Source organism: Schistocerca americana, chromosome X (genome assembly GCF_021461395.2).
Source record: "Schistocerca americana isolate TAMUIC-IGC-003095 chromosome X, iqSchAmer2.1, whole genome shotgun sequence".
In the NCBI taxonomy this organism is placed as follows: domain Eukaryota; kingdom Metazoa; phylum Arthropoda; class Insecta; order Orthoptera; family Acrididae; genus Schistocerca; species Schistocerca americana.
Genome location: NC_060130.1, coordinates 408,972,581 through 409,044,669, shown reverse-complemented (window position 1 = coordinate 409,044,669; position 72,089 = coordinate 408,972,581).

Genomic DNA, 72,089 nt, shown 5'->3' with positions numbered 1-72,089 from the left:
TGTCTGTTTTTAATGGCCATTAATGGTCTAGCAGCAGCTATACGGCCGTCCGTCTCACCTTCTTTGTATGCAGACGACTTCTGCATTTCATACTGCTTCACCAGTCCTGGTGTTGGTGAGCTGCGCCTACAGGAAGCCATCCACGAGGTGCAGTCATGGGCTCTAGCCCACGGTTTCCAGTTTTCGGCCGCAAAGTCATGTGCTATGCCCTTCTGTCGGCATCGTACCGTTTATCCAGAACCAGAAATTTACGTTAACGATGATCCATTTACTGTAGTGGAGACATATCAATTCTTAGGAATGGTTTTCGATGCCCGATTGACTTGGCTTCCTCACCATTGTCAGCTTAAGTGCAAGTGCTGGCAGCACCTCAATACCCTCCGCTACCTGAGCAACACCAACTGGGGTGCAGATCGCTCTACACTGCTGCAGCTCTACAGAGCCCTTGTTCAATGCTGCCTTGACTATAGGAGTCTGGTTTATGTTTCAGCGGCACCGTCAGTGTTGTGTGTACTTGACCCAGTGCACCGCTGTGGCGTTCAGCTAGTGACAGGAGCTTTTAGAATGAGTCCGCTGACCAGCATCCTTGTGGAAGCCGGAGTGCCTCCATTGCAGGTTAGGCATGCACAAGTGCTGGCCAGTTACGTAGCACACGTTCGTAGCTCTCCTGCGCATCCGAATCTCCGTCTCCTTTTCCCACCCACGGCGGTTCATCTCCTGCATCAGTGACCCAGGTCGGGGCTTCCAATTGCAGTTTGTGTCCAATCCCTTGTTTCTGAACTGGAGTCCTTGCCTTTACCTCCTATAATTGAGGTCCATTCACATACACCTCCATGGTGTACACCTAGACCGCAGCTTCGCCTGGACCTTTCACATGGCCCTAAGGACTCCATTAACCCCGCGGCTCTCTGCTGCCATTTCCTCTCGATTCTTGACAAGTACCGAGGCTGCAAAGTGGTTTTTAGCGATGGCTCGATGGCTGATGCTCACGTCGGCATCGCGTATGTCCATGGAGGACATATTGAAGAGCATTCCTTGCCCAATGTCTGCAGTGTTCTCACTGCCGAGCTGGTGGCTATATCTCGTACTCTTGAGCACATCTGTTCATGAACCTGGGGAGGTGTGGGAGACGTTTCTTCTGTGTACTGACTCTTTGAGCAGCCTACAAGATCTTGTCAAGGGCTACCCTCGTTATCCTTCGATAGCAACCATCCAGGAGTCTATCTATGCCCTGGAATGGTCCAGTTATTCAGTGTTCTTTGTCTATACCCCAGGTCATGTCGGAATCCCGGGCAACGAACTTGCCGACAGGCTGGCCAAACAGGCTACGTGGAAACCGCTTATGGAGATTGGATTCTCTGCAACTGACCAGCGTTCAGTACTGTGCCGCAAGGTTTTGCAGCTTTGGGAGATGAAATGACATAACCTCAGCACGCACAACTAACTGCGTGCCTTTAAGGAGACTACGAATGTGTAGCAGTCCTCCATGTGGGCCTCTCACAGGGACTCTGTGGTTCTCTGCCGGCTCCGCATTGGCCACGCTTGGGTGACACACAGCTACCTCCTGCGTCCTGATGGCCAACCTCAGTGTTTGTGCGGTGCCTGGCTGACAGTGCCCCATATCTTGGTGAGCTGTCCTCCTTTGGCTGCCCTGTGATGGACTCTTCATTTACCGGACTCGTTGCCATTAATTTTTTCTAACAACGTGTCGTCGGCTAATTTAGTTTTACGTTTTATACGTGACGATGGGTTTTACCATTCTATATAAGTTTCAGCGCATGTCCTTTGTCCCTTTGTGTTCTCCACTCTAATGTTTTTAGGGTAGATGTATTAATGTGTCGCAGAGTGGCTAGCTTTTCCTTTTTATTCTCGTGGTTGACCAGCCACGGTTATCTGCTCTCTTGTTTTTACCCCTTCTACCTGTTTCTTGCTTCTCTCTATGGTTTTATTTTCCTGTTTTTGTCCATAGTAGTGTTGGTTGTCCTTTTGTCATACTTCTGGTTCTTCCTTTCTCTTGTTATTGTGCTGTACGTCTCCTTTCTTTTCTTCTTTCCATTTTGTAATTATTTTACTGGGAACAATGGACCGATGAACTCACAGTTTGTTCCCTCCTCCCCTCCCCCCCCTTTTTTTTTTAAACAAACCAACCCATCAGCCAGCCAGCCAACCTACCTGTGGTATTTCGAATTTCACAAGACTGTGAGACCTGATATGAAAAGGATGACAAAACTTATGTTATTAGTAAAATCATTGCATAGTATCTCTCATTTTGTATCAAACCATATGAAAAATGGAAGTGGGAAGACATTACTGTTCTAGTGCATTTATTGTTTCATTTGATTACAAATCAGTGTTCCAGTGTCACAAAATATCTCCTCCTTGGTTCTGATTGTTTGGATGACCAATTGATATGCATCATCACTCTGAAAGGCTACTTGCACAGCCTCAATACAGTTCCCTGTGTATGTTTTGTTAATTGCTTCCCCCACCCCATTTACACTGCTCTATGCATCCTGGACTTGCATATACTCCCACTGCAAGATAAATCTTATGGTTGTCACAGGTTTATACAGTCTAATTGACCATCATAATTTTTAGCATCACCAACATAGAGTTTAATTACATAGAATAATGAAATGTGGTTTTTCGTTTGAATTTGATAAATGAGTGGAAGTATTAAAGGGAAAAGTTGCACTTCCACAATTGTGCAGTTTAACTCTGTAAGTGACGAAAGTTTTTTTCCAGCATAACAGTGAAATACATGTCATGTGTACTTTTCAGGAATAGCAATGAATGAATCTGGTCAATTTATTGTGTGTTTTTAGATCTATCATGAGATATGGGATAGTCAATATTCATATCAATGAGTCAGGAGAAAAACAGTTGCACATTGTAATTCCACGTGTTTACCAATGTCACTGAAAGGTTCAAGTCATGAAAATTGCTGTACTTGTTGTGCAGGTATACAGCCATTTTACCAAACTATCTCCTTTTTTATCAGTGAAGTTTGAGGAATACTCCCTCGTAACCGATTCCAGTAGTCACACATTTGGCATCCAAAATGCATTAAAAAAAGAAACGCCATACAACAAAGCAATCTGTCTCACAAAACTTTCGGATGAATCCCAGAGGATGATTTGAATCCAAGAATTTTGACATTCTAATCCACTTAGTGACCTGTTGCAATGTAGCATTTGGTTACAACTAATTTGTTGAGCTTCAGCAGGCAGCTTTACAGTGTGTTCCTTGTCATCCTTGAGTGTCATTCACCTGATGTTCAGTAGTCCACACTGGCATAAGATATTGTGAAGCTTTAGGTCATCTTTGACATAACCAACTAGGTGTTGGTCTCACCTGATGGACAAAATATTACTGTCATTGCATGCGTAATGAGGATCTGACTAATTTTTGGAGGAAGAGTCCCAATATATTCTAGGAAAACTGGATGCAAAACTTTTCTCTTCAACTTGTTGATGTCCATCATCAACTCAAACCACTATGTTTTACATATATTGTGTTGTGTTGCTATAGCCATTAACTACCTTAATGTGTGAAAGTTCCTATTGCACTTGGTTGTTGTTATCTGTATTGAGTGCATTGTATATAAGTTTCTTACAGGCATCGCAGGTATCTTAAGGATGAGAACAGTGTCCCACCTGTAACTACGAATCTGAGTGAGTAAGCTTGTGGTCAGTAGCATTTCCTAGGGAATTGTGAATGAGGTAAGACACCAAGATATGGGCAGGATCCATTATTTTCAGTACTCATGGTGCATTGAATGTTTCCATGAATGAAAATGTGATAGTGAAAGAATGGATATAGTTTATCCTCTCCATGAGGGTACAGTATAATAATAATCTTCATTTTCTTCCTTGATGTATTTGGTTTAAAACTTTCAAAGTCTGTAGCTGTTCAGAATTACTTTAAGATTGACAACTACGACAGAAGTAGTAGGGGAGAAGCCCAGGAGGGAGACACGGTTTGCATTCTGCCAATCCAACGAGACCAGTAGCTGCAGTAAGCATCCAAAGCAGGGAAAACTTCACCCCCACAAGCACAATACTTCTTGCTTGTACTGTGCTTCATTTTCAAGCAGCTTGATACCCTATATAATCATTGTGTTGTGTACATAGTTCTGCGTAGTCGGCGCGTACACAACTTTCCTACTAGAGCGCGCCCCGATAAGCACAACAGCACAGGCGCAGCGGTCGTCCGTCTCCGCACTATGAGATGGCGCTGCCTTAGAGATGGACCAAATTCTGCTTCCGCCGATCTGCGTATTAGTATGTAACGCAGCCAATGAGATTGCTGCTAACGTAGAACCTTTTCTCCTCGCAGATCACACTCACGCAGTGATACCTGAACGCGTGAGGTATTATAATGAGTGTACAGACCTCCGATTAGTCAGTCTGCATTGGTCTGCACCAGTCTGTACCAGTCTGCATTTGTCTGTACCAGTCTATAGTCAAGTTTCAGTCTTCGCCTAATAAGATTATCATATTCCTGTACATAGCCATGAAGATAAATGTATAGACACTTTGTCAAGTATCGGAGATATGTGAGAATAAGATTAAAGTACCAAGACCAAAGGAACTTCAGATTGTCAATTGTAAATAGCATGCAGATTCAAGTTAGGTAAGATTTATGCTTGTTACTATTTTAATAAATGTGTGTGAAAATTAATCAAGTTCTGTTTAAAGTTGGTCACCGTCAATCTGCTACTCTAAGCGTGCAAGTGGCATTTCTATCGTCTGACCTAACGGCAGAAGATAAACACGCCACGATAAGACCACGAGACATATTGCTGACACTCGCCTACTTCGTTAGAGCGACAAGTCTAATAATCTGATGGTGTGTGTACCGAAGGTCTTACAGTACGCACACCACACATTGCAACCCTTCATTGTTCTTATGGTTACAGAAGTTATTTTATTTGTAATTATTATTGTTGTGTGGTACTGAACTATGCCAGAAACAAAGAGTGTAGAAAGTTATGAGTGGAAAAGTTTCACGTCTTTCTCTTGGCCAGGAGATTGCCATAAAATGTAATTCAATACAAATATTTTGTGTGTTAGATGCCTACTTTGAGACTGAAAAACTTAACGATGGCTCACTGCTCTCTGTTAACAATCTGTAGATAGAATGGCTATAGCTTTGAATACAAACAAAAACACCTTTGTCAGGATTGGCAAGGACATGTTTGAGAAAGAAAAGGAAGCTGGAAAAAACAACAAAGCATGAAACCGGGGGGAAAATATTGTGTGGATAAGCTAATAAAAATGGAGATTAATTTGCTGAGGTTCCAATTCATTGTCACGTTTATGATTATCACCACAGAAAGGAACACAAAATAATCTGGAAGTTATTGGTCAACTTAAGTGAATGAGGTCTTTTTCAAGGCAGTCGTACATTGTTATTCACAGTTTAGCACAGGCTAGGATTTCACAACTGATGTTTCTGTGGCTTACCGTATTTACTCGAATCTAAGCCGCACTTTTTTTCTGATTTGTCTAATCCAAAAAACTGCCTGTGGCTTAGGCTGGTATTACTCTATCAAATTTCTTTGTCAAAGATTTGATCAAAGATGTGATCCAATATTCCGTCCAATATATTTGACAAAGATCTTTGACGTAGCGCTACAAGGGGTATTACACTGTCATCAAATTTTTCGTCAAAGTTCAAGATGGCTGACAACAACTTGTTATTAACCACAGCAGTTCTACGTACTCCAATTGCATTGTGTGCACACGCGGAAAAGAAGTGGGGGGAAAAAATGGAACCATACATACGAGGTTGACAGTCTTAAAAGTCCTGGGATTACAACTTGATAATAAATTCAGTTGGGAGGAGCACACCACAGAACTGCAGAAAGGCCTTAACAAATCTGTATTTGCAATTCGAGTGTTAGCAGACATAGGCAACATAAAAATGAAAAAGCTGGCATACTTTCATTCCATAATGTCATATGGGATAATATTTTGGGGTAAATCTTGAAGTCAAACAAAAGTTTTCAAGGTCCAAAGGCGTGTAATACGTATTATTTGTGGAGTAAATTCACGGACCTCCTGCAGAAAACCTCTTCAAAGAACTGGGTATACTAACTACTGCCTCTCAGTATATTTACTTCTTAATGGAATTTGTCGTAAATAATATATCTCTTTTTCCAACAAACAACTCAGTTCATACATACAATACCAGGAACAAAAATGATCTGCACAAGGACTTAAAAGCACTTACTTTAGTTCAAAAAGGGGTCCACTACTCAGGAACACTCATCTTCAATAATTTGCCAGGAAACATAAAAAATTTAGTTAGAAATAAAGATCAGTTTAAAAGGAGCCTGAAAGACTTACTACTGGCCAACTCCTTCTACTCCATTGGCGAAATTTTTAATAGAAACAAATGATGTATTGTATTTATTCATACTATTAGTGTTGTTATTTCAGCTTAAAAAAAATCGACATGTTCCACATCCACGAGGATCTCCTCAGCACGGATCTATGGAACGAAAAACTAATCTAATCTGGGTGAAGCCGTGGGTTTTACGACAACACGGTAAAAGCATTCAACAAAACTTGTTACGTGAGCTTACAGTGGAAGACGCCAAGTCGTACATAAGGATGAGCATACATTTCTGTATGTGCTCAATGAAGTGTATCCTCATATCACAAAGCACAATATTCACTTAAGAACTGCTACATCTTCAGAAGACAGGCTCACTATAACACTCCGATTCCTTGCTACAGGAGAGGGTTATGTTAGGTTAGGTTAGGTCAGGTTAGGTCTCCAATCTTCTTAATCTATCTTTGTATTCAGGGTGCCTCATGTTGTAAAGCGCCTCATCAGCTTCCGACATCTCTATTAATTTTGTAGTTGTCGGCACACACCAATTGTATTTACCGGCAATGGTTATAAAAACACTACAGACGACAGAACGCTGCAGCGATGCTAGCGCTCCATGTGGTAACATGTCACATTGCAGTGAACAGAAGACAAGTGGTTTCTTTGATCAAATATACAGTGAGGCCCTAGATTTGATCAAATATTGGACGACATTTGACAAAGTCCCTATTACACTATCAAATATCTTTGACAAAGATATTGGACAAAGAAATTCGATAGTGTAATACCGGCCTTAGAATCGACTGCAAAGTAAGCGGAAGTTCAGAAAAATGTTGGTAAGTGCTGCTACAACTAACTTCTGCCATCGAATATACGTAGCGCTACACAGGCATGCTTTGCAGGCACAAAGATAAATACTGGCGCCAAAACCTCTGCATCAGTAAATAAATTAAAAGAAAAGGTAGAAGAATGTAAACATTGTGCCATGTATTCTTTCTTGTCTGCTGCTATCTCATTTAAATCCTGTCTGCCTAATAAGCTACGAAACTAGAGTGAGACAACAGCAAATGCAGAAGAATATACATTTCATGTCATGTTTATATTCATATTATTCTTATGTTGAATAGTGATACAGTCAGAAATGAAGCACGGCAACTGACTAGATTTTTAAATCTAAGATGAATCTAATTTCTGTGCAAAATGTAATGTACTAAAGAGGCGTCTGCAAAGATTTTCAAACAGAGAAAATTTTTCGCTAAACTCTCGTTCAGAACATCTTCTATCATATGCAGTCTGTTATTATTTGGTTCTTGTTGATCATTATCAAAGAAAGCTGCAGTGGAAGTAATAACAAATAGCAGTCTCTTGCCATTGTTTCGCTTATGAGACAATTCCTCTCTCTCTCTCTCTCTCTCTTTTCTTTTCTTTTTTTTCTTTTTCTTTTTTTTTTTTTTTTTTTTAAAAAAAGCCCCGGAGCGCACAAAAGTAAGCCATGCCGCGAGCAATGACAGGTCGTAAACATTTAGTATCAGAATGCAACAAACAATGCATGACACAGTACTATAATGCATTTTCAGCTTAGAGCAACATAAAAGAACAAAGATAACGGCACTTATCAGATGAAAGCAAAATAAGCAATCGATTCAAACCAGGCGAAGCACGTGAAAAAGGAAGGGTACCCGTAAAAATACGGACGGAGCACCTGACATACAACAGTGGCTACTTGGTAAAGCTTAACTGTTAAGCTTACAACTCGTGCCAAACTACTGCAGCTGTATCTTCATCCATTCGACCCCAATTGTGTCTCATGTTACAATGAACCAACTTTGTTTCGATTTGGAGGTGCAGCCTAAAACTTTTCTCTCCCCTTGAATTTCGAGCCTCAAATTTCAGGTGCGGCTTAGATTTGAGTAAATACGGTAAGCTGTTGCTGGAGAGGGAGGCTATAGCTGCATGTTGATGCAGATGTGTTAGACAGAACTGTGTCAAGAATATCGACAAAGTAGTGTGGCTCATAATGAAACCTGTGGGATACCACTTAGTACTAGACACACAAGTTGTCCATTTTGCATCACATTTAGTTGAAATTATCTTCTATTAAGAAATCTCTGATAGAATTCAGGAATAGATAAAAATGTGATGTATTCGTAGTATTTTGTTTGTATAATGTGCTGACCAACTTCAATAACAAAAAAGCAGTAACATAAGTAGTGAAACAGTGATGTAGATGATAGTGGACTACTGTGTCGCCAGAAAATGCATTTGTGTATTGGTGTAAAAATTTGTTGCTGTTAGTAGAACTAAAATGAAAACATAGTGCTGCTCTTCCAGAACACATGGCTCCAACATCCATATATGTACACTGTATATTTTGTCTGAGTGTATTGAAAGAAATGTAAGATTGCGTGTCTTCCGTGTGGGAAGTGACAACTCTTCTTCAAGGCTTCATGTGCTCCTTCCTATCTGTGAATCTTAAAGTAATTTTGAACGGGGTGTAGTCCTGAGAATCCTTCATAAACAAGTGGTCTACCAGTGAAGGTAGTGTGTGACACAAAATTACATCATTTTATTGTTAAAATTTCTTATTTAATAAAATGCACATTGAGGAGAACATGTACTTCGTCAGCATATTTGGTAGTTGGGGGCAGTAGCAGTTGGGGGAGAGTTGCAAGTGTGAACTGTTGAATTTGTGAGCTCTTAGTCTGTTGGTAAATTCAGTTATGAATTTGATGTGTGAGGTTAACTGTGGAGTGATTAAGCCTAACTGTACTAAGTATACTATAATTTTCTTTTAAAGTCTTTATTGTTACTTGAATTCTTGCTTAATGCTTTGCCAATACACTTAAAGATGTTAACACACTTTCAGTTAAAAAAAATATTAAGTCTGCATCTAATTTTCAGTTACAATATGTAAGAAATTGTAATTCCTTCCTTCAATGTATCCTGATATCTGCAACCCCTACAGGAACAGTCCATTCTCCTCATCTCTTATGTGAAGCTTCCTCAACTTTGGTACATCAGTACCTAAAATTATCTTTCCAAACAGTTTTAACAGTTGTGAACAGTAAATTGTTAAATCAGTTATCTTTTTGATGTCTGCAAGGAGAGGGAGGACAGAGAAACTCTGTTCATCCACATCCTTGACATATCAGCAGGTTGCTATTAAACATGGAAATTGTTTAATAAAAACTATTTCTTAAGCTTTTGGTCAGTTTTGTTTGCTGTGTTTAATTTACTTGGTTATAACTACGTTTTAGAACATCCTTATGGTTCTCATTCCCTGTTCTGTTCCTGTTACCTACTTAATAGTACGTGTTACCTATGTAATGGTTCCTGTTCCCTCTTTGTTCTCTGATTTCCTCATCTTGTACTGCTGTCTCTCTCTGGGATAGTTCCGCATGTGATGACACTGTTCAGCATATTGTGCAATATTCTGTCCCCAACTGTATCATGTTTAGTCTAATCCTTCGACATGCTCCAGTCTTTCTGTGGCATGTATCTATGCTTTGCTCACTCCGAGATTATATAGTCTGGTGAGGAAACTCGTCCATTGTCAGTTACATCACTGTTTCACTGTCAATCATTTCCAAATATGCGGGATATGGTCCTAGACCGGATAAAAGTTTGATCAGTCCCCAAAATGGATAGGTGATCCCTGTAAAGGATCTTTCCTTGTAGTTGGAAAATACAGGGGCTTGAAAAAATTGGGAACACCCAAGATACAACACATTATCGTGTCTAATCCAGTGAAGGAAGCCTGCAGGCATTCAAAATTGCTTTCAGTTGTATCTGAATAGATAAATACAGACCCTGTATAGTTTTAAATGTGTCTTGCTTTTCTTGCAGAATAGTGGAAAGCTGAGTTAACGGTAATGAAGGTGCATAGTGGTAGCTGCTCTTCTCTCCAAAGTAGTCCACAAAGGCTCACAATATTGAGAGCTGATTACTGTGGTGGCCAGGGGAGACGCAACAATCAAATCTCTTTCTCACAAAACCAGTCCTGATGATGAGAGTTGTGTGAACAGGAGCCCTGACTTGGAACACAGTATCACCAATAGAAACCAACAGTAACCCATGGGATAGACCCAATCAACCAAAACGGCGACATAATCCTTGGCAGTAATGTACCTTTGCGGAGTAACCATGGGGCCCATGATGCTGATATGGCTGCCCAGATCTCCAAATGCCCAACATGTCTCACTCTTGGGATGTAAAGTCAGCCAGAAGTGGGGAAAAAGTGTGAAGAAGAAAAAAATGTTCACTCAACCAAATGATTTTTTTCCCATTAGACCATAGTCTAGCTTTTGTAGCTTCTGCACTACATTTTCCAGGTACTGGCATTTGCATCACTATTGAATGATTTAGGAATTCTAGCTTACCCTCCAGTTCCCTGCTTATGGAGCTGCCTTCATGTTTTGGTGCTTGACAGGGTTTGTGAATGCAACATTCAATTATGCAGTGCCATTAGCAGCTGTGATCCTCATTGTTTGTCACAATCCTATTCAATGATAGTCTGTAACAGTTACTCAACATACATTTTTGTCCATGTTGTGACTTACTGGATGACTATTTTCTTATTTTCCCTGTATGTGGTCCCTCTTGAAACACCAAGCACTTCAGCTCCCTTGGTTATGGAAGCACTCACAGTATGAACAGCCAACAATTTGCATACATTCACATTCACTTAGCTCTGACACAATGCACTCGCAACTACACAGAACACTGTTCTTGCCGGCCGCGGTGGCCGTGCGGTTCTGGCGCTGCAGTCCGGAACCGCGAGGCTGCTACGGTCGCAGGTTCGAATCCTGCCTCGGGCATGGGTGTGTGTGATGTCCTTAGGTTAGTTAGGTTTAAGTAGTTCTAAGTTCTAGGGGACTTATGACCTAAGATGTTGAATCCCATAGTGCTCAGAGCCATTTGAACCATTTGAACACTGTTCTTACCATGTTCGACATTTGCAAAGTATTGAGGACGTTGCACAGGTGCCGTTCCTGCGTAAATACAACAATGATGCCTGCAGGCTTGGCTAGCATTTTCCTTTATGTTCAAGTATGCCTTTCTCAGTGTTTCCATATCTTTGTTCAACCCCTGTATTTCTGTAATACAACTTAATGTCACTGTTATCCCATTCTTTCTACTATTCACGGTAACATATTTTTTATTTTTCATTTTCTGTCATTATTATCGCTTACAGTGTCACAGACTTCCTCTCTGTGCAGTATCCAAAACCAGTTCACTGCTGTTCCATATCTTAAGATACAGTCTGTGATCCATACCCTAATATCACTATAATGGTGTTTCACACAATAAGCCCAAGTAAGTTGCAGCAAGACTTTTGTGTGTGCAGTGTACTACCTTTACCAACTTCACATAATCTCAAAGATTGGTTTTTCATCTAACATCGTGTCTGAATATCTACTAGTGTTGTTACCTTTTTAAATGGTCTCTCAATAACTCCTGGTCATAGAACTTACCATTGATGGTCCTTTTCATAGTGTATGGGTCATTTTTTGAACAACAGTAAATACAGTTCGTTCCATACCACTTGTGAAATATTTCCGTTGAAATCTTTGTTTGCATTATTTGCTGTCTGTGTCACAGATTTATTTATTTGTTTATTTGTGTGTGTGTGTGTGTGTGTGTGTGTGTGTGTGTGTGTGTGTGTGTGTGTGTGTTCCTCCATAATTGTTGTCTATTACTTCATGACGAATTAGTTGCCACTCTTGCAGTTTTTTTGAAGTTGACAGAGGTGAAGGTGTTGTTATCAATGTACTCATTAACTTAAAAGGTGTGCTCTAAGAATTTTTGCATCTCCCAATTATTGTGTACTTTAATGTCCTTTTCTCCCTTGTATTGCTGTCATTATTCTGAAAATCATTTGCCCCTCCCCAATATCTCTCTCTCTCTCTCTCTCTCTCTCTCTAAAATTCTCAACGATACGTGGAAACATCCCATATGATTCTGATGTTCATATTCCTCCATTGCACTTGTGTGTTTCTGAAAATCATAACAACGCAGGCCTGTTTTATTAAATTTTTCAACCTACACGGTATCTGGCCAGCACTAAGATACACTAGACTCTTGCTAATGTGGCCATTCCTGGCAAATATGGGTGCCGGATTAGTGGAAGTGGCAGATAATTGAGTGTCTGAAATTTATTTTATTCTTTTATTTTGTTTTTTATTTATTTTGGAAACATAGGGGATATAGTGTACTGTACTTTGTTAAACCAAAGGATACAATTTTAAAACCTAGAGGATGAACTTTATTAAATCCAAACATACATTAATTTTCAAAGAAGTGGATTTCTGAAAATTTGGATACCATACTTTGGAGGTCATTTTGACTGGTTATTTTTGAATTTAGGGTATTTTGTATAATAGACAATGTTGTAGAGGACATTTTTCTAAAAGCAGTCATGTCAATTGCAATGTTGTAACTTAACCCAGTGCAGAGATATTCAAATTTTCACTAATGTCTCCAGACTGAAAAATCGTCGCGCACCTACAAATAAAAATGGCTGCCATCCAGTAAAGGTGCAAGGTAAATTATTTTAAAAAACTGTTTTGAGCTTGTCAAATATAGGGCAATCACATATAAAAAAATTAAAATATTAAAAATGGTCAAGCAACCAACTTAATTTTTATTGGACCACTTCATTTGGATTGACCCAATAGTTCTCTATTTGGCTCTTTGAGTGCGGCTACTCATGAGAATTTTGTTATGAGGGAAAACAAAACTAGCATTACATAGGTCAGAGTGTGAGACACCTTAATATGGTAGGTAAGCTCAACACCCCCTGCGGGTTCGGGGGTTAGAATAGGCCCGCGGTATTCCTGCCTGTCGTAAGAGGCGACTAAAAGGAGTCTCAAACTTTTCGGCCTTATGTGATGGTCCCCTGTTGGGTTTGACCTCCATCTCTCAAAATTTTCTGAAGAGCGAGCCGATTGGGGAAGGGCGCCTTACTTGGTGCATTGTGTCCATCTTGCGATCAGACCTTTCGCCAGCTTATTCGCCGTTGAATTGCAGTCCTGCCCGCTCTCCATCTCTTGGGCATCACTACGTTCCTGCGTGCAGATTACACCTTGCACTGTGCAGTGCCTCTTTCTGCACTGACGGCGACCATGGACCACATGCTACCTAGCATCCAGCACGGTAGCCAGTCCGTTGTGGTGGGGCCGCCATGTACCCTGTTGGTTGTAGACCCCTGACAACACAGGGATCGCTCTACTGATGCCTGCACTGTTAACTCCCCACATATGCCAAGGAGTAGATGCCCATCTCCCTGGGGCATCGGGACTCCCGGCAATGACCATCCTGCCAGTTGGCCTTTGCTGTGGCTGGGTGGCGCCCGTGGGGAGGGCCCTTGGTCGGAGTAGGTGGCATCAGGGCGGATGACCCGCAATGAAGCGCGGTACATCGTATCTCACTGGTGGCCAGCCGCCAGCAGTCTCTAAGCGTTCGAGGGCTCATTTTAAAGGTAACGTTTATGACCCCAAATCATTCCCCTCCCTGGCCACACTGTGGGAGGAATGAAAGGCAATGAATGACAGTGACACGTATTCGCCCAGGTATCTCGTCTGTACCAGAGCTGATGGGGGATCCTTTGTATCCGTCAAGCCTCAGTTCTTTGTAGAGCATTTAGAAGACAAGTTTGGGGAGGTGGAGGGCTTGTCCAAAATGCGCTCTGGGTCAGTTTTGATAAAAACGGCATCCTCCGCCCAGTCACGCAGGTTACTTGCTTGTGACAAGTTGGGGGATGTTAACGTTACCATCACACCACATAAGAGTTTAAATATGGTCCAGGGTGTTATTTTCCATAGGGACCTACTTTTGCAGTCTGATGACAAGCTGCGCGCCAACTTAGAGCGTAGAGGTGTTCATTTTGTCCGGCGTGTTCATCAGGGTCCGAGGGACAATCAGGTTGCTACCGGTGCCTTCATCTTGGCCTTCGAGGGTGATACATTACCGGAGAAGGTCAAGGTGATGGTCTACCGTTGTGACGTCAAGCCCTATATCCCTCCCCCAATGCGGTGCTTTAAGTGCTGGAAGTTCGGCCATATGTCTTCCCGCTGCACTTCCAGCCTCACATGTCAAGATTGCGGACGCCCATCACATCCCGATACTCCATGTCTCCGCCTCCCATCTGTGTCAACTGTGGAGAGCCTCATTCCCCTTGCTCGCCAGACTGCAGGATCTTACAGAAAGAACGCAAAATCATGGAATTTAAGACCCTGGACCGACTGACTTACCCTGAGGCTAAGCGGAAATTTGAACGGCTACATCCCGTGCGCATGATGGCATCTTATGCCTCAACTGTCACTCCTGCTCCAGCTCCTTTAGCTGCACCACAAACAGTCAGCTCTCAGAGTCAGAGGACCTCACCTGCCCCCTTGACGATGGGGCCCCCTTCTCTCGCTGTTGCTCCCACACCATCTACCTCGGAAGCAGCACCCACTAAACCACTGGGGACACAGGTCCCCACTTCTAAGCTGGAGAAGCGTAAGTCGTCTTCGGCTTCTCTCGCTCTGAAGGGATCCCTTGGGTCACTCCCTTCCCAGGTTCCTACCAGCGGCACAGCAGACACCAACCAGTGGCTGAAGAAGCCACAGGTCACTGGTCGTCGAGCTTCACGATCGTCTTCGATCCCGGAGACTGACTCCAATAAGCCCTCTCAGCAATGGCAACCAAAGGGACAGCGAGATAAAACGACACTGAAGACCCGTAAGACCAAGGCACCTGCGGTGGCACCTACTCCACCGCTACCTACAAGCTCTGCGTCTGAGGATGTGGTGGAGATTCTTGCGTCCGCTGAGGACCTTGATCTCGACAGTCCCTCAGATGCAATAGTTAGCACTTGCCCAGGTGCCCCATTAGAGGCAGCAGGTGACCCAGCGGCGTAATTTGCCTTCCCAGTCCCTTCACGCCTTTTTCAGCCATGGACAATATCATCCTCCAATGGAACTGCAGCGGTTTCTTCCACCATCTAGCTGAGCTCAGACAGCTTATCAGCCTTCACCCTTTCTTCTGCATTGCTATTCAGGAAACTTGGTTTCCAGCAATGCGAACCCCCGCCCTCCGTGGCTACCGAGGTTATTATAAGAACCGGGCAGCTTATGAAAGGGTGTCTGGTGGCGTCTGCATATATGTCCTTAACTCTCTTCACAGCGAGTCTATCCCTCTACAAGCAGCCTTAGAGGCTGTCGCTGTTCGGGTGTGGACGCCACAGGCTGTTACGGTCTGCAGTCTTTACATTCCACCAGAGGGTGATGTCGCGCAGCATGTCCTGGCTGCGCTGACAGCCCAATTACCGCCACCTTTCTTATTACTGGGCGACTTCAACGCCCATAACCCTCTGTGGGGTGGGTCAGTGGCGACAGGTCGAGGCGCCACCATTGAGCATTTATTGACACAGTTCGATCTTTCGCTGTTAAATGATGGTTCCTTCACACACTTCAGTGTGGCGCATGGCACGTACTCCGCCATTGACCTTTCGATCTGCAGCCCTAGCCTCTTACCATCTGTCCAATGGAGAGTGCATGAAGACCTGTGTAGTAATGACCACTTTCCGATCTTTCTGTCACTGCCACAGCGTCAGTCTTCTGGGCGCCCTTGCAGGTGGGCAATGAATCAGGCTGACTGGGACTTGTTTTCCTCCATTGCCACTATTGAGCCTCTCTCTAATGATGGCATTGATGCGGTGGTTCAGTCGGGCATCGTTACTGCCGCCGAATCTGCCATTCCCCGTTCTTCTGGGTCCCCTTGGCGGTGGACTGTGCCTTGGTGGTCGCCTGAGATCACTGAAACAATTAAAGATCGCCGGCGGGTGCTCCAGCGTCACAAGTGACATCCCTGCATTGAACACCTCATTACCTACAAACGTCTGCGTGCGCGGGCCCGCCGCCTTATCCGCCAAAGCAAGCAGGAGTGCTGGGAGCGGTATGTGTCCACCATTGGCCTCCATGTCTCTCCATCGCAGGTCTGGGCCAAGATCCAACACCTGTATGGCTATTGGACCCCTGTCAGCGTCCCTGCGCTCTAACTGAATGGAGCAGTTTGTACAGACTCCGACGAAATTGCCAACAGCTTGGCAGAGCATTTTGCTCTTGAGTTCTGCTTCTTCCAATTACCCACTGGCCTTCCCCTCCATTAAAGAGCGGATGGAACGTCGGAGCCTTTCTTTTCGCACCCACCATCCTGAATCTTACAATGTTCCATTCAGTGAGTCGGAATTTCGCAGTGCCCTCGCCGCTTGTCCTGATACCGCTCCTGGGCCAGATAGCATCCACTGTCAGATGCTGAAACACCTTTCAGTGGACTGCCAGCGACAGCTCCTCGACCTTTACAACCGCTTTTGGGTCGAGGGTGAGTTTCCGTCGCAATGGAGGGAAAGTATTGTTATCCCCATTCTGAAACCTGGGAAGAACCCTTTGGAGGTGGACAGCTACCGTCCCATTAGCCTCACCAACGTTCTTTGCAAGTTGCTTGAACGGATGGTGAGCCGGCGGTTGAACTGGGTACTGGAGTCACAGGGCCTTCTGGCTCCGTCTCAGGGTGGGTTCTGTAAAGGCCGCTCCGCTGCCGACAATCTGGTGAGTCTGGAGTCGGCCATCCGTACTGCCTTTGCCCGCCGTCAGCACCTGGTCGCTGTCTTTTTCGACATGCGGAAGGCGTACGATACGACATGGCGTCATCACATCCTTTCTACGCTTCATGGATGGGGTCTTCGGGGCCCTCTGCCGATCTTTATCCGCAATTTTCTGTCGTATCGTACCTTCCGCGTCCAAGTCGCAGCCTCCCATAGTTCCTCCCGAGTCCAGGAGAACAGGGTACCACACGGATCTGTCCTGTGTCTGCCTGTTTTTAATTGCAATAAATGGTCTCGCTGCAGCGGTGGGAAGTTCTGTCTCCGCTTCCCTGTATGCTGACGACTTCTGCCTTTACTATAGCTCTATTGGCATTGCAGCTGCTGAACGTCAGCTACAGGGCGCAATCCGCAAGGCGCAGTCTTGGGCTGTAGCGCATGGTTTTCAGTTTTCGGCTGCCAAGACTCGTGTTATGCATTTCTGCCAGCGCCAAACGGTCCATCCTGAGCCGCGGCTTTCTCTTGACGGCGAACTTCTTGCTGTGGTAGAGACCCACAGGTTTTTGGGTGTCGTTTTTGATGCCCGGTTGACTTGGCTGCCTCATATTCGGCAACTTAAACAGGCATGTTGGCGGCATCTAAATGCTCTGCGATGCTTGAGCCACACCAGCTGGGGCGCCGACCGATCTGCCCTGTTACGGTTCTACCAGGCATTAATCCAGTCTCGTCTGGCTTATGGGAGCCTGGCTTATGGGTCAGCATCCCCGTCTGCGTTGCGGGTGCTGGACCCAATCTTACACAGCGGAATACGACTTGCCACTGGTGCCTTCCGGACCAGCCCTGTTGACAGCATACTATTGGAGGCAGGCGTCCCTCCCCTGCGGTTACGGTGCCAACGTTTACTGGCCGCTTATGCTGTCCATGTTTTTAGCTTTCCCGGGCATCCCAACTATCGTCTCCTGTTCCCGCAATCGGTCGTCCATCTGCCAGAACGTCGGCCCCGGTCAGGTTATACGATCGCGGTCCACGTCAAAGAGCTTCTCTCCGGGCTTAGGGTTTTCACTGTTCCACCTCCTTTCCAGGCCACTTTGCGTACACCCCCATGGTGTGTTCCTCGCCCTTGCCTTCGGCTCGACTTGGCACAGGGCCCGAAGGACTCAGTCCCTCCAGAGGCCTTCCGCCGCTGCTTTTATTCCATCCTGGCCCCGTATCAGGGGTCTGGCATTGTATACACTGACGGTTCAATGGTTGCTGGTTGTGTCGGTTATGCGCTAACTCTAGGGGACCATTCCGAACAACGTTCCTTGCCGGATGGCTGCAGCGTTTACACTGCTGAGCTGGTCGCCATCTTTCGTGCCCTAGAGTATATCCACTCCTGCTCACGTGAGTCCTTCGTTATCTGTAGCGATTCCCTGAGCGGTTTATGAGCTCTCGACCAGTGTTTCCCTCGTTCTCGTCTGGTGATGGCTGTCCAGGAGTCCCTGCATACTCTTGCCCATTGCGGCGGCACTGTGGTCTTTGTGTGGACCCCCGGTCATGTCGGTATCCCGGGCAATGAATATGTTGACCGCCTGGCGAAAGAGGCAATCAGTAAACCATCTCTGGACATTGGCCTCCCAGAGACGGATTTGCGAGCAGTCCTCCGCCGAAAAGTTTTTGCGCTTTGGGACGCTGAATGGCGCGATCGGATCACGCCCAATAAACTCCGTACCATTAAGGAGACGATGACTGTGTGGCGGTCATCCATGCGAGCCAACTGCAGGAACTCAGTCGTCCTTTGTAGGCTCCGCATTGGCCACTCCCAGCTGACACACAGTTACTTACTGCGTCGGGAGGACCCTTTGTGTCGCTGCGGGGCGGCTTTGACAGTGGCCCACATTTTGCTGGCCTGCCCCCTTTTAGCTGTGGTCAGGCAGACATTTGCACTGCCTGATACGCTCCCTGCCCTTTTAACTGATGACCCTGCTATGGCTGGCTTAGTTTTATGTTTTATTCGAGCAGGGGTTTGTTATCATTTAATATGAGTGTTTGTTTTATTTTATTGTTTTGTGTTGATTCTGGCCTTTGGCCTACGGTTTTAAACTGAGTTGTTAATGTGTTCTCGGTGGTTGGCTTTTCCTTTTTTTATTCTATGGTCGGCCAACCACTGCCACACTCCGTGTGATTTTAATTTGTTATGTCTATTCTTTGTCTGAGTTTTTCTTGTCCTGTGTTGCCTGTTGTCTCTATTATCCGTTTTTTTTTTTACTCTGTGTGGTAGTTTTTAAGTTTTGGAACAAGGGACCGATGACCGTTGCAGTCTGGTCCCTTTAATCCCACAAACCAACCAACCAACCTAAGCTCAAAAATTTAAAAAGGGATAAAATTAGATATAGTGATTATTGTTTGTCAGGTGAGTACAGGGATGTGAATGCAAAATTAAATAGTGGTAATACAGGAGTAGGTGTAATAATGAATAATAAAATAGGAATGCAGATAAACTACTGTGAACAGCATAGTTAACACATTATAATATTTAAGATACATGAAGCTAAGAAACCATAACAGTAAATGTTTATATACCTACTAAGTCTGCAGATGAAGAGACTGAAACAATGTGTGATAAGATATAGGCCTAAGGAATTATTCAGATAGTTAAAGGAACTAAAATTTGTTATGCAGGACTGGAATTTTATGGGAAGAGGAGCAGCAAATGGTATAACCAGAACTGGGGAAAGGAATAGAAGAATTTTGTACAGAGCATAATTTAGTCATTGCAAGCTCTTTGTTTAAGAATCATGAAACAAGGTTGTATATGAGGAAGAGGTATGGAGAACTGTACGGTTTTAGATAGATCTTGTTAATGTAAGGCCTTTTCAAAAGCAGTTTTTAAACTGTAAGATATTTGCAGGGCGAAATGTGGATTCGGACAATAATTTATTGGTTATGTACTGCAGATTAAAACAGAAGAAGTTGCAGAAAGGTAGGAAATTAAGGAAGTGGGATCTGGATAAATTTGAAAGACCCAGAGGTCGTCGGGAGTATCAAAGGGAGCATTAGGCAAAGATTATCTGAAACAGGGGAAGGAAATACAATAGAAAACAAATGGTGTGTGAAAATACAATTGTGCAGCAAATGAAGCAGCAAAAGTGGACTACAGATCTCTAAAAAATGAGATTAGCAAATAGTGCAAAATAGCTAAGCAGGTATAGCTAGACAACAAATGCAATACTGTAGAAGCATGTGTGACGTTTCAAAAGATAGGTACTGTCAATAGGAAAATAGGGCCTTTGGAGAAAAGAGAAGCACCTGTATGATCTCAGATGGCTAGCCAGTACTAAGTAAAGAAGGGAAAGCAGAGAGGTGGATGGCATATATAGGATTACAAGGGAAGTGGTTTTGAAGACACAGAAGGGAAGACAAAGTTAATGAAGATGTGCTAGGAGGTATGGTACTGTGAGAAAAATTTTACAGCACTGAAAGATGCAAGTCAGAACAAGACTCCTGGAGTAGACGACAATCCCTCAGAATTATTGACAGCCTTGGGAGAGCCAGCCATCTTCCATCTCCTATTCTATCTCATGTATTTATCGTACTCTTCATGTATCTTATCACTCCAACACATTCTTGAATGTTTAACCCTGTTGTTGCTCCACTATTCACTCATATATTCTAGAAAGTCATACAAATCGATTGTATAATAGGTACATAATTGTTAATTCATACTAATTGGTTTGTTTGCGTTTTAGATTTTCCGTATCTATGGTAGATTTTAATGTGTCATTTAATTGACAATATTGTTTCTGAATTAGAAAATATCTGCTCATATAATGTGACATGGCATATTTTCATTTGTCTGTTGGCATTAGACTAAGCACTAACAATATTTCACAGTTGTAATTTCCTTTTACTTCTTCACTTGTCAGTGTACGCTTTGGATCCAGCTAATAAGAGATACATATACTTTGTTCCACCTTGTCTTATTTTGTATTTCATGTTTTTATGATGTCGCATGTCTCAGTGTGTGACCATAAGGGACTATGTTGTTCCATAATTGTAAACCGACACTTACCCATATAATAGACATGACAGCCTTTATATACTATTATTATTGACAACACACACACACACACACACACACACACACACACACACACACACACACACACACACACGCGCGCGCGTACACACACGTCTCTGTTGGTCTGTATCTTTGTGGGGAAAGAAAATTAAATCGCGAATTTGTGTCAGTCGTGATGATGACTGCCATGGGACTTTCTTTGGTCTGGTACTGGATATACTAGCTGTGGTTGCACCCATAGTCATAACATTCATTTTGTGTTTTGCCATGGAGTGGACCACATCATCACTTTGTAAAGCTTTGTTATTCTGTTGTGCACAATAATCGTGACTGTGGACTCCAATAATCTGTGTCTACTACTGACCTGATTGACAAAAAGAATATGATATAAGAATGCAGTGTAACGTACTTCCATTACCCATGTGGGATTCCCAGGGTTGTCTGACAATTTTTATATGGGATTTTTCATTACACAGACAGCTTCGGGTACAAGGTGACATGACCCTTACCACCGAATATGTCCAGGAGGACAGAGCCCCACAGGGACAAGTACTGGATGCTACCAAGATCCATGCATCTTGTGCTGCTAGCCTGCCACAGCTGGACTGGCTCGTGTAGTGCAAGTGGCTGGCCCATTGCAGTGTCAATAGCACACACACTGTGGCACAAGCTGAACTCACAGAGTGACTCTATAACCGCTTGACACTCGAGATGGGGTGTGTACACTGATAGTGTCACTGAGTTCGATGGAATTAAGAAGAAATACAAATTATTGACAGCTGAAATTTTTTTTATGGTGAACTGTTGTCACACACTCTTCAGCAGTTGCTTATCAGAAAGAAGTTGTGATGATCGAATGAGTAATTTGTTTTATTTCTCATCTCTAAGTAAAACATTTGCATGTAGATAAGTACGTGATTGGCAAATGTAATTGTTAAGGTTGTCCAAATTAACTGTTTGAAGAAGAAACTAATAACTGTTTGCCACAATTTTTGCTTGGCGTGAAACGGTATGATTTTTGAGTAGCAGAAACAAGGAGAACAACTTGGACCTGTGAGATGAAACTGCTACGTGGTCCAGCATGGTGACAAAGTCCTCCAATGATCAGCCCAGAAAGTTGGAAATGGTATGCTGTGAGCAACTGAACAGCATGTGCACAAAGTTTTTGTCCATCTCAGATGATGATGAAGCTGTTTGATAAGCAAAAGGAGAGCTACTATTATAGTTGTCTATGTAATATCATTGAATGAAAGGAATCAACATTCATTGTGTTCTTTTAATTGGTATTGTTTAATGTGGATGTAATCTAATTAGAGCTAGTGCAATTGCTAAGTGATAATGTGCGAATGCTGTGAACACCCTTCTGTCCCAAATAAAATAATGGAGACCTACTGTGTCAATCTTAATGAATCAATATGTGAACTTGTAGATTGTAGGGGGGAGAAAGTATTCAGAGTTAGATCAGGAGGGAGAGGTTCATTTTGATGAATATTCTTGGTCAACTTTTGGTGTCAAAATAAAATCTGAAACTTTGGCTTTCAGTTTTTACAAAAGTTATGTGACAGTGATTTATTGTAAATATAGTTACCTGGTTCTTTTTTTAAATGTAAAAAATTAAAGTATGTCAGAGAATAAAAGCCTGTCATACAAGAATAGCAGATATAGAGAATGAGCTTATGAGAATGACACACTTGAGGATGTTCATATGTCTTTTGAAAATGAGATGACTGCTGGAAATTGCCCCAAACATTTGTAGGGTGGCACACAAGATTTAGCTATTCCTTCTGGTAGTTTATTTTGAGAAATTAGTTCATTAGCCCACCCGAAGTATAAATTATTGTGATAACATATTAGCCCCCTTAGTGACAAACTATGCTGAGCAAATATCACGGAATACGGGAATTAGTGACTATAAGGTGGTTGTAGCAAGACTAAACACTGCACCATCCAAATTGGCCAAAAATAAATGCAAGATATATCTATTCAAAAAAGCAGACAAAAATTCTCTTGACTCCTTAAGAGACAGTGTCCATTCCTCTCATATTAATTGTGTGTTGACCAGTTGTGGCTTAAATTCAAAGAAATAGTATTGGCATTTTATACGAAGCACAGTAATAAAAGACAGGGAAAGTCCCCCATGAAAAACAACAATCAGGACACTATTGGGAAAAAAAGAAAAAAAAACTATAACTCAGCGTAAAAGAAGTTGAAATCTTCAAGTTTGGCTTGAAACTTGACCTCGACTTAAATGCGAGAAGTTTTTAATAGTTTCCAGAGCAAAACTGCCTTGAAATCCGAAAGAAAATCCCGAGAGATTTTAAACGTATATAAAATACCTCAGCATTGAGACACATGAAGTACCTTCATTGCATGATAGCAGTGGCATTGTTACCGATGACAGTTCAAATAAAGTGGAGTTACTAATCAGTTTTCCAAAATTTCTTGCTAAAAGAATATGCACTAAGTACCCAAAATTCGAATTAAGAATATCTGCTAATGAGACTGATTTGTAAGTATATACTTTCGGTGTAGCAAAGCAACATAGGTCATTTAATGAAAGCAAGTTGTTTGGTCCAGATTACACTGAGGTGACGAAAGTTATGGGATACCTCCTAATATCATGTTGCACCTCCTTTTGCCTGGTGTAGTGCAACAACTCGATGTGGCATGGAGTCGAGAAGTCGTTGGAAGTCCCTTGCAGAAATTTTGTCATGCTGCCTCTAAAGCTGTTCATAAATACGAAAGTGTTGCTGGTGCAGGATTTTGTGCATGAACTGATTTGATGGGCGGCCAAATCATTCACTCAAATTGTCCAGAATGTTCTTCAAACCAATCGACAATAATTATGGCCCATTGACATGTCACATTGTCATCCATATAAAGTCCATCGTTGTTTGGGACCATGAATGGCTGCAAATGGTCTCCAAGTAGCTGAACATAGCCATTTCTAGTCAATGATTGGTTCAGTTGGACCAGAGGATCCTGTCCATTCCATGTAAACATAGCCCACATCATTATGCAGCCACCATCAGTCTGCACAGTGCCTTGTGGACAACTGATGTCCATGGTTTCATGTGCCGCACTTGAATCCTACCATCAGCTCTTACCAACTGAAATCGGGACTCATTTGACCAGGTCATGGGTTTCATCTGCGGCCCACCTGATATGATCAAGAGCACAGGAGAGGCACTGCAGGCAATGTTGTGCTGTTAGCAAAGGCACTCACATCAGTCATCTGCTGCTATAGCTCGTTAATGCCAAATTTCACCACACTGTTCCAATGGATCTGTTCATCTTACATCCCACATTTATTTCTGCAGTTAGTTCACACAGCATAGCTTGTCTGTTATCCTTGAAAAATATAACCAAATTTCACTGCTCTCTGTCATTGTGACACTCTTGGCCACTGTGTTGTCCATGGTGAGAGGTAATGCCTGAAATTTGGTACTCTTGGCACGCTTTTGATGCTGTGGATGTTGGAATATTGAATTCCCTAAAAAATTCCGAAATGTCCCACTTGTGTATCTCCAACTGTTGTTCTGCGTTGAAAGTTTAATTCCCAAGATACAGCCATAATCACGTCTTAAACCTTTTCACATGAATCATCCGAGTACAAATGAGAGTTCCCCGAGTGCACTGCCCTTTTATACCTTGTGTATGCAATACTATGTGCATGTCGCTATTTCATTACTTTTGTCACCACAGTGTATATGCTAGTAAGGTTCCACAGCCACTTGCTCAATGGAAAATCGATACCTAAGAACTGGAAAGTTGCATAGATCAAAACCAGTACACAAGAAAGGAAGTAGAAGTAATCTGATGAATTATAGGTCCGTATCATTGATTTGATTTGTAGCAAGATTTTGGAACCTGTACTGTGGTCCAGGATAATGAAACACACTGAGGAAAACAGTGTGTCGACATACAACAAGCACATATTCAGGAAATGTCATTCTTGTGAAAACTGGCCCTTTGCTCACATGAAGTAATGATCCTATCGACTGGGGACCTAAAATTGATTCCATATTTCTACATTTCCAGAAGGCTTTTGACACTGTTCCTAACAAGCAGCTTCTAATCAAATTGCATGTCTGTAAGTCATTGTCTCAACTGTCTAATGGGATTCATGACTTCCTGTCACAATTCACAGTTCGTGGTAAATGACAGATTGTAGATTGAACTAAGGGCCAAGAGATTACAGTTACAAACACCTTAAACTGGAGCTATCACATAGAAAATGTTGTGAGGAAGGCAAATCAAAGCCTGCATTTTGTTGGCATAACACTTAGAAGACGCAAGAAATCTGTGAAAGAGACTGCCTACATTACATTTGTCCAACATCTCCTGGAGTATTGCTGCACAGTGAGCATCCTTATGTGGTTGGAGATTTGAGTATCATAATAAAGTAAGAGAAATTGGAGCTCTCATGGAAAGATGTGTGTGGCCGTGCTCCCATGTGCTGTTGGTGTGGAATGGTGGAGAAATAATCTGAATGTGTGTCTGTGAATCCCCTGCCAAACACTCACATGTGACCGAGTGAGGTGGCACAGTGTTTAACACACAGGACTGGCATTCAGGAGGTCAACAGTTCAAACCCACGTACAGCTATCCTGATTTAGGTTTTCCATGATTTCCCTAAATCGTTTCACGCAAATGCCGAGGTGGTTCCATTGAAAGGGCACGGCCGCCTTCCTCGCCCAGCCTTTTCTAATCCGATGGGACCGACATCCTCGCTGTTTGGTCCAATTCCCCGAACCAACCAACCAACCACTCACATGTGACTTGCGTATTAGTGATGTGTGAAAGACCTGTCATTTCAAAGAAAGAGTGCAATTATCCTACACACTTAGCGAAATGGCTCATGCAGATTTAATGTATCTTACACGCTTGAGTGGGTTACATGAAACTTTGATCCATCAAGATCTTGGTGAGATGAGTGTTGCAACTGTAGCTGATGGCATGAGTTAGTGGCCTGGGCCTGGCTGCAGCTTAAGTGCTATGGGCTGGCTGGGCCCGTGATGGGCTGACTGAGGCTCAGGCGGGCAGCTCACCCAAGATGTCGTACAGTTTCATCTGCATTATACACACATCAAAAAAAGTTTTGCATGACTCCGATTCCCAGAACTCTTAAAGATAGAGTTGACTGTGAATATTTTATCACAGAGACAGTCCCTTTGACTGTTCAGAGACGTCACTAAGCCTGCCCAGAGATGTAAACAAGCATGCACGAGCAGCGCCTATTTGACGGAGGGGGTCTGACAGCCGATCAGTTCCAGTCATTCCACCAGGAAGGAGGTACACAGATTCTGTTGTCTGTAGTTCAACCATGCCTAGACGGTCAGTACTGCGGTTCGATCATGTCCACATTGTTATTTCGTGCCAGCAAGGGCTCTCAACAAGGTCAGTGTCCAGGCATCTCGGAGTGAACTAAAGTGATGTTGTTCGGACATGGATGGGATATAGAGGGACAGGAACTGTCGATGACATACCTCGCTCAGGCCGTCCAAGGGCTACTACTGCAGTGGATCACCAGTACCTACGGACTTTGGCTAGGAGGAACCCTAACAGCAATGCCACCATGTTGAATAATGCTTTTCGTGCAGCCACAGGATGTCGTGTTAAGACTCAGACTGTGCATAATAGGCTGCATGATGCGCAGCTTCGCTTGAGACATCCAAGGCGAGGTCTATGGAGACATGTTTGGAGGCAACCCTGTCAGGCTGAACGCCTCAGACACACTGTCCAGCGAGTGCAGCAAGGTGGAGGTCCCCTGCTGTTTCGGGGTAGCATAATGGGGGCCAACGTACACCGCCGTGGTCATGGAAGGTGCCGTAATGGCTGTACGATACACGAATGCCATCCTCCGACCGAAAGTGCATCCATATTGGCGAGGCATTCGTCTTCATTGACGACAATTCGTGCCCCTGTCGTGCACATCTTATGAATGACTTCCTTTGGGGTAACGACATCGCTCGACTAGAGTGGCCAGTATGTTCTCCAGACATGAACCCTATCGAGCATGCTTGGAATAGATTGAAAAAGGCTGTTTATGGGTGGGGTGACCCATCAACCACTCTGTGGGATCTGTGCCTAATCGCCGTTGAGGATTGGGACAATCTGGACCAACAGTGCCTTGATGAACTTGGGGTAGCATGCCACGACGAATACAGGCATGCATCAATGCAAGAGGACGTGCTACTGGGTATTAGAGGTACTAGTGTGTACAGCAGTCTGGACCACCACCTCTGAAGGTCTTGCTGTATTGCGGTACAACATGCAATGTGTGGTTTTCATGAGCAATAAAAATGGTGGAAATGATTTTTATGTTGATCTTTATTCCAATTTCAGTACATGTTCCGAAACTCTCGGACCCAAGGTGATGGAAAAATTTTTTTTTGATGTGTGTATGTAGATGATTTCTGTATGCAGGGTGAGTCATGAGAGACATAACACAACTTTTATTTTGTGAATAGTTCCAGATTTCAAAATGAGGTTTTCAGCAAATGATAGTACACTAAAGGGTACACTAATCTTCGATCTCATATCGATCGAAGTATTGAAGCAAGTATGATTTTTTAATTAGAATGATATACTTTTATTTATTTATTTATTTTTTAACGGCATCAAGAGGCACTTGCAAAGATGTGCACAGTGATACAGTGCTTGTTGGAAGTTGAAATTCTTCTGAAAATAATCTGAGAAATATTCAAAAATTGAAAGGTAAGTGAGCCAGTATCGGCTATTTTGTTATTAACATGCTTACGCCTTTCAACAGTGTCGTCTATCGGCAGGTCATTTTTTTCTCCTACATTCCTTGCATGCAGACATGTACACTAAATGCAGACATGTACACTAAATGCAGACATGTACACTAAATGCAGACGTGTACACTAAATGCAGACGTGTACACTAAATGCAGACGTGTACACTAAATGCAGACATGTACACTAATGAGGAGAAGGTAGACATGTTAATTTTATGTAACAAATGGTGGCAAGAGACTTATTCCCAAGGAATGTGGTATCAACCCAACAAATGTCATTCACATCTTGCATCGACATAAATTCCACCCTTATCATTGGTCGCATCATCAGACACACTGTGGGTGTGACTTCAAAAGTTGTATTGAATTTTATTGGTTTGCTCTGCATCACTTTGGAGATGACACTGCATTTTTCCAATGTGTGCTTTTTGCTTACTAAGCAATGCTTACGAACCACAATAATGGAAATTTACACATCATGCCTTACTGGGCATCTGAGAATCCACGCTGGCCTTGTCAGGTACGACGGCAAAGGTGAAGCGTAAACCTATGGTGTGGCATCATAAGAAATTCCATTGTGGGACCTTACTTCATCCCAGGGATATTGAGTGAAATTACTTATGCACACTTCCTTACGAACTTTCTAACTGTTCTTGTAAAAGAGGTAGCAGTGGATGAGAGACAGCGTACATAGTCCCAACATGACTGCTGTCCAGCACACTGTTCCCATGTTGCAACACAACTATTGAATGAAAAGTTTCCTGACCATGGGATGTAAATGCAGATGTAGATGGACAGAATGCTGCAGTACAGTAGCTGGTCAGGTGTCTTGATGGGACTGTCTTGATTTCTTTCTGTGGGGAGCACTGAATGCTACAGTCTGTCACAAAGCCCCAATTGGCGACGATATGTGCAGTGGAATCACCACACCACGCAACACCATATCATCCAATGAACTTTCTTCTGTTCATATATCTCTCAAACGGCGATTGCAGTTGTGCCTTGCAGTTCATGGCAAACAATTTGAGCACATATGTACTTAAGTGTAAAACTACATGTCATTAATTAAAGTATTTATTTTGTGGGTGACATTTCAGTCATTCTGAATAAACTGTTTAGCTCATTTAAAGCATATTTTGTCTAATTACAGTTTTGAATTGTGTTTATACACGTATTTGTCCGATTTCAGGTGGTTTACTGTAAGAAGCATTCAGGTGTTTCTGGGCAAAGACAGGTCAGGTGTGTGTGTGTGTGTGTGTGTGTGTGTGTGTGTGTGTAAGAAAGTTGATTCAGTAGTTTCCTTTCTTCTTGAACAGGGATGTTTATTATTGTGAAGTATGAATGACCGTTTCTGCGTCTGCTTTGACAAGTAAACAGCAATGGGGAGGATTTAGATGGAAAACTGCTTGACAAAACTTCAATGGTTTCCACAGAAACCTGAAAATGTGCAGGCATTTGAAATAGCTCTAAACCACATCTGATGTGGCAGAAGCTAGCCTATGCCATAGTTACATATACAAAAATCATAGCTGACCCTGTACCTGTCGTATGGAAATGAAGTTTTATCTTAGTAGTGTAGGGCTGTTTTGCTGCATATAATGACAGAGCATGCAAGCTCTGCGTGGCAGTGTTTGCACCACAAGAACTGAACCTGGCCACATTGCTTTCCAATTTTAGTATATTTCTTGGATGCCTTTACGAAGAGTTTCAACCTCAACATTAATGAACACTATGTTACTGAACTCGTCTATCCAAGTGCTTTTGGATGCCACCAAAAAAAGTATATTATTCTATTAAAAAATCATACTTGCTTCAGTACATCCTTTTGAGTAAGACACTATCACATACCAAAGTATGTGCCCCCTTGGCGTACTGTCATATACTGAAAATCTCATTTTGATACTTGGAACTGTTCTTGAAATAATAGGGGTGTTAACTCTCACGTGATTTACTCTGCATATTACATTTGAAGATCACTGCAGAACAGCATTTCAGAATGCTATTCAAAGGGCACAGGGTTGGCCCTAGAAACACAGGTACTGTGTTTCATCAACAAAATCTCGTGACCTGCACTTTTGCAGAATTTGGTCTGTATATACACTCCCAGAGCATTACTTAGGAGACCAGTTACTAGAAAGTTGACCAATTCAGCATTTTGGGAGTATTATTTGGTAGTAACCTAACATGGACAACACACATACGACAACTAAATGATAAATGCATGAAGAAACAGAACACTGTTTCCTCAGCAACACCTCTTGAGGAATGGATGGAGTGGGTTTATTAAAGTTTTGTAAAATGCTAATTTTGTCTTGACTGTAGATGTATTGCTTATGTTCAGCAACACCATCTGTACAAGGTTTATTAGACCTTGTGTACACCATAACTGAGTAAGACTAGCAACTGCAGCATCTCGTACAGCCCTAGTTGATAGTCTCCTTGCAGAAGTGTGCATTCCACTGTTGATAGTATGACGCGAGCTGCTTCTCATCAGTTACGTGATCACTATTAGCTAGCAACCAGAAAATGTTTGTTGCTCCATTCTGTTTCAGAATGACAGGATCAGGTTGCTTATTAACTGCCACTGAACAGGTAGACCTTTTGAGATTTGGATTGAGGACCTATGTAGAGTCCGCACAGGATACGATGGCTGATACGCAATGACAAATTTTCATCCAAAGTTCTGGGCAAATTCATTCGTTTGTTCGGAAGGGGAGGCCGACACTGTCTGCCTTCTTTCAGTCAGTTGGCAATGACAGAGTTGAGGCACATGCCCTGCAATCTTTCGCAAACAATTTTACAGAAACTATTTGATAAAAAAATTTCATTTTTCCTTTACTTGTAGCTTTATATATCAGGTTCATTTTGTTAATGGTAATAGTTATTGTGATATTTACATGGAAATAAGACACTGCATGAAATTCAATAAAGTTTGCAGTGAAAAATAGAGGTCACTATGATTTTGCATTTGATGCGTATAATATCTTGGTGCGTATGAAATTTAGCTAACATATTGAATTCTTCTTTAGACTTGGAGTGTAGGTCTCTGTCACCAATCTAGAGAAAATTGATCTGATGTAGCACACTCATTTGTGATTGTGTGTGACAGCAATGAAGGCAGAGGGAAATACCCACAACATTCCTCCTATTTTATAAACTGTTTGAGATATCAAAATTAGATTTTGGCAAATGATACCCAACAAAGAGGAGAGTATTTTACCGTATGGTTATTATGCATAACTTCATTATCCACCACATTATTCCTCTAACTACAGACTTTTCGATGGAAGAATGTAGTTTTTAAGGGCAATCAATAGCTGGAGAAACGAGAAATGCTGTTTGTTTTGGAAAACGTAAGTGAAGACATTACAGTTTATTTTGTGCCAAGGAAGTGTTTTTTCATAAGATGCTGATCTTACTTTTCCTCAATTCCTTACTTAATAAACCACTGTTTCAGAATTCTCTCCCAGTGGCGACTGCAGAACATGTTAGCGAGGTGAGACTGTGTAAACTCCACTGTGTTTTGACAAAAGAATGAAATTTTAACAGGGCAACCAGAGAAATGTGTAGTTTTTACTCAAAATTCGCCACTTGTGACTCTTCTCTACAAGTAACAAATTGTCAACAAGCCACGAGAAAATAAATTGCTGCATTTTTGACAGAATTCTTTTTAGATACTAACCAATGCAGAGGTGACAGATCTTTTTGAATGGTCACCAAGCAAGTGTGGACATGGAACAGGCCCCGCTTAATATTTACAAAAAATGTGAGTGCAGGCTGCAGTTCAGAATGACATTTCCCCTCCAGCACTCAGCATTTCCCTTACAGCACTTGCCTGCAGCCCCCACCACTACCTCTCCCCCTATGCATGCCCTGCTGTCTGTGCATCTACCAGCCACAGTATTCTGTGCAGACTCTAAAGAACTCCAACACCCAATACTACCCCACCACCACCACCACCACCACCACCACCACCACCACAACCACCACCACTTGCTTGTATACAAAGATCATCATCTCACATTCCCCTGGGGTTTGTCCCCAGGCCAGTAATATGGATGGGCATGCACTGTGGCACCAAGGGAACTACAGATCCCAATTCTTCCTGGCAGATATTTAACTCTGTATATCATCATTATCCATGTCATGAAGTCATACATATACATGACTGTAAGGTCAGTGGCTATCTAGATTACACCTATCTTTATACATGAGGTTATTGTTAGCACACACTACTAAATACGTGCAGTGCATTTACTGCCATCTTTTGAGCTCTCCATCATACTGGAACTTGTCCAAACCACAACTTCATTGTACATAGTGACTCGTTTAATGGGTTGTAAGCAGTAGACGAATGCTGCTCACGGAATTTGTTGGCCTCCAATATTCATGATTGTTTTTATATGCCAGCAGTGGCCTTACTGACACTCGCCAAGGATGCAACCGCAACAGAAACATTACAGCTGAGAACCCAAGCATTGATGGTCGGTCACATCTCAGACACATCATCTTGAGAGCATCTAACACAGAATGGCAAAATACTGCACATACCAACACTCTCTCAACACTCAGAGTGGCAAACTTCACTTCAGTCCTCTTCGCAAAGCAGCAGTTGTATTTCCAGCTACATATTCATCACACGAAACTTGCACATGAATCTCTCTTGCAACTAGAGGACACCCATCCCCTCTCACCACAGTGCACGTGGGGAGTACCATTGACAGTAATTCATATTCTCAAAGAATGAACGATCCTAACTGACATAAGACATAAACTGAAATTGAACATGCCTCTATGAAATACTAGCTGGCAATGCTACTACTGCTGACCACATTTTTTAAGAGAGTGAATATTGCAATAAAAACTAAAACCTTAACTCATTGTGCCGGCATACTGAGGGTTACACTATTGGAGATAGGCCCTCAGCTTTGCTGTGACCCAGAACTGATGCATACTACTACTACTACTATTACAAGAACCACAGTCACCACAACCTTTTATTCCTTGAACCCACATATCAAATTCCTTCCCCATTTAACATTTCACACTGTTTTCTGTGCATCACTATATTTTATTCATTGCTGTTGGGGGATGAGAGTTTCTCACCATAGATAATACACTGCACTGAAGGACACCCAGCTTCACACTTTGTGTGTGTGTGTGTGTGTGTGTGTGTGTGTGTGTGTGTGTGTGTGTCTCCACACACTCTCTCCCTCCCTCATTTGACCCGGTCCCGGTAGCTATTCTGTTTTCCTGGATGATCTCAACATTGTTATATGCAGGAACATTGTATCACTCTAGCACGAACACTGGTTTGGGGGGGGGGGGGGGGGGGGGTGGTATTACACTATTTCCTCCACCTTCGATGAAGCCCTCTCACCCATCTGATCACAAGGCGATAATTTTAGCTGGGTATGGTTTCCACAGCTATCATCTGTTACGTGGCAAGCCCTCACCACTTTACTCACTTGGGGACCACTGGGGGCCGAACCGCTCAATAACACTGAGTTCGGTGTGGGGCGGCGGTGGGGTGGGTGGACTGTTGTGGGGTTGTGGACCACTGAGGGCTATGGCGGGACAAATCTTCTGTCGTTTCTAGGTCTCTGGTTCAGTGCACAATACACAAGACAAGAGCTTGAGTGGTGTAAATGTTTCAAAGAGGATAGGGAAGACATTTAAGATGACTGCCCTGGATGCCCTGTGAAGGTTCTTCTCTCTTTTTTCTTAGAGTGAAAAGGAATAATGCACACAAATGGAGGTTGTAAGAGCCAGTATTAATACATGTGTTTGTCGATGCATGTGTCGAGCTGCACTTGTTTCGTTGTTTCGGAACCCATTAACCACCCCCCCCCCCCCACCCCCCGTTCGCCCAGCAAATAACATCAAGAACATCAGATAAAGCCACATTTGCCACCACCAATGTGGAGCTGCCTGTGCGTCCTAAGGCAGAGTTTGCTAAGAAACCCAGAAATGCCCCTACCCCTGCTGTGGTAGTTGCTACAAGACCCTCCCAGGGCAAAGAAGCAAATGGGAAGCTTCCACCACAGGCAAAAACAGGCAGTAGACCATCAGACCATGTCAGTGTCATTTAACTTGATGGTTCTGCTTCGGAGGCAATGGAATTCAAAGTCGGCCCAGGGCAACCATTTTTCCCCAAGGCTGGAATTCCACTCATTGCAGGCTCCCCACTCTGGCAGGAGGACATGGTGAAGTTACAACTCCCGTCAAAAATGGTTCCCATACTACAGTGGAACATGAATGAGTTCACGACTCAGTAGAGAAACTGAAACTCGTTGCACAGGCACAACCCTTGTGCTTGTTTTTACAAGAAACACATTTTAAAGCCATTGATGTCCCTGTGCTTATGAGGCTATACCGTCCACCTGACTGGAGAATGATCCAAGGGAGGGGTTGCTCTGTCTGTCACTAACACACACCACTCCTCTATTCTATCCTTGGTTGCTAACCTATAAGCAGTAGCTGTTGCCATTAATATGAACTGGTAGTTCGCTATCTACTCACTGTACTTACCTCCACAGGATGCAATAGATTCTGAGGCTCTCAGGGATCTTACAAAACTCCCCCATGCCCATTTCCCATGGGTGATTGTAGTATCACTAATGTGTTATGGGGGGCTCAAACTATACTAGCCATAGGGGTCAAGTCTTGAAGAACCTCATGATGTCTCAGGAGCTGTACATCCTCAACACAGGTGATACCACTAATTTCTCGGCTGCTGCTGGGTCATCCTCAGCCATCAATCTGTCTTTCTGCTCTCCAGCCCATGCATACCCTGCTCAGTGTGAAGCACGTGATGAACTTCATTCCAGTGACTTCCCATTGTGGCTCTACATACTGGATGGATCATTACTTGAACAGAAGCCACTGAAATGGATGGTCAGCAGGGCTAGCTGCACACTGTTCAGCTAGTTGGCTGTGTTTGTACGTAGACAGTATCCAGAAATGGGTGGACCTAATCACACGAGGGATCCATGATGCTGCTGACATATCCGATATCAGTGAACATCAGACAACATCACAGACTTTCAAGTTGCAAGAGCCAATGCATAATTAAAATGAGCAAGAAAAGGTCAAGGCAAGCATTCTTGAACTCTATCAACCATTCCACTTATCCTACAGAAGTAACAGAAGCCATCGGGAGGATTTTCAGTAAACACAGTAGTTTACCAAAATCAACAGTGCTGGAACACTGGTGTCTCCAAGCATCACCCTGAAACGCCACTCACATGATGGCAGAGTATCTTGCACTAACTAGTCCCAATGCTAACCAGGATCTGGCATTTCACCACTACCGTGTGACTGTAGAGAAGGCCAAGTTGGGCTTATGATCCAACAGTTCTGAGTTTTACAACTGACCTTTTTCAGTCTTACAACTGACCTTTTTCAGCCTTACAACTGACCTTTTTCAGTCTTACAACTGACCTTTCTCAGTCTTACAACTGACCTTTTTCAGTCTTACAACTGACCTTTTTCAGTCTTACAACTGACCTTTTTCAGTCTTACAACTGACCTTTTTCGATGTGAGAGTTGGATTTGGCACTGTCTGAGGCATGTGATATTGTGCCCTGTCACTCCAGTCTGTTTCGACATTTGCAAGCAGTGTCAAGGGAAGTCCTCCTCAAATGTTTAATTTGATATGGCAGACAGGCCACTTCACCATCTCATGGAGCAGCAATTTTGATACCTTTCCTCAAACCAGGAAAGGACTGCACATGTCCCAGTAGTTACTAGAATGTTGCCTTAATGAGCTGGGTAGGAAAGACCCTGAAGCAAATGGTTAACCATCATCTGGTCTAGTTGTTAGGGACCAGCCAGCTCCTTTGAGGACTACCTCACAACTTGAGACATAGTATTCTGGAACTACTCCATCAGTGGGGCTTTACAGTGCTTCCTGTATAAGTGCTTTTTTACGTCCCAAGTTGGTGATGGTCTGTTGGATCATTTTGAGCAGGAGAATGGTGTTCCTCAGGGCAGTGTTTTACACGTTAACCTCTTTGCCATAGCCATAAACACTATCATGTCTGCACTAAGACATCCCATACTATGCTCCTTATTTGTGGATGATTTTGGGATTTTCTGTTTCTCCTCCATTACTGCAACAGCAACTCATCAGTTGCAACTTACAGTAAAGAGGCTGGAGAAGTGGGCTGCAAAGACTGGTTTTACACCCCCCCCCCCTTATGGGTTTGTGTTTTTTGTTATTTTTATTTTATTTGATTTTTTATTTATCCTGGTTACATTTCGGTTTGTTGTTGTTTTGGTGGCTAGCATGATCAGAGTTCTTTCATTGTAATCATTGTTGTCGTATTTTTAATTACTGGATTTGCATATGTGGAACACCATTCTCACTTTTAAAGACTCTGTGTGGTTTGTGGGCCTTATTTTTTACTCCAAACTGTTGTGGTTTCCACACCTGAAGGTGAGGGCCCAGAAGACACTGAATGTTTTGAAGTGTCTTAGCCACAGGTCTTGGGGAGCAGCCACGACTCCTCTGCTTCCTTTTTGTAGAGCTTAACTCCTCATGGTGCATCAGATGTGTACGTTCCTCGCTACTCCAAATTCAACAGCATACCATACCATACCATTGCAAATCCACCTTTGAAGTGCTGCTTTACCAATCGCCCACAGGGAGCGAGGCTGTTTGGGATCTCATGAAAATGCTCATATCTGGTGTTTTAACCAAGTGCCACCCTTGCTACTGCAGAGGCTCAGAGTAATTTTAGATTTAGTGCAGTACAGGAGAGTTTGAACTTCTGTTTCTGTTTTCAAGATGATGTTTTCTGACATAAATAAGCACAATAACCGTAGCAATAGTCACAGATGGGTCTAAACGGAGGGATTCCGTAGGTGCCTCCAAAGTTCACTGTCATCATTTTTATCTGTTTTCTGTCTTTCCCTTCGTTGCTCTAAATTTGTGGAGGTATGTACTGTCTATGCAACTAAATGAAGGCAGTTTGTTTATTGCCATATGTGTTTTGCTTCTTTTATTTTGGAAGCATCCTCAGTGGCCTGAAATAAAAGTTACTTTTTATACATACAATAAACATATTATGTGATAGACGTACTATGCTGCTGTATTGTGAATGTATCGTTCAGTGTTACTTAAGATTTCCAGCGCTGTTAACACGTGTGTGGTCCTGGAGGTGTATTTGTTAGTTCTCATACTCCAGCTAGCTAATATCTGGCATTCTTCCATCCGCATTTGTCACGTCTCATGTTTCACTTTCCAATTGGTGATCAACATGTGTGTGGTGTTGGTGTGTAGTGGTTGCCAACTGTTGTTGTGTGTTTGTTTTTTGTTTGATGTGTGTGTGTGTGTTTGTTTGTGTGGTTTTTTTAGTTATTTTTATTTTATTTTTTATTTATCCTGGTTACATTTCAGTTTGTTGTTATTTTGGTGTCTAGCATGATCAGAGTGTTACTGTTTATATGGATTTGGTCATTGAGTACCTTCTTTTCTATCGCAATGGCTCTTTGTATGTGAAAGTTTTCTTGCAATGTCAGGAGCTTTTTGTTGTGATTATTCACTGTGATGACTGTCATGTCACATTCCATGTTGGATGGTTCATGTCCATGTTTTATCAGGTGTTCGGCGAAGGTAGTATTGCTATTTTCATATTTCCAACTTCTTATATGTTCTTTATATCTAGTTTTAAACTTCCTGCTTGTCATCCCCAGATATACTGATTTACATTCTTGGCACTCTAGCTGGTATATACCTGCTCCTTGGCATTTATCTGGTTTTTCTGTCGTTTGTAGATGTGATTGGAAAGTGTTTCTTGTTCTGTAAGCTATTTGTAATCCCTGTTTCTTTAGTATATTTGCTATCTTGTATGTTGCTTTGTTTGTTTGTAGGAATGTACCATTTTTTGCTGTTATTTATGTCATGAGTGTTACTGTTTTGTGTGTGCTGTAGTGTCTGTGGGGTTCTGTGCTCTCTGCTTGTTTTGCTTTTTCTTTAGTTGTGTTTTAATTTTTTGATTGAGTTTTTGTACTAGATGGGTGCTATTGTTTGTAGCTATGAATTGTACTGTCTGTAATTCTTTTTCTTAGGTTTCTTTGCTGAGTGGGTCGTTATTTAGTCTGTGTAACGTGTGCCATGCCCACTAAATTCCTCATCTGTTCAGATTCCCTGAGTGCCATTCAGCCTCTGCAACATATGTATCCAGCTGAAAAAATACTCCAGGAGGTCCAGAACTACCTTCTCCACTTACAAAGGCTAGGGAAGGAGGTGTGTTTCAGCTGGGTGCCAGAGCACATATTTATTGCTGGGAATGGAAGGAAGGATGCAGCAGCCAAGGAGGTGTCATGAGCTATGATTCTCAGTTCAGTGTGTCCTCACTCTGCATGCTATCATTATGCTTTTGAGGTACAGAGTTGTGCACTGATGTGAAGATAAGTGTCTGGAAGTGACAGACAATAAGCTCCATCTAGTAAAGCCCACAACACAGCCATGGTATGGTGTACCTCCTTCCAGCCAGGTATACAGCACAGAGTTCTCCCTACTTGTCTTCACATTGGCCACAGCTCTATGACACATGGCTACTTCCCCTGGTGAGAGGACCCTCCACTGTTTATTGGACTGTGTTTTATTTTCAGACTAGAGGGCAGCGGCAGATTTGTAAACAGATCTGCCATCTATTTTAATTAACATTCATACGAATGTGGTGAGAGTTTTATTGTTTTGTGATTTGTCCAACTTTCAGGACATGTTCTTCATGTGTTACCAGGGTGACTGGATCACCCCTGTTTTCTCTAAGTGCTCAGCCAGTTGCATTTCCTGTACCATTATTTTAGCTCCCCTTTCATTTTACTTATGTTTTAATCACATTTCTAGCACCTTTCGCCCTTTCTGCATTGCTTGTGAGATAGAGTAAGTGTGGGAGTCAACATGAGTGAGATGGGTGTGAATGATTGAGTGTTTTTTTTTATAGGTTTCCTCCCCACTGTGAGACAACTAATTTACTCATTTTATCCATATTTGTGTCTCATTGTCTAATGTAAAACATGTTTGTCAGTGAAGCTATTGAGCAGTTCTGATGACTGACGACACATTGCAGGCTAATAACATCCAATGAGATAGATTCCTCCAAAGCCTTGTTACCATTAAGATACTGATATCTTGTTAGCCTTCTTGAAAAATTTTACATTTTGCTTTGTGTCTTTGGATTTCAGTCTTTTCTTTTGCTTTCCTTTTCCAGTTTTACCTTTTGATCACTTGTTTCTGTTCCCCCTTGTCCTCTTGGTTTCAGTAAGTTTGATCATGATTCTTGTATTGTCATGCTGTGTCACAATATTTTCCTCAGTGTTTCATTAAAGGTCACTAACTTATATATTTTCTGTTTCAGGCATTGATCTACCATCCAATTTACTCCTGGTGGAAGAGGCGGCAAGCTTTTATCACGTTAATTTCAAACTATGTTGTAAAAATGCGCCATTATTTGATAGTGTGTGTCATTTTTATGATATTTGTCGTGATTAATGGAGGTATAGTTGTTGGTGACAAATTGGCCCATGTTCCGGTCTTACATTTATCCCAGCTGCTGTACTTTATTCTGTTTGCATCATCTTTTTGTATGCCTTATTTTATAATTTTGGAAGCCTCATTCAAGAGCTGGCTGAGACAACATTATATAATTGCAGCAATATTTTTATTTTTGTGTGCAGTAGTGGTACGCTATTACACGTTTGTGCATCCTTACCTCCTGGCTGATAATAGACATTATGTTTTCTACATTTGGAAGTTATTGTATGAACGCAATCCAATGATAAAGTATTTTTTAATTCCAATTTATTTGTATGGAGGATATTGTATAACATACTTTCTTGATACACATTCATTTGCATATAAGCTGTCATACCTAATTTGTGTATTCTTAATTTTGGTACCACAAAAGCTTCTAGAATTTCGTTATTTTATTTTACCATTCTTAATATTTCGCTTGAATGTTTATCCAAAGTATCGGTGGCAGTTGTGATTAGAGTTTTTTATGTATGCCATTATCAACTTGTCAACATTTTATTTATTTTTGACTCGTGAGATTCGTTGGGACGACATTGCTGAAGTTCAAAGACTTATGTGGTAAATGTGACATCTTCAAGTGGAGAAAGACTGAACTGCATTTGACTTCACCAGTTCTGTATTGTATGGTTGAAATGTACAACAGCGGCTGTTTAGAACTAGAAAAATTTAATATGTTTATACTTTCAGATATTATTGCCAAACATATTTGATACATTGTAAGAAAAAAAGGAAGAAATGTACTATGTGGTATGCTCCTTCAGTGTAGCTATAGATGTTAAGCGTGTTGCCACTCTAGGCATTAAATGTATACTGCCTAGTCACCTGGCTGTGTTCGTAATCTCATTCTGTTTTAAGATTATTCTTTGTAGGTATATATAGGTTCTTTAAGGTTAGGTAGTATCAGGCAGTGACTAGTGATTTTTAAACCAATGATATTTGAGAATTATATGTGATATCTCTGTGAGAATTTGTAAGTGATACTGAATTACACAGTTTTGGGACCAATGTCTTTGATAGATCCTAGTGTGGTTGAGAGGACAGTATGTGTGAAGTATTCTCACATTAATAGAAGTAGTTCAACTGTGGTCTGTTAAAAATTCTGAGGTTTTCTTGACTGTTGTATGCTACACTTTTTGTGGCCTAAACTTCTCTCTCAAACTTTATATAAAGGTGTCTTTGTGTTTAAATTCATCTCTATGAGAAATAAAAACCTGAGAATGTGCAAAGGCCATCAGAGTGCATAGGGTGCAGGAAATGTGAACTACTACATCATAAATATTGATCATTATTGATGTAATAAAAGTTCTCAGCTGCACTTGTTTGGAAAGCAGTCACTACTAGTCTTGGTATGCGAAGAGTTGCATGCAGTTATAAGTATCAGATGGTGCATCACAACCGAAGCAATAAATTTAATTTAGTGGATGTTAGCATTATTGAATTCGTTCCAAATGAACATAGGTAATGAGGTGTCAGTGGTGTATATTTGCCAAGAAAAATTTGATTACTTATAGTTATCTTTCAGTTAGTGTTTTTACTTTTCTGTTTTTATCAGTTTATTGCCAGTAGTCATGGAGTTGTTCTGTACACTATATTACTTCATTACATGAAATAAGCTGAGTTACATAGTACCTGCTCTGTATTATGGAGTTAGTCTCACTGTTTCTTTTAGTGTATTGTTTCTGAATTTGTGCAAAGACGTATACAGTGTATGCTGATTTTGGGGAAAGCATTTTTCATTAAATATTTCCTTATATTTTGTACTTATTTCAGCAACCATAATTGTTTTTGTACTTCATTTTATTGGTAACCATTGTATTCTCTCCCTCAATTTCACTGTAGTTACTGCCATATTTATTATTATTACTATTATTATTATTATGTACTCACCCACCACAATTTCTGTAAAATCCTTAAATATTACACCGAACTATTGATCCTTCTATTACATAGGCATTTAATGTGTGGCTTGCTTTTACAGTTCCTTCCTTGTCACTCTTCACTGTTCATATTTGTTACATGTTGTGGAAGTTGCTCTGCTGCAGCAATTAGCGTTGCATTAAGATTATGCCAAGCAAATATTGTGAATTTTTAGTTCTGTAAAAGACACGTGTATTTTATCATTCTTTGTAAAACTAGCAGTTTTCTACCCAACTGCCTCACCAAAGGTTTTGAGGAAAGAAATTTTTAGTGTTACAAAATTTGTTTAAAAACATTCTTGTTTGAGTTAATAAAGTGTTTCCTCTTTTTTATTGCATTGTATTTGTGTGTTGTTATGTAGAAAAAATAGGCTCAGAAATTTGGATACTTTTGGTGACTGTGTTGCGATATAACAGGTGATTCTACCTGTTAAATGTTTTAGACAATTAACTGGAACTTTTGGTGCTTTTCCCTTTCTTTCCTTTTTTTGCAGAATAAGAACGATTGAAATACGTGCTATTAATTGACCTGCAGTGTGATCAACATTCATTCCATCTAGTTATTAGTGATTTTAAAAGTATTTGTCATTATAGATCTCCTATTACTTTGAGACAAAATTTATGTACTGCGTATTATAATAATATTGAACAGACACTCTGAAAATCATTTATAACATGGAAATGTGTATAATTGTAGTAAAATATTTGGAAAGAGTGATTTTATGATTGTTTGTGGTTTTTTGTAGTAGTAAAGTGTTTCTGGTGTTCTGTGGAGCAATGCCCTTCATAGAGTTTTGGCGAAAAACTGTGGAAATGAAAACTTGTATTGTTGTCCTTGGCAGTTCTTAATGAAACTCACCATTCTTCAACCAGTTATCCATAAATATTGTTCGTCAAAAGTTAGCAGGGACCAATACCATATGTCAGTTCCTGGCACTGGATGTTCTATGTCTGCTTCTTACATTTTAAGTGACGCTTCAGGTACCTTTTATTCATTCCTGGCACACACAATGATGCCAGGCTTGGTTATGATTCTTGATAAGTGATGATATACTGTTTTCAACATGATACATGTGTTTGTAGAAATCTCCCCCCTCATCCCACCCTCTCTCTCTCTCTCTCTCTCTCTCTCTCTCTCTCTCTCTCTTTGTGCTGTGTGTGTGTGTGTAGAATTCTTACTTTAATGATACATGTGGTTGTGATTACTATGAGGCTACCACAAATTGTATTGAAAATTTCTGAAAATTCATTGGATATAAATTCACTTGGAGTTACTTTCATATTTATTTCTGTAATTATTTCATAATCTAGTGTTAATTTGTGATGTTATGTGTGCAATATTGTATTGTTGTATCTCTTGAACCCTCCTGAAAAAGTAACTAAATTTCTTGTGCAATGTACTGGACATTCCTTGACAGTAATTAAAAAGTACTGAAAGACATATTTTAGTTGTACTGTAAATTTTTTATCCCCTTCCTCATGCTCTTTCTGTAGCTTACAATAGTGGAGTGGAACTCTGGCCTTCAATGCATTGTTCTCATTAATAGTATATTAATTTCTGTTTTTCTGATATAATATTGTGGTAAAAAATTTTAACTGCAGTATGTACAAGTGTGTTGCCATTCAAGTGATTGATTTCACTGGAATTATTTAGATCTGTTCATACCAATTTCAATATATCAGTATTCTGCATTTCATTAATGAAGCGAAATAACATATATGAAGTAAGGTTCTACATGTACTACTTTAATGCTTATTTTTGTGTGTTTTGACACAAGTACATATAGTGTTGTATTTTATACTATGCAGAAAAACTTATTAGGGTCCTGTTTTTTAGTAATCAGTCTTCTGACTGCTTTGATATGACCCACCATGAATTCCTCTACTGTGTCAACCTTTTCCACGTCAGATTAGCACTTGCCTCAATTATTTGCTGGATGTATCTCAGAATTTTGAACATCTTGCTCCATTTTACATTGTCAAAACACTTTTTCCAGGTCAACAAATTCTATGAACGTGTCTTGATTTTTTTCATATCCAATAAAACTTCCGCACTGCCTGTCTGGTGCCTTTATCTTACCTAAGGCCAAACTGATCATCATCTAACAGATCCTCAATTTTCTTTTTCATTCTTCTACATATTATTCTTGTCTCAGTAACATTGATGCTTGAGCTGTTAAGTTGATTCTATGACTTGTATGATGATTCTCGCATTTGTCTACTCTTGCTATTTTCAGTGTTACGTGGAAGACATTTTTCTGAAAGTCTGATGGTATACTGCCAGTCTCATAAATTATGCACAACAACATGAATCATTTGTTGTTACTTACCCCAATGATTTTCGAATTTCTGATGGAATGTTTTCTATCTCTTCTGCCTTATTTGATTTTAAGTCTTCCAAAGCTCTTCTAAATTCTTATTCTAATACTGGATCCCTTATCTCGTCCCCTTTGACTCCTGTTTCTTCTTCTATCACATCATCAGATAAGTTCTCCCCCCTCATAGAGGCTGCAATTGTACTTTTTCCACCCATCAGCTCTCTCCTCTGCATTTAACAGTGGAATTCCCATTGCATTCTTAATGTTACCACCCTTGCTTTTAATTTCGCTGAGGTTGTTTTGACTTTTCTATATGCTGAGTCAGTGCTTCAGACAACTACTTACTTTTCAGTCTCTTCATATTTCTTCATGTAGCCATTTCATCTTAGCTTCCTTGCACTTCCTATTTATTTCTGCATTCCTGAATTTCCTGACCATTTTTTTTATTTCCTTTTGTCGATTGGCTGAAGCATTTCTTCTGTTGCCTGTGGTTTCTTCACAGTTACCTTCATTGTACCTACGTTTTTCTCTCCAACTTCTGTGATTGCCCTTTTTTTAGAGATGTCCATTCCTCTTAAACTGAACTGAGCTATTCATTATCACAGTATCTATAGCCTCACAGAACTTCAAGCATATCTCTTTTTTTCCGTGATAATTCCATATCCCACTTCTTTTCATGTTGATTATTCCTGACTAGTCTTACACCTCAGCTTACTCTTCATCATTAACAAAATGTGATCTGAGTCTCTCTGCCCCTGGATACACCTTATAATCCAATATCTGATTTGAGAATCTCTGCCTGAATCTGATGTAATATAATTGAAATCTTCCTGTATCTTCAGGCTCCATATTTAATCGTAACCATGGTTTCCAACCTTGGGCCAGGTATGCTGGAAGCACAAGACTCTCCAGCATCATCATTCTCCCATTTTTTCATTTTTCCCCATGACATTCTAGTTCCTTTCCCGCCCATCGACTCTGTCTTGGACAGCTTTGTTATCTGTACCTCAGTCTTCATCTTTCTCTTTCCTTGAAACATGATGTTTCACTACAACCTTAATGTTTGTATTTTGTTTTGCAGAAGGTCCTCCTCTAAGAGGTCTTTCATTTCTCCATCTATATAGTTACATCAATCCATTTCTACTTCTCGAGAACTTCCATTTTACAGGCCTGTATTCTTTTTTCACATATTTCCATTACTGTTCATGAAATGATTAACTGAATACATAGTAGGTCTTGGATATGAGAGTTTTACACTTTTGAGACACTTCTTGTTTCATAATGATCCTTATGCTTTTGACATTTCTCCCAAATTTCTATCCCTTTCATTTACCTTTATTATTTTTCTCCCTCATTCCTCAGTCAAACTACTTAAGTACTTTAAATATTCTACCTTTTGCAGCTTCCCTTCTTCACATAAACTTTAGCATCAAGTCTATCTTTGTCTTGTGTTATTACCACTTCGCTCTTTGCTGAGAATCGCCTGCTATAATGTATAGCTGTTTCTTGCCGTTCACGTATATTTTGTTATAAATTCAGCTACAAAGTATGTAGCAAGGCAAGACTGAGGGGTTGTGAGGCACGGCATGACAGGCACGGCATGACAGGCACGCATAATGCTAGTCTCACGAGACCTGTAGCTCGTCTTAACATATGGACTACCACTAAACAACCCATGAATACAGGCAGAGGTTTACACCTGACATGTGGCATTTTTTTTATTTCTTGATTGAGTTGATGCCAGTGTACAGGAAATTGGGTGCAATATCTTGCTCGATTCTTTGAACTTAGTTTTTTGGAACTTTACACTCATCAAAAGATACACTGTAATATAGTTTGCATAATGTTGGAATGCGGCCCTATTTTTAGCCGTTGTGTGCATTCTCCACCATTAACTGCTAGCAGCCAATAAGATTCAATCTCATTCTGAGCTGCTAACCCAAGTTACAAACTAGACTGCGAGAATCTCTCTCCCACATGCTGCACTGTTGCTATATTTTGCGACAATGCAGTTTCATTCACAGAGCAACCAAATTATTAATTCATATGTCAATGTTACTTTCTTGTACCAGTATAGCTGTAAATGTGTATCCGTAAATGTTTTAGTGTGATTTCGAAATGAAGATGTCATGTAATGGCAATATATGTGAAGTTCCTCAAAAGCAACTTTAATTAAATGGAGTGTCGTCTTAGTTGTGACTGGATTCGTGACTTCCTGTCACAAATATCACTGTATGAAGTAATCGACGGAAAATCATTGAGTAAAACAGAAGTGATATCTGGCGTTTACAAGGAAATGTTATAGCTGTTCCTCTGTTCCTGATCTAATAAATGAATTAGGAGACAATCTGAGCAGTCCTTTAGATTGTTTGCAGCTGGTGCTGTTATATACCGTCTTATAAAGTCATCTGAGATTAAAACAAGTTAGAACATGACGTAGACAAAATATATGCAAGATGAGAAAAGTGGCAATTGACTCTAAATAATGAAAAGTCTGAAGTCATCCACATGAGTACTGGAAGGAATCCGCTAAACTCGGTTTACTGGATAAAGCACAGAATTCTAAATGCTGTAAATTCAACTAATACTTAGGGATTACAATTATGAATAACTTAAAATGCAGCTGTCATGTGGATAATGTTTTGCGGAAAGCAAAACAAAGACTGTGATTTATTGGTAGAACACTTAGAAAATGCTACAGGTCTACTAAATAGACTATTTACACCACACTTTTCAGCTGTCTTCTGGTGTATTGTTGTCGGGTGTGGAATCCACGGCAGATAGGATTGATTGAAAAAGTTCAAAGAAGGGCAGCTCATTTTGTATTTACGCAAAATATGGGAGAGGCTGCCATGGATATGATACGTGAATTGGGGTGGCAATCATAAAAAAAAGGCGTTTTTTGTTGTGGCAGGATTTTCTCGTGAAATTTCAGTTGCCAACTTTCTCTTCATAATGTGAAAATACTTTTTTGGCACCCATCTACAGAGAGAGGAATGATCATCATAATAAAATAAGAGTAATTAGAGATTACACGGAAAGATTAAAGCGTTTGTGTTTCTTCCACGCTGTTAGAGATGGGAATGTTAGAAGCTGTTCTATAAAGGCTCTGCCAGGCATTTAATTGTGAATTGCGGAGTAATCAGGTACCTGTAGATGTAGGTGCTTGACAAGAAGTTGAGGAGGTTTGTCCCACATTTATTACTCCAAATGTAAATCAGAAACTGATACTTCTATTTTTGACATTTTGAAGACTTGAGAACGAACCGCAGAAGCACGTGTCAGCAGGAGAACTATATAGAGAATAGTAAACAAAGGTGGTGGAGCTGTAGAAACCTCAGGAAAATTTGTTTTTGTGTTGCCTCAAAATCACAAGAAACCTGTAACACAAATAGATGGTTTTGACAACGATGTTTTAAAGTGTTTGAAATGCATATAAGAAGGGAATACCCAACAACAGCAAATTGGCTTCAAAGGTAGCACTTTGTCAATGCAAAGAATTTTAAAATACACTGGTTTCAAATATGTTAAGAAGAGTTGTTAATTGAAAGAAGTGACACAGAAGCAGCATGAACCACATCTGTTATAAAGATGCACGATAGAAGAGGAGGAGGAGGTAGTTCTAAGGTGTATTACCTTGATGAAACATGGGTGAATCAGAATCATTCCATGAATATCTGCTGGAAAATGAGTGACGGTATTGGCAGTGTTAAACTTCACTTAGGAAAAGTTTCTCAGATACTAATTCTGCATGCTTCTGATTTGGTTCCTGAGAGTAAGCTTGTATTTAGGTGCAAGAAAAACAGTAGTGAGTACCATTCAGACATGAATGCTGTCACTTTCAAGAAGTGATTCACTGAAAAATTCTTGCCATACCTAACTCCGATGTCCGTCATTGTAATTGCAGTGCCAGTTATTTAGCTGTTATGGAGAAATGACCAAGTATGAGCACCAGGAAAGGGGATATTGTGCTCTGGCTGAAAAATAAAAATACTCCGAACAATACAATCCAGACTCGTGATGAACTCCTGCAGCTCATTAATTAGTTAAATTCAAGTGACAGAATGTACAAATTTGACTTTCTTGCTTGTAGAATATGATCACACAGCTTTGTGCATACACACATATTACTGTCAGTATAATCTGATAGAGTTAATTTGCACATAGGTTACAAGCTATGTGGGGAAAATAAAGAAAACCTTCAAGATAACAGATACTGAAAGGCTTGTGCATGAAGCAGTAGACAGCATTCCTCTTCAGTGTGGGCACACTGTGTCACGCTGAAAAGCTTCAGAAATAATACTTTCACAGGGAGGTGAAGATTGATAAAAGCCTTGAACGAATCATTCTAAATTTGCAATCAGATGGTTCGGACATGGACTCAGGTAGCAGATAGTATTATGATGAAGACTTTGAAACAAAAGTAACGATCTTTCTTCGTTTTAAAAACCCATGCTTTAAAAACGTTTCTGTCAACATATCAATTGCATACTCTACACATGTGAAATTCCTAGCTTTTATTGAGTAGGAATATGTAGCATGAGAGATATTGAGACTATAACGTTCAACACATTGCCCAAGGAGAAGTTTAGCTTTTCCCAGCCTGTTGTAGTACTTGCAAGAATGTGGCTGGATAAATTTGTCAAAAACTCCAGTATTTACACACACAAACCCCTGTCATTTTCATTGCATGAATTCAAAAATGCCTTGAAATGAAAGGGAGGGTTACCTGTCGCGATGTCATTGGTTACCAATGTAACCGGTCAGCATTCTGTCTAGTTATTCACAGAAGATGGTTAATTGTTAGCTTCCTCAATGCCTGTTGACACCGAAAAATATAACAAATGCTGACAGTTTTTATGATAGTCTTGTGCGCTAGTGTTTGCTACCAGTAATTGTTTTTTTGCGCACATTGATTGACATTGAACTGCAGTAAAATGCACCTACACATACGAATTATACACATTTAAAAAATTATGTGGAGTAGAGTCAGTTGTCAAAGAAATTTAATGATTTCAGTTTTCGTTTGAAGTTTACTTTGATATGTATTACATTTTTACTTATAATGTAGTCCAAATTGCAATACATGGCAATTATTGGAGCTATTTTCAATGATCTTGTCATTAGACAATTGTCGTTTTGAGAAAAATTGTATTTAACATCTTCACAAAGCTGAATCAGCTGTTCTCACCTTCCGACTTCACACAGACAATTGCTATGGAGCAGTGGACACAACCTCAAGAGTCACAAGTAAGACTTCTCTCATGTTGATGAATGAACAAAATCGGTTTTAAAATATCTTATTCCATCATAGATTTGAATGTATAATACGGTGTACCAAAGGCAAATGAAGCTGATTTTTGTCCACAGCAACACAGTTTGGCAACATGGACTTCGTCTGCCCGCTCTCTGCCGCCACACATGCACAAACCCCACCCCTTCCACGCCTCTATGTGCGAAAGTGCTGTTCTACTTGAAATGGGTTATAAACAGAGTAGAACATTTGCCCACCAGCAGGTACACGATGTCGTGCATGAACTTCTGTTCATGTTGGCGGCCTTGTGGCAGTCACTGTGATAGAATCATTGTTGACCTCTTCCTTTCCATGTACTGGGTGTTTTGGCCCAATATGATAAGCTTTCCTTATTTCAGCAAAGTGACCTGATGTCACCACATGTGGTGTTCAGCATTTTGGTGAAGTGATGCAACATGGACATTCATTTGTGATCACTGTCATTGCCTTCCAGTGCATCAGCTTTTGAGTATTTTTGTCAGTATCACTTTTTTAACCAGTTACTTTGATTCTTTCCATGGTGCATAGTGATGGAAAGATTGATAAAGATACAGGCTCTCAGAAAAAGACAAAAGTTATAACTTTTTCAACCATGCAGAAGATGGAGTAGATAGTTGTGGTCAGTTATGTATTTGCAGCATTGACAGAACAAGACGTGTCCTGAGTTCATATATCCTTTATAAAATGAGTGCTGGTAATAAAGCTACAAGTATGCAATTTCTGAAAAATGTAGCTAAGGATTTGCTAACTGACAATGTTCAAAGAATGAACTGTCATTGCATATATCCAAATCTAAGAGTAAAAAATAAAGCTTTATTTAGCAGGAAAGGGAACTGATGACAGCAAGCGAGGGTGTGAAGAACAGAACCAGCCACCACTGCCAATTAAAAGATGTCGCGTATGCCTAACTACAAATGACAAAAAGCATTCCACAGTGTGAGATTTTTTTTCCAGAGGTATGTAAAAACATAATGTGATCTGCATGTTCTATGAAGATGACAACAAAGGGTGAACATATTACACTATGTGTAGCATACCAGGCCGATCACTCATGCTCCACTGCCCACTGCAACTAGAAAAAGTCCACACATGCATCTGTGTAAGCAGCCAACCACAGCTCGGGAGGCTGCACGCAGTTTAGCATTAACATTGTCCACCATGCACCTATTTGGGGAGGGGCTCTATGGCAACCTATCAGCAATCATGCAATCCAGTCAGAAAACTCTCTGGTCAGTGCTACAGATCTACACACAGTGACAATCTCTAACCTAGTTCATTGCTAGCTACTGTTGTGTACGTGTTTGTGTGGATGTGTCACCATCTTGCAAAAATGTGTAGGTCAATGGTATTTGTGGTCTCCATTATTCTATGTGGAGCATGCAGGATGTATATGAAATACTGCTGTGTTGCCAGAGTTCTGTCAGTCACTACCAGCTGTGACTTAAAGTCATTCCCAATCACTCTCCACACCACAATTCCAGGAGTAACATCTTTGTACCTCTCCAAAACATTGTAAGAATGAAACCTGTCCCAGGTCACCAGCAATCTTGCCAACAATGGTTATTTGGGCTAGTGCAGAGCTGAATACAATGTAACATGACTCAAAATGCAGTTGCTTATGTTGTCTTGTTAAAGGGCAGTAATTTGCTAGATGGACTGCTGCTAGACTCTGACCAATGGTCTGAGATGCCAAATGTTGCAGGTAGTCCATACTTGTCCTTGAATGGCACACACAGAGTTACTATGTGCTTGGTGCACAATTTTGTGATCATCTGTTGTGTGGATCATACGTTGTCAGCCTGAACCTTCATGATGAGTATTCCTTCCATCATGTTCTCCTGCATTACATCATCAGGTCACACTCACAGCTGAATGCCCCACAAATCTGGTTGTGGCATGATCCCACTAGTTGAGCAAATGGAAACTGAGTATACAGCAGCTCCATGTTCTTCACAGTGATCACTCATCATCTGAATGTGTTGACACCCCTTATATTCCCCACCAGGCCCGATAACAACACTATACATGAACAACAGTTAGGCACTCTGGTGGCTGTTCTTCCCGTTACAGAGATTTGCAATTGCAACCCACCAATGGTGTGTATGGTATGAAATTACATTGACATCTGACCATGTCTTCTGCATGCTTCACTTTCTTTGTCAGGGAGTGTATTTTAAACACTTGTTTCTATGCAGTTCACTGCCACTCTGTCACTTTAATATTCACAATTTCTTTTCATTGTGGCCCCAACTGCAAAATTTCATCTGTTGGGGCCACAAATGTATCTTTACTGACTTGGAGCTGTGCCTCTGGTATCTCATAAGAGGTCTTCTTTGGTCACCTTCCCAGTATAACGGACTTGATGAACAGTTGTTAAATAAAGTACACAACAGTGCTACGATTGACTTTTGACATCTTCATATTTATTTACACTCAATTTTCCCTTTTTTGTGATCAGCTTTTATAATGTGCAGCAGCTTCAGTATTTGATACAGATCAGTAAGCTATTACAATTACCAAAATATCACATAATTCACTAGAGGCAGACAATCATACTAGTTTACAGGACTCTGGTAGACATAGTGGCTTCACATGTTAACAGTTCAGCTCTAATGAACTGAGTAGTTATCACTTCAGTTGCCACACACAGACTAGTAACTTTATATTATGTTAGCTAACCACAGATTACCACAAGAACTGTGCACTGCAACTGTTTATAGACATGTGGAATACAGAACATTATAATTTATTAAAATACAGAACTATTACATTCAGATATCAATACAAAAATTGATAAATTAAAAGGAACAAAGAAACAAAAGGAAATGATGTAAGTATGTTTAACTGAAAACAGTATAACTAGAAAATTGCAGAATTGTTGGTACCAGTTTAATTAAAAGCAGTATAACTAGAAAATTGCAAAATTGTTGGTACTACGTTATGAGTGTGATTTAAATGTAAATGGGGATTCCCATTGATTGTCAAAAAGTTTCTATCAAGTGAAATTTTGTAATTTCTAACTAACAAGTATTTTTAATGAAAATTTGCACTTTTGATGCCTAAAAGATCAAGGCTGTAAATTTGCAGTACTTCACTTTCGAAATAATTACATTTCAAGACTGGAACATTGTTGAATAGTAAAATATTGAATACAAACAGCTTTGGACATATAAAAGTTTTCAGAAAACATGAAGTGTTTGTTGGAAAGAGGAAAATGAGGGCTTTCTAATGAGCTATACAAATTTAGAAACAAACTTTTTGCTCATCAAAAGTTTCACTTCCTGTTGGGTTGCATATATACTAAATCATGAATATTTCTTTAAATTAATTATTTTCACGTGAACTTACTATACTATTGCCACCAGTAACAGAGAGATTACACAGAGAATAATTAAATTTTGGAAAGGCTTACTAGAAAAAGAATTTTGAAATTTTTAGTAACTATTATTATGTATCATAACAAGATGAGATTCGCCAAGGAAAAAAATAATATTGATTTTAAAAGATTTCTGTTCTTCAAAAACTCTTTCCTTCCCCATTTTCAGTCTACCTTTTATATTCCCTCCACTTTGGCCATCATTAGTTATTTTGCTGCCCAAATAGTGGAACTCATCTAATACTTTAAGTATTCATTTCCTAATCTAATTCCCTCAGAACTATCTGATTTAATTCAGCTACATTCCATTGCTCTTGTTTTGCTTTTGTTGATGTTCGTCTGATATCCTCCTTTCAAGACACTGTCCATGCTGCTCAACTGCCCTTACAAGTTATTTGGTGTCTCTGACAGAATTACAATGTCATCATCAGCAAACCTCAAAGATTTTATTTCTTCTTCTTGCACATTAATTCCTTCTTCAAATTTTTCATTAGTTTCCTTTACTGCTTGCTCAATGGATGGACTGAATAATATCAGGAACAGGTTACAACTCTGTCTCAACTCATTTCTCAACCACTGCTTCCCTTTCATGCCTCACAGTTTCTGTAAGTGCTATCTGGTTTCTGTACAAGTTGCATATAACCTTTCACTCCCCGTATTTTACCCCTGCTACCTTCACAATTTCAATGAGTTTTTTCAACATTCTCAAAAGCTTTCTCCAAATCCACAGGAGCTATAAATTTATGTCTGCCTTTCCGTAACCTATCTTCTAAGGTAAGCCATAGGGTCAGGGTTGCCTTGGCTTGTTTCTACATTTTCCCAGAATCCAAATTGATCTTCCGTGAGGTCATCGTCTACCAGTTTTGCCATTCTTCTGTATGTAATTCATGTCAGTATTTTGCAACTATCACTTATTAAACTGATAGTTTGGTAATATCATACCTATCTGTGTTAACTCACTTGGCTACCACACAGATGTTGGACACCATCAGACATCTACAATGTCGGCAGTTATCGCACAACTGGCACCCAGGTGTGACAGTCACTCCTTGTCCATTATTGTGAAACGTAGTCACCAGTGGAAGACACCATGGGCGAGAGACCACGCACAGTGGCTTTGCAGGCACTCCCCAGTACTGCCTGTGAGATGCTATATATGAGGGTGAGTCAAATGAAAACCTTAAATATTATTTATTGTGCAGAAGTGGTACAAAACTGTATCACTTTTCAACATAATCTTCCCTACGCTCAATGCAAGTCCTCCAGTGCTTACAAAGTGCACAAATTCCTTTAGAAAAAAATTCTTTTGGTAGTCTGCACAACCACTCATGCACCGCGTGGAATACCTCTTCATCAGAATGGAACTTCTTTCCTCCCACTGCGTCTGTAATAGGGTGACCAGAGCAGGTGACGTGGTCGGGGTTGTAGGGTGTGGATGGGTAGAACAAGGTGGCTGTTTTTAGCAACCTTCCTCTTTATTGTTGGTTCTTCCAGTACATTTTCTGGTAGCTCAGCCCCACCGCTCGTGTCGTGGTGGAGATGTGCTGATGCGCCCAGCCCGGGGAACGCGACGCCGTGCTCGGTCAGTGGCTGCGCAGGCGGTAGGACGTTAGCAGCACAAGGCACGGCCTGGCTCACCTCCTGCAGACGCTGTGGCTCGTGATGACGCTGGGAGTTGCCGGTGCAGCAGCGTACAATGCCCTCCACTGGCCGGTCCTCATAAACAGCATCACTGTTGACGACGACGTAACAGTGACCGAATGCCCAATCGGTCGAACTGATGCCGACGCCCACCTCTGATGCCCTCAAATAGTGCAGACCGCTGCTGAATCTGCTGGTTACGTGGCGTTGTATTTATTAGAATGTTCTCGATGAGTTGGCTAATGCAACCGTGCCACACGCGGCCCGCGCCTGCATAATTCTGCTAATGCTGTGTTCTGGCTGTTGATGGCTGCCGCGCACGTAAACACATACCGACGCTTGTTGCAAATATGTGTCACCCGCATAATGCGCTGGCCAGCCTTCGTCCACCGTCTGCCGTGAGCCTGGCACATCGCGCACTGAAACACACTAAATCACAATTTCACACCATATTTCCTAAAAATAGCCCCTTGTCCTCTACAATTCCTCCCTCGTACGAAAAGAATTCGTCCCCGAATTCAACCAAAAAGTCAAAACAACTACAGTTCACTTCACAAACACCACAAAATGCGATTGATTTACTATTTACACCGTGTTCATTCACTTCTATCCTCAGTCTAATCTTTGTTCATAAACATTACTCAGTGTTCTGCTGTAGTGCCTCACAACTGTTCGGTGATTTTGTCTGGACCCTTAGGTTAAAGGGATTTGGGCTACCTTCCTCTTGATCCAATAGTACGTACACTAATCCAACAACAAAGATAAAAATACAGGTGGCGGTGTTCTTACATTAAATCAGTAAGTGGATCAAAACAGCATATCCAGACACTCCGGGATGATGATGGCATTGAAACAGAGGATGACACGCGTAAAGCTGAAATACTAAACACCTTTTTCCAAAGCTGTTTCACAGAGGAAGACCGCACTGCAGTTCCTTCTCTAAATCCTCACACGAACGAAAAAATGGCTGACATCGAAATAAGTGTCCAAGGAATAGAAAAGCAACTGAAATCACTCAACAGAGGAAAGTTCACTGGACCTGACGGGATACCAGAGTACGCAAAAGAACTTGCCCCCCTTCTAACAGCCGTGTACTGAAAGTCTCTAGAGGAACGGAAGGTTCCAAATGATTGGAAAAGAGCATGGGTAGTTCCAGTCTTCAAGAAAGGTCGTCAAGCAGATGCGCAAAACTATGGCTTATATCTCCGACGTCGATCTGTTGTAGAATTTTAGACCATGTTTTTTGCTTGTGTATCATATCATTTCTGGAAACTCAGAATCTACTCTGTAGGAATCAACATGGATTCTGCAAACAGCAAACGTGTGAGACCCAACTCGCTTTATTTGTTCATGAGACTCATAAAATACTAGATACAGGCTACCAGGTAGATGCCATTTTCCTTTACTTCTGGAAGGCGTTCGATACAGTTCCACACTGTCGCCTGATAAACAAAGTAAGAGCCTATGGAATATCAGACCAGCTGTGTGGCTGGATTGAAGAGTTTTTAGCAGACAGAACACAGCACGTTGTTCTCAATGCAGAGACGTCTACAGACGTTAAAGTAACCTATGGCATACCACAGGGGAGTGTTATGGGACCATTGCTTTTCACAATATATATAAATGACCTAGTAGATAGTGTCGGAAGTTCCATGCGGCTTTTCGCGGGTGATGCTGTAGTATACAGAGAAGTTGCAGCATTAGAAAATTGCAGCTAAATGCAAGAAGATCTGCAGTGGGTAGGCACTTGGTGTAGGGAGTGGAAACTGACCCATAACATAGACAAATGTAATGTATTGCGAATACATAGAAAGAAGGATCCCTTATTGTATGATTATATGATAGAGGAACAAACACTGGTAGCAGTTACTTCTGTAAAATATCTGGGAGTATGCGTGCGGAGCGATTTGAAGTGGAATGATCATATAAAATTAATTGTTGGTAAGGCGGGTACCAGGTTGAGATTCATTGGGAGAGTCCTTAGAAAATGTTGTCCATCAACAAAGGAGGTGGCTTACAAAACACTCGTTCGGCCTATACTTGAGTATTGCTCATCAGTGTGGGATCCGTACCAGCTCATGTTGACAGAGGAGATAGAGAAGATCCAAAGAAGAGCGGCGCATTTCATCACAGGGTTATTTGGTAAGCGTGATAGCATTAGGGAGATGTTTAGCAAACTGAAGTGGCAGACTCGGCAAGACAAGAGCTCTGCATCATGGTGTAGCTTGCTGTCCAGGTTTCGAGAGGGTGCGTTTCTGGATGAGGTATCGAATATATTGCTTCCCCCCACTTATACCTCCTGAGGAGATCATGAATGTAAAATTAGAGAGATTTGAGCATGCACGGAGGCTTTCCAGCAGTCATTCTTCCCACTAACCATACGCGAGTGTAACAGGAAAGGGAGGTAATGACAGTGGCACGTAAAGTGCCCTCCGCCACACACCATTGGGTGGCTTGCAGAGTATAAATGTAGATGAAGATGTAGATGTAGATGAAGAACTAGTAAGTGTTGCTTATGCTCATGACAGTTCTCATGCACTCATTGAAAAAGATGTTCCATAGTTATATGTCCATCCTGAGCTGCTAGCATCCGGTCCAAAGAGGCGACCAAAGTGGGGTCGAATGCACTATTCAAAAGAGTGAGATGGCCTGTCGTGATGAATTGCACTGGCTGGTCGGGTACATAGATCAATGTGTGTGTTATGTTCATGATTGTAGCTCCAGTAATCACGGCTGGTAAATGGAAAGTTGGCCCTGAAATGTCACACTGTGTGCTGTAAATTAACAGTCCCTGCCCCTGCAATTCTATTCTTTGTGTACTACCTTGCTTACCCTGCTTGTAACAAATGCAAATATCAACTGTGTTTTCCATTACTGAAAATACCCAATGTGGACCCACTTGCTGAAAGAACTGCACCGTGCCTGCTATAATTTCCTTAGGGCACTCTGCGACCGGTTCTTGAGAGCGGAATAGAGAATACTCACAAGATTTGGGAACAGTGTGTAACAATTTCGTGGTGCAGATGGTAACTGGACCTGTTTGACAATGCAGCAAGTCTTGTGCAGTGAGGAATGCATGAGCTTGTCTGTTACATGCCACTAACAGTATTTCCCGTACAGTTAATTGTATGAATATCTGCAAAATTTCCCACTTCACTGGTTACGTATGCAAGGCATAACATTCAAATTTACAATCCTTACATGTTAATGGTATTATGATACGAATTCTCAGCAGGGTACCCGTCCGCATACTGGTAACAGTGGCCATTTTGTAGTACACAGATAAGTATTCATCTGTTAATGTCGTCAGTAGCTCCAGGGAGGCTGGCAATTCCGACTGAACTTTGGGTAATCCTTCCCGAAGTTGTTCCAAAGGTTAGGTGACCGCACATTGTGTGCAACCAAGCCTCCTGTAGTTCCGTGTCTTCTATGCGTGTTTCCGTAATACTATCAGCAAGAAAACGGAGCAGCTTAGCGATTATCAGTTGTGAATTGATGTTATCCAACCGGTACTTGATTATACCCAAGTCGTGATTGGTTGTGTTGGCTGTGGCCTTAATGTGGGACATCAAGGTCGTGGCAAAAGCTCACAATTGGCGCATATTATTAACTACATCTTTCTCCAAACTCTCTAATGGGGTTGTGCTGTAAATTAACAGTCCCTGCCCCTGCAATTCTATTCTTTGTGTACTACCTTGCTTACCCTGCTTGTAACAAATGCAAATATCAACTGTGTTTTCCATTACTGAAAATACCCAATGTGGACCCACTTGCTGAAAGAACTGCACCGTGCCTGCTATAATTTCCTTAGGGCACTCTGCGACCGGTTCTTGAGAGCGGGTGTAACGCGCTCGTTTGCAATTTCCTTACATGCAACAACTTGCATTCCCTGGTTGCTATTCACATTATCCTGTACCTGCCATACCATTTCATTAATACTATTAATGTCTTCCATGTCAGTGGTCCCAAAAACAGTTTTTAGGATACGACCGCCTGCGGCTAACCATCCTCTTTTCCTACAGATGTGCGGGATTAACCCTGCAGTTTGCCGCAACTGAGCTGGTAAGCATGCAAAAGCTGATCGTAGTAGCTGATATTACCCCTGTGTGTCATTAAACCTTGACTGATTAGCCACCATGGAATGAAGTTCATTTAATGTATCCTCTAATTTACAGATATCGTCTTCAACCGACCAAATATTACAGTCCATCCTTAAGGTCCATTGATGTCCGGACATAATTAAGTCCGCTTGTCGCGAGAACAAAACACCACTTGATATAGCATGTACCTTCAAGGCTTCAGCTAAGTTGCAACAGCAGAACAGAATAACTATGCTGAGAGATAGTGCACACCTTCTCTCTTCCCTCTTCAGCGCAACCCATGATGCTAGAGCTGCTGGTCTTACCAGAACGTCACGCCTCCTGAGGAACAAAAGAAAAACAACTCACATTAGCTCTTCCTTTTTACGCGTGGCCTAAGAGCATAATAGCATGTCTGATTGCTTCCACAATTAACTTGGTTCTCTTGTTTATCTACTCCTTTCTTACTCTTTTTCTTAGATTCATCTTTCTCTCCACTAGAAGTTACAGCAGACAGTGAAAGAAGTGCCTCAAAATTCCCCTTAAAAGGCCTAATTCGGCTCACTTGCACAATAGTAGGGCGAGTTGGAAGCTGTAATTTTACATTCACCGGCAATATCATCTCGATCACCTGGAAAGGACCTTGATAACAGGATACAAATTTTTTCATTTTGCCTTTTGGCACATACGGATTAGTCATCATCACCCATTGTCCTACATGATATTTCGGTAAAGCCGCCTTTCTATTGTGAACTTTGTCCTGTGTCTCTAACACTTTAGTGTTCATTTTTTTCACCTGCCACCAGATTGTTTTCAACTTCGTGGATAAAACCTTAACAGCTGAAATATCGGTTCCTGGTGGGGTCTTGAGCAATTCAAACGGAGATGGCATCTTCCGACCAAAAAGTACTTCATACGGGGACAATCCTGTACTTTCATGCACTTTTGAGTTATATGCCACGTTTACAAATGCCAATAGGGTATCCCAATTGTTGTGTTGTGAATTCACATAATAACTTAACATCTTAGCTATTGTACAATGAACTCTCTCAGACCGACCATTAGCCTGCGGGTGTAACGCGCTCGTTTGCAATTTCCTTACATGCAACAACTTGCATAACTGTTTCATCAAATTGGACATAAAGTTTGTCCCTCGATCTGTAATGATAGTTTCAGGTGTTCCGAATTTCAATATCCATTGATGTACCATGGCGTGAGCCACTGTTTTGGCTCGCTGGTCCGGAATAGCTGTCATAGACACACAGTGTGAAAAATGATCTATTATTGTCAAAACATAGCGATTACCCACTCGTGTTTGCACAAATGGTCCTAAGACGTCTAAGCCAAGTAATTGAAAAGGTCTATCCACTTCTGGTAGTCGTTGCATCACAATTTTCTGATGACTCAATTCCGCCCATTGAGCACACAGAATGCAATTCTTTACATACTGATTGACATCTTGCCTACGCGTTGACTACCAATAACTCTGTGCTACCCTCCTTTCCATTGCTCTTTGACTTGAATGACCAGAAAACATTGAATCATGTGCTTGCCTTAAAATTTCACTTCACAATTTTTCTGGTGCGACTATGCGTGGACCGTTCCTAGTTTTACGGTACAATATCCCGTTTTCCACGACGAACTGTCACTGTGAGGTAAATCGTTGACAATCTGCATCAGCAGTTTGTGCCTCCTCCCATTCGTTCTCATTTATTCCTGTGCATTCCATGGCGCATACTTTACGACTCAGACCATCCGTGTTTCCGTGCAATTTACCTGGTCGATGAATCACTTCAAAATCGTACTCACTAAGACGCAAAGCCCACGTAGTTAATCCACTCATTGGATCTTTAAGTCCTAACAACCACTTAAGTGCTGCATGGTCAGTAATCACCTTGAAGCATCGTCCATACAAATAACACCGGAAATAGGTTATTCCGAAAGTTAATGCCAATAACTCATTCTCGGTTGTTGAGTAATTTTTTTCTGTATTGTTTATTTGTCTGGAAGCATATGCCATCAGGTGTACCTGCCCATCTATATCCTGAGATAATACAATACCCAAAGCAAAATTGCTAGAGTCACAAGATAATATAAACTGTTTACCAAAATCTGGAAAAGCCAAACTGGACTAGATGTTAACAAATTTTTTAACTTTTGAAAAGCCTCTTCGCATTCTGCTCACCAGTGAAATTTTGCTCACTTTTTCAACAACTGTGTGATGGGCCTTGCAATTTCTGCAAATTTTGGAATATATCTCCTGTAAAAATTGGCGAGACCTAAATAAGACTGCAACTCTTTTACTTTTGTAGGTGTCGGAAAATTCATTACTGCCCCTACAAGTTTTGGATCCATGCGGACACCCTCCTGTCCTATAATATGGCCTATATAATGGTCTTCTTGCAACAAAAAATGACATTTTTCCATATGAAGAGTTAACTGCGCTGCTTTCAGATGATCAAAAACTTCGCGCAAACGGCGCACATGTTCTTGCACGTCCTTTGTCAAAACAATTATGTTGTCCAAATATACCATACACTGATTACGTTTCAGCCCTTGTAACATGCTATCTAGTAACCGTTGGAAGGTTGCCAGAGCATTTTTGAGTCCGAAAGGCATTCGCCGATACTGAAAATGACCTGTAGGTGTTGAAAAAGCTGTCTTCAGTCGGTCTTCTGGGGCGACCTCCAACTGGTGGTACCCGCTTCGAAGATCCAAGGTCATGAAGTACTGACACTGACCCAAATTATCCAGAGTTTCAGTGATATTAGGCAATGGGTATGCATCCGATACAGTTTTTTGATTCAGGAAACGATAATCACAACAAAAACGATATGCCTTGCCCCCACTATTATGACAAGAGTGGACCAGGGACTACTACTGATTTCTATTATCCCATCCCTAAGCTGTTGATTAATAAATTCTTCCATGACAGGCATTTTGGGACACGATATGGGCGTTTATACACCGGTGCTTCATTCCCAGTGGGGATGTAATGCTGAACTAACGGTGTGGTGGGCAGTGGACCATGAGAATTACATAACTCTTTATATTCCGTCAAAAGGTTCTCCATGACTTCTCTGTCTTGCCCTTCTAAATGTGCTACTTTACCCCTCAGTGCAGACCAGCTGACAGACTCTCCTGGTTTTGTGTAATCTGCTGCGAAATCCTTATCCAGTTCATCTTCCCCTATTATCTCCAGATTCGCTATTACGGTACCCCGTGCTAACTGCACCTTTTCAGGGCCAAAATTATCAATACTGACAGGCACAACCTTTTTTCCTTCTATCTCCCACACGTAGGACACACTACGGCATGTAAAACACATCATTTTATCCAGTGGTTCATTCTCAGGCAAAGGTTCAACAACACACAACAAATTTACCAGCACACTAGCTCCAACATCTGCCCAGATTATTTTCCCTGTACCCTTCGGTATAGTTTCCCATGACTTAACCCTAAGGGACCTTGTACGCAGTTTAGGTGGCCCACCTGACGTCTGGGCGGTTCCTTGCGACAGTAATGGTTTTGCGGCCGCAGAACCTAGGCAAAATTGTATTCCATCCAGTTCTACTGTACGCCGTTCCAGGTTAACTTTTGCATGACGCGCAGCCAGGAAATCCAATCCGAGTATGACATCATAGCTGCAGCCAACAACTGGAAGAACTTCTACCTTCACTTGGAAGTTCCTCATTTACAATCGGAAGTTTAACACCGCTGATCCAAGTGATTTCACCTGTCCCCCTCCCATGCCACTTAACGCCCAGCATGTTGGTTTTAATTCTGCTTTACCAAGTACATTTCTACTCGCCACGGATACCTGAGACCCGGTATCCAATAAAAATTTGCACAGTCTGCCCCTCACCAAGCCAGTCAGAAAAAAGTCTACCACTGATTCTGCACTAGCATTAATCCTTACCGGGGGTGTTGCACACTAGACACACCACCCCCTGCCCAATTTAACTGAGGGGGGTGAGGCCCACCTTGTGGTTTCCTATCATGTTTCTGCCAGGACCCATTGCAATTATGCTCCCAATGACCACAACATCTGCATTTCCTGCAATGCCTCTACTTGCAATCGTGTCTAATGTGTCCCATCCGACCACATCTGAAACATTCTATTTCTGCATTAAGTACTGCTTTCCTGTCCCACATCTTTGTTACTGCTTCAACTTCCTCTAACGCCACAGTGATTCTGACTGCCTCATTGAGAGTCTTAGGGAATTCCATCCTAATCTTGCGGGAGGTTTCAGGTTGTAAATGCGTCTAGTGCCCTCTGCTCAGCTTCCTGCAGAATGGCTTCATTAACCCTATCAGAATCCATAAGCTCATAGGTATTAACATTAATTTTTCGAATTCGATCCACAAAAGCTTCTATTGATGCCCCATTCCTTTGATACATTCTATTCAATTGTTCCCAATAATATCTAGACATATTTTTCCTCCGATACCTTTCCAGCAACCCATTTTTGAATACTTCAAATGTCCGAGCATCCCTTAATTCTTCATGGCATGTAACATATGCTCTGGCATCCCCAGTTACTTTCAACTTAGCCACATGCAAAAGTGTTTCTGCACCTCAATTTCCCAATTTAGCAGCCGTGCTAAAGTTCTCAAAAAAAATCATAACATCCTCCCCAGCTTTTGCTGAGAAAGAGGTGACCAAAGATGCAGCATTAGTGTCAAGAATTACTGCATTAACAGGAAACCGTTCCTTGCTAGCTTCTTTAGACCGAGCAAACTCTATCTCTAATTCTGACACTCACTCAAGTAGCTGCTGAATAGCCACCTGGACTGACACAGACTGCTCCATCACTTCCAGCTATCGAATCAAGGCTACAGTAAGCCCAGGAAGAAGAACAGGAAGGGAAGACGGACTATGCTACAGGTTCAGACAAACCACCAAACGAAAAATTGGCATTTACTTGTCATGTTGCAGAAGTTGCTGATCCATTGTTGCCCTTCTCAGGTGCCACATATCCTCGTCGATTACCAGCCACAATTTCCTCCAAATCCAGGGAGAAGACCACTACTATCGCCAATTGTAACAGGAGTGTGTGATGCGCAGGTTGCCCGACTGACACCACTTGTAATAGGATGACCGGAGCGGGTGACGTGGTCGAGGTTGTAGGGCGTGGCTAGGTAGAAGAAGGTGGCTGCTTTTAGCAATCTTCCTCTCTATTGTTGGTTCTTCCAATACATTTTCCGGTAGCTCAGCCCCACCACACGTGTTGGGCAGCCTGGGGAATGTGACGCCGTGCTCACTCAGCGGCTGCGCAGGCGGTAGGAGGTTAGCAGCACGAGGCCCGGCCTGGCTCACCTCCTGCAGGCGCTGCAGCTCATGACGATGCCAGGAGTTGCCGGTGCAGCAGCGGGCAGCACCCCCTGCTGGCTGGTCCTCGGGGACAGCGTTACTGATGACGACGAAGTAACAGCGACCGAACGCCCAATCGGTTCAACCAATGCCGACGCCCACCTCTGATGCCCTCAAATAGTCCACACTGCTGCTGAATCTGTCTGTTACATGGCGCGGTGTTTATTAGAATGTTCTCGATGAGTTGGCTAATGCAACCACACCACATGCGGCCCGCGCCTGCGTAATTCTGCTAATGCTGCGTTCTGGCTGTTGATGGCTGCCGCGCATGTACACACATACCGATGTTCGTTGCAAAACTGTGTCACCTGCATAATGCACTGGCCAGCCTTCATCTGCTGCCTGCCATGAGGCTGGCGCATCGCGCACTGCAACACACTAAATCACGATTTCGCACCATATTTCCTAAAAATAAAATAACCCCTTGTACTCTACTCGTCTTTGAGTGGTCCAAACATATGGAAATCACTTGGGGCAAGGTCTGGTGAGTATGTGGATGAGGAAGACACTCAAAATGCAGGTCTGTGATCGTTGCAACTGTTATACGGGCAGTGTGGGGCCTTGCATTGTCATGCTGCAAAAGGACAGCTACTGACAGCAATCCACGTCGCTTTGATTTGATTGCAGGCCGCAGATGATTTTTTAGGAGATCTGTGTATGATGCACTGGTGACAGTGGCCCCTCTAGGCATGTAATGTTCCAAAATGGCGCCTTTTTTGTCCCAAAAGTAAGTCAGCATAAACTTCCGTGCTGATGGTCCTGTTCGAAACTTCTTTGGTTTCGGTGATGAGAAATTGCGCCATTCCTTGCTTACTCTCTTCATTTCTGGTTGGTGGAAGTGAGCCCAGGTTTCATCCCCAGTAACGATACTTGCAAGGAAGCCATCACCTTCTCATTCAAAGCGCTGAAGAAGTTCTCCACAAGCATCAACTCGTTGTTCTCTCATTTCAGGAGTCATCTGCCATGGCACCCATCTTGCAGACATTTTGTGAAACTTGAGCACATCATGTACAGTGTGGTGTGCTGACCTATGGCTAATCTGTAAACATGCTGCAATGTCATTCAGTGTCGCTCGGCGGTTTTACTTCACTATGGATTCAACTGCTGCAATGTTCTGTGGAGTCACAACTCGTTGTGTCTGACCTGGACGAGGAGCATTTTTCACTGAAGTCACACCATTTGCAAACTTCCTACTCCATTCATAGACTTACTGCTGTGACAAACATGCATCACCATACTGAACCTTCATTCATAGATGTATTTCAATAGGTTTCACACCTTCACTACGAAAAACCCGAATAACAGAACGCTGTTCTTCCCTGGTGCAAGTCGCAAGTGGGACGGCCATCTTTATACTGATACTGTGATGGTATGTGTGCATTTGCACTATGCTGCCACCTACAGGCCACTCTGCATGCTATTTGTAGCACGCTTACCAACTTACAGAATGACGGCGCGAAATTTCAATTTGTTATTACAAATTTAAGGTTTTCATTTGACTCACCCTCATACGTATGCTATCATTGCCCTATGTTTGCCTTCAGTCTGCTCTAGCTCATCATGCTATTTATTAAACTCACTATAACTGTAATGTACCTGTCTTGCCACACAGCTGTGCCATACACTGTATACATTGTGTACTATTGTCTTGTGAGATCATTAAATATACTTGTTTTGGAGCTGTTGTCATGTGCTATTTCATGTCATGAACACTAGCAGCACCTGCTTTCTTTGTAAATAGAATTATTAGATTCTTCTTGGAGTGTATGTTGGTAGCTATCATGTAGAAGAAATAAACTGGGATGAAGTTGAATAATGTAAAACTGTCTGGGACTGGGTGTTGTGTTGCCCTCATCATCATTTCGACATCATCAACATGTAAGTTGCCAAAGTGGCATCAAATAAAAAAGACTTGCACAAGGCAGCCAAACTTCCCAAAAGGAGACTCCCAGCCAAAATATGCCATACATTTATTTCACTTCCAATTGGTGTTATGAAAATTTTGTTAAGTTGTTATTGCAAACATCAGCTTTGTGTGATTTAATTTATAAATGTTTAATTGTCATTGATTACTGAAAAAGTTATGTCATATTTTCACAGGCATAACTTGTGATGATGAGGATTAGTGTGACAGTATTTTACATATAATTTACAAAAATATAACATACATATTTTATTAAATTCTTATATGTTTCCTTTTCAAAAAGTGTGATGTATTTAATGATCTGTTGTAGTTGCTATTATGTTCTGACTGTCTTTCAGTATATTTTAATGTTGGATTATCCAGGCTGCTGTTTACAGTATTTGTTGTTTAATCCAACAGAGGATGATAAAAGATAGCAAGATATTTTTCTTTTATACCTTCTACTTTAAATGTATAGAACATGTACCTTAAATATATGAACTCTCCAGATCCTTACACAAGCTGTATATTTTTCAAAACTTCACTATTCGGTATATAATTTACATTCTGCTGATAACAATAATCTATACGGTTCAGGTAGACACTGTTTATGGAGAAATATTCTAAATTTAGGATTCACTAAAACCATGTACATTTCAACATTAAAGCCTGCTAATAATTATTTGTTTTAGTATTGACACAAATTATTTAAAAGTCCTTATTCTCCTCTTTCAAATAAACATTTTACTTTTCTAAAACTTAGTACTGCATTTCAAAAATTATTACCATTCAAATTCATTGATTTTTTATTGTTTGAATCTTAAAATACAATCCTTTCAAAATTTCAACATTATTGTCCTCTAGCCTTAAATTTTCTGATCCCCAAAATATGTACTTCTGCTAACATAATATACTAGTTTATGAAATTAGAGATTTCAGAAGATTCATGGCAGGATTTTGTAGATCAAGGTGCATGCCATAACTTCTGCCCCCATAAAGTATAACCATTATTTGTAATAATTGAAGGACATCCACACAATAGTTAAAATAAACAGTGTTCCTGCAAAAGCATTTATGTAGCCTATATTTTACTTTTTCTGTCTTTTAGTTAATACCTAAAATGTAATTACTTTGTATTTCAACATTTTATGTCATTAGCCCTATGCGCAGCTTCATATAGGTATCCTGTACAAAGCCAGAGTGAGGTGTGATTGAACCATTAATAGGTGTAGTTGCTATGTTAGTCACTAAGTAATTAAGTTATGTTTATGTTGAGTTATGCCATTGTGCACTTGCTTATTAATCAGTCATCTGCATAGTTATGAAAGGTCATTTGTATATTTTTTGGGCTAATGATCATAGCCTATATAGGTTACTTTTCCGTGTTGTTAAATATATATAAAACATTACATGCAAGCTGATGATTGAAACTTCCTGGTAGATTAAAACTGTGTGCCGGACCGAGACTCAAACTAGGGACCTTTGCCTTTCGCAGGTAAGTGCTCTACCATCTGAGCTACCCAAGCACGACTCACTCCCCATCCTCACAGCCTTACTTCTGCCAGTACCTCATCTCCTACTTTCCAAACTTCACAGAAGCTCTCCTGCAAAAGGCAAAGGTCCCGAGTTCGAGTCTCGGTCTGGCACATAGTTTTAATCTGCCAGGAAGTTTCATATCAGTGCACACTCCAGTGCAGAGTGAAAATCTCATTCTGCAAGCTGATGATTATTTGTTTAAAACAGTAAATTTGAATGAAATAAGTAAACTTGACTGTGTCATGATGAATCATTTCTGCATCTACATCTACATCTACATAGATACTCCGCACGCCACCGTACAGTGCGTGGTAGAGGGTACCCTGTACCACTATTAGTCATTTCCTTTTCTGTTCCACTCACAAATAGAATGAGGAAAAATCTACTATCTATATGCCTCCATATGAGCCCTAATTTCTTGTGTCTTATCTTCGTGGTCCTTCCACACAATATATGTTGTCAGTAGCAGAACTGTTCAGCAGTCAGCTTCAAATGCCAGTTCTCTAAATTTTCTCAATAGTGTTGCTCAAAAAGAACATCACCTTCCATCCAGGGATTCCCATTTGAGTTCCTGAAGCATCTCCATAACAAATCTAGCAACCCTCTCCTGAATTGCTGTGATGTCTTCCTTCAATCTCAGCTGGTATTGATCCTAAACACTCAAGCAGTACTCAAGAATAAGACACACCAGTGTCCTGCATGCGGTCTTCTTTGCAGGTGAAACACTCTTTCCTAAAATTCTCACAATAAACCAAAATCAACAGTTCGTTTTCCCTACCATAGTCCTCACATGTTCATTCCATTTCCTATTGCTTTGCAACATTATGCCCAGATATTTAAATGACTTGACTGTGTCAAGCAGGACACTAATAATACTGTATCCAAACATTATGAGTTTGCTCTTCCTCCTCAGTCACATCAACTAACATTTTTCCACATTTGAGCTAGCTGCCATTCATCACACCAACTAGAAACTTCGTCTAAGTCATCTTGTATCTTCCTAAAGTCACTTATTTTACACCATACCATATACCATATTCATCAGCAAACAAATGCAGATTGCTGCCCACCCTATCCACGAAACTATTTATGTACACTATGTGATAAAAAGTATCCGAACACCCCCAAAAACATACATTTTTCATACTAGGTGCATTGTGCTGCCATCTACTGCCAGGTACTCCATATCAGTGACCTCAGTAGTCATTAAACATTGTGAGAGAGCAGAATGGGGCGCTCCATGGAACTCACGGACTTCGAATGTGGTCTGGTGATTGGTGTCACTTGTGTCATATGTCTGTATGCGAGATTCTCACACTCCTAAACATATCTAGAACCACTGTTTCTGATATGATAGTGAAGTGGAAACATGAAGGGACATGTACAGCACAAAAGTATACAGGCCAAACTTGTCTGTTGACTGACAGAGACCGCTGACAATTCAACAAGGTCACAATGTGTAATAGGCAGACATGTATCCAGACCATCACACAGGAATTCTGAATTGCATCAGGATCCACTGCAAGTACTATGACAGTTACGCGGGAGGAGAGAAAACTTTGATTTCATGGTCGAGCGGCTGCTCATAAGCCACACATCACACTGGTAAATGCCAAACAAAATCTCGCTAGGTGTAAGCAGCATAAACATTTGATGATTGAACAGTGGTAAAATGTTGTGTGGAGTGACGTATCACGGTACACAATGTGGCCATCCGATGGCAGGGTATGGGTATGGTGAATGCCCAGTGAACGTCATCTGCCAGCGTGTGTAGTGCCAACAGTAACATTTGGAGGTGGTGGAATTATGGTGTGGTCGTGTTTTTTATGGAGGGGGCTTGCACCCCTTGTTGTTTTGGGTGGCACTATCACAGCACAGGCCTACATTGATGTTTTAAGCACCTTCTTGCTCCCACTGTTGAAGACCAATTTGGCGATGGCAATTGTATCTTTCAACATGATCCAGCATCTGTACATAATGCACAGCCTGAGGCAGAGTGGTTACATGAAATAACACCCCTGTAATGGATTGGCCTGCACAGAGTACTGACTTGAATCCAATAGAACATCTTTGGGATGTTTTGGAATGCCGACTTTGTGCCAGGCCTCACTGACCAACATCAATACCTCTCCTCAGCTCACCTTCCAGCACCTGACTGAATGTTTGCCTGTGAGAGTGGAAGCTGTCATGAAGGCTAAGCATGGGCCAACACCATATTGAATTCCAGTATTACCGATGGAAGGTCCATGAACTTGTACGTCATTTTCAGTCAGGTGTCCAGATACTTTTGATCACATAGTGTATACAGAGACAACAGTGGTCCTATTGTACATCTCTGTGGCACTCCTGACAATACCCTTGTCTCTGATGATCACTCGCCATCGAGGACATCATACTGGGTTCTATCACTTAATAAGGCTTCAAGCCACTCACATATCTGTGAACTTATCCCATGTGCTCATAACTGTGTTAATAGCCTGTAGTTGGGCACAGTATCAAATGCCTCCCAGAAATCTAGAAATATGGCCTCTGCCTGTTGCCCTTCATCCATCGTTCCCTGTATATCATATGAGAAAAGGGCAAGCAAAGTTTCGCAAGAGCGATGCTTTCTAAAACCATGTTAATTCATAGACATAAGCTTGTCAGTGTGAAGAAAGTTTGTTATATTCGAACTGAGAATATGTTCAAGGATTCTTCAGCAAATTGTAGTTAGGGATATTGGTATGTAATTATGCAGGTCTGTTCTTTTACCCTTCTTATATGCTGGAGTCACCTGCACTTTTTTCCAGTCGCTTGGGACTTTGTGCTGGGCAAGAGATTCATGATAAATGTAGGCTAGGTAAGGGGCTAATGCCATAGAATACTCTGAATTGGTATTCCATCTGGACCTGGTGATTTATTTGCTTCCAAATATTTCAGTTGTTTCCCTATGCAAGGGATGCTTGTTACTATGTCGTCTATGTGGGATTCTGTCGGATGGTCAAATGATCATATGTTTATACAATTCTCATGTGTGAACAATTTAAAATTTTGTCTTTCATTTTGCTATCTTCAACAGTTGTTTAAAGCCATCATCTACATGATAGCAGTAGCAGACAACCTATGAGACTTATACACTATGACACACATTATTTTTCTAAAGCACTAGTCACTCAACAATGATACAATTCCAGAGCTTTCAGTTACAGAGGATTGGCACTGCTTTTCAGTCCTCAGCTCAGGAAACATGAGCTCATCAAATCAATACCAAATTTAACGAAGACTGAACTCCCATAGGTGTTTGCTATTTAGAATGACTTAGGGGCAATGTGTGGTTTTACTGAGAATAACACAGATGTGGGAAGCATTACCCCTATATGGCAAGACACGTTACAAGGATTGACAATCCAGAAAATTTTTTTAATGGTTGCTGACATATTCAAACCAGCTATTAATCCTACCAGGAAACAAGTGATATGAGAAAAAAAATTATTCAGAGTATACAGATTGAAAACCGGATGCTACAGAGTGAAAACTTTTCTTGAAATTTTGGAGGTCTCAGTTTTTTGTATGCACATCCACGGGCTTTAGATTTCACTGGAATTACTCTTTACCATTCTAGCAATTTGCAGTATGTCACCCATTAGTCAGTACAATGTGGTTGATCCCCTATGTCAGTATAATAATTATAAACATAATTTAAGTATGTGAGAAAAGATTTTCACTGCATTGTGAATGTCTTTCTTGCAGCAACTGATGAAACTTAAAATTCCATAGACTTTAGTGTATCTCACTTTGTACATATCATTGTAGTTGCTATAAAAAAATCATTTCCTCTGTACGGTAACTGATGTTTCAGTGGCAATTGAAAATTTGAGCTAGATCTATACTCATCCATGATTTTTGGGTTTTTGGTAAGAAGTCAGCTTAACTTAGGAAATCTGTGTACACTTTCATGCCTGACTCAAACTTTTATTCTCACTAACATTTTGCCCGTGATTTCTGTGCACTGGTACCAAAGACACACTCTGTCATAAGAAATGAATTACAACTGAATGAAATGAAATGAATAGGTTGGAGACAATAAAAGCAGTACAGATGCAGTGATATGAAATGATATCAGTGGAAACCTGTCAGATATGCTAAAACCACTGTGTAATGAAAGTGTTGAGGTAAATGAAACGTTTTGGGAGACAGACTACGGGATGCAATTTTTTCTTTGGAAAATTGCCTCAAAAATTCATGTGTGTATTATATGCTCAATTAAAATAAAAACGTCCAGTATTTGACTTAAAACTCCTGCCAGTCTTAAAAATGGCCATATATTTAATGCCACAGGAAACCTATCTCAATCTGGCAACATTGGATTCAACTGGCAGGAGCCAGTGTACCAATGCGGGGATTCAAAAGCTCCCTCCCACCCAGCCATATCAAACACAGAACACTAGCCTATGATGTGTTACTGCAGTCTACAATGTCACTGCAGTCTGCAATCAAACAAAAGTGTCAGTGGATAAAACAGTCATGCCATAAGGTGAGAGAAGACATTATCATTAAATCTTTCAAAAAGTGCAGCATATGTGACACACTTGATGGCAGTAAAGACAGTCTTATATATCAAGAGGACAGCGATGTTGACAATGAGGAAGAAGGAGAAGAAGCAGAATGTTCAAATGATGATTTTCAGGGATTTTACAAATCAGTTCGACTTCATAAAATAATTTTTTTTGAGCCTGGCTTTGCAATCTAATAATAAAAATGGTACAAATGTTATTTTTTTTATAAATAACTGATTAAAAATTAAGGTATGTCTTATAGTCTGTAGCATTTTATAGTCCATAAAATACAGAACTCAATTCCAGATTTCCTGCATTTCACAACCTGTAATCCTAATCGTTAGGCTATACAAGCATGCCTTCTGACACTTTAATTTTAATATATTTAGTTAATAAATACTCTTATTTACAGTTGATGCTGCAAATGGGGTCCCTTTACAGCAAGAGCTGCCTGAGAACATTTGAACACACTACCAAAAGCTCGCTGAATTTTGGTCGCTGAAATTTGTGAAATGATATTATCATTGTAGAAGTATTGGTGGTGTGCTGTCTTGCATTATCCTGCATAGAATAACCATAGGTCTTTTCATTAGGTGTTAGTTCTCTAAAAAAGGATGCAGGATATTCTTCACATACTTATAGGAATTTATAGTTTCGGGGAAAAAGATTAGTCCAATAAGTCATCTTGCACTAATTGCATACCACACTCCTGTTATCACATCATGGAGTTATAGAAAGTACATCCTGGAAATGGTTATGAGAAACTTTAGAAAGAGATGTGACCACATGCACACATCCTACTGTGACATTAGGAGCAGGCATG